Source organism: Aulonocara sp. 'chitande type north' Nkhata Bay, linkage group LG8 (genome assembly GCF_057382095.1).
Source record: "Aulonocara sp. 'chitande type north' Nkhata Bay isolate Kocher_YH1m ecotype deep benthic linkage group LG8, A_spYH_male_GT1.1, whole genome shotgun sequence".
In the NCBI taxonomy this organism is placed as follows: domain Eukaryota; kingdom Metazoa; phylum Chordata; class Actinopteri; order Cichliformes; family Cichlidae; genus Aulonocara; species Aulonocara sp. 'chitande type north' Nkhata Bay.
The window spans coordinates 27,440,485-27,510,517 of NC_141351.1; the positions used below are offsets into that span (position 1 = coordinate 27,440,485).

A 70,033-nucleotide genomic window follows, 5' to 3' on the forward strand; every position below is an offset into this window, starting at 1 on the left:
GGGATATGGTAGGCCACGAAGGACACACCCGACCCATCCTTAAAATTCGGAGAAAAGGAGGACGCATTTGTCGGCCGCATTCGGAGGAGTCTACGAATTTGGACAGCCTTTGTCGCGTCGCTGTGACGTAATCAGCGTATGAATTTGGACACCCCCATAACAAGTTCTTTTGCGGAGGAACTTTACAACTTTTCTTCAATGGATATAATCAGACTCTTGCAGATTGAAAGTTGTTTGAACAAGAAGTTGTTTGGATTTACAAAAAATCCAAGACTGCTCCAGTCTGGTTAACCACTACCCCTCTCAAGTATACTTGTTAAACTAGTCCCTGACTCTGATGCAGATTTGAAATTAATCAGAGTTGGTGGACATTTGCATCACAGTGATTATCAAGGTGCACAGTGTTAACTTCCTATCGTGCTGGTCGGTAATCATCCTGTCACTAAACTGCTCATCAAAGAGTTTGACAAAGAATCGCAGTCAAAAAAGTGTTTGAACTAACCAACCCTGAGAAATGATTTCATATACAAAACTCAAAGAAGTCATTATCAGTGAAGCAAAGCAGCAAGAAGTAAAAGCAGACTTAAAGATAAATCTGAACATTAATCAAATGATCAATCAGGAACATTTATTATAAAAACAGTAAATATTTAAAGTTAGAATCAGCTCCAAGATTCAAATGAAACAAAAGCGCTTCAAATGTTTCAATGAATGCTTATTGATTATCAAATGCAAAAAGTTGGAATGAAAACATTAGAAAATGATTTTTAGATCCACTTGGACTCTAATCTCACATCAGCTGGAAGAAAATAATACAAAGAAAAATCATCACAAGATTAAAGCTTAAATGATTAAATTGTGAACAAATTAAAGTGTTTTTATTAGGATTTAACTGCAGGATCAGTGAAGGCATAAATGACAAAAAGAGACAAAAGAAAAGTTTTACACACATCTGAATGTTATAGTTTCTCTTCATGTGTAAGATCATCCGCTCTGCTGCGGTACCTGTCTGTGTTTGGGATTGGTCAGATGTCATGTGAACACGCCCCCTAGCCTGATAAACCCTGGCATCACTTACAGTATTCATAGATACCTTCATGTCAGCACTTTGATTACTGATATTAGGGGAAGTTAAACCTGGGGCCTGTTCTTCGTACGTCGCTTACTACATCCAAGATCAAATGACACATCCAAGACCAAACTATCGCGCTAACCGAACACACCTGCTGTTGACGATTAGTACAGCTGGATGAAGTAATGTGCGATCACTGGGTGTCGTAAAAGGGGATACGCATCGATAGCAGAAACAGTGATCGGCAACCCTCTGATTGGTCGGTGAAAATGTCGAAGGAGCGCGCCCAGTATTTCACCGCAGCAGAGCAAGAACTCTTGATTGAGGGATTTCAGGAGTACCAGAGTGTAATTAAAACGCAAGGGAACACTGCGAAGGCTGCAAAAGCAAGGAGAGAGGGCTGGCAGAAAGTTGCTGACAAATTAAACGCGTAAGTAATGCAACATATTACATGACACCATACCATATCATATTGTAACATATCAAATCATATCACATGATATCCTTGTACACATTAGAGCCACAACCGGACCCACCAGAACATGGGAACAAGTAAAAGTGAAATACAAGAACATACCACAGAATGGTAATATCCAACACTTATATTGCTGTCAGTCTCTTGAAAAGACACCCTGAAACAATCCCTGTGTTTGTGTATAACAGCAACCAAGAAAAGGGCAGAGCAACAAAAGACAGGTGGTGGTCCTGCACCCCCTCGTCACACCCCAGCAGAGGAGCTGGCCCTAAGGTTGAATGCCACCAGACCCATTGTTGAGGGCATCCCTGGGGGCAGCTCTTCCGTAGACCAGCAGAAGCCGGGGTGCAGTAGCAGCAGCACCTACATAACTGGTGAATGGGCTCATGATTCCATTTGCACAATGTAAAATATGTGGTTGTTGCCTTAATGAAAATGCTATTCGTACTGTGACATTCATTGGCACTGTGGGTTTTCTCTGTGTGTAGTGTTACATGACACTCCATCACTTTTACCTGTTCCCATGGAAGGGGTGACTGGAGCATGCACAGTAAGTTGGGAGATATACATATATCTGTCCCCACCCAATTGTACAGACCAATAGGCTGTACCACATCCCTTTGTAACACCATTGTGTTACCATTGCACAGGACAGTGACGCAACCCTGTCAGATGGCTGTGGTTTGGAGGAAGACCCTGTGAGTACATGCATGCATTGGCCTGAATTGCCATCTACTTGTGTACTGCCATGTGTGTCTGACTGCAGTATGATTTGCAGGCCAAGAGGCCGGCAGAGAGGCCTGCTCATACAGAGGTGGGCAGTGTTGTGACTAATTATACTGCCTATGTGACATGTATTCCCCGTTAAATGTTGTCACTACAATTGACACAGGGTGACATTCGTCTGCTCTACGAGAGAAGTCTCCAGCAAAAAATGGAGTATACTGAGCTGAAGAAACAAAAGCTCCTAGGTGAGATCGAACTACAAGCTCTAATGAGGCATAAACTACAACTGGAAATCGAGTTGCTTCAAAAGGAACTCCAGAGTAAGTAAGAATACACGTTCATACGGAGCACTGTTGCTGACCTTGCGTGACACAGTATATATGCTCTGTTTTTCCAGGCAACTCTGATGACTGGCCTGTGTGTGATGGGACAGACAACGATGCTCAAATAAACGTCAATAGAAAATATGTCATGTCATTTTTTTATTATTCGAAATTGTGTTGCACAATCCTGTCCCGTGCAGCTCTGCCACTAGGTTGGTCCAAGTGCACTGGCTGGAGGTCATCATCAGGCTGCACCTCCACCACGGGGGTCCTCTCTTCTCTGATGGTGGCAATGTTGTGCAGTACGGCACATGCAACAATAATGTCACATGCCCTGTCAGGTGCAACCCTCAGGCGTTTCAGACACTGAAATCGTTCCTTCAGTTGCCCAAAGGTCATTTCAATGCGTGCCCTTGTCCTGGCTAGAGCTGCATTGTAGCGGGTTTGTGGCCCAGGGTTGGGGTCAGGGAACGGTGTCATGAAGTACTGCCTGCATGCATAACCTCTGTCTCCGAGGAGAATCCCATCGCAGGCCCCTGTGTAGTGGGGAAATGCTGTTATGTTAGGCCCGAAAGGAGTATGTAGTATCAAAATAAGCCTCTTTTACTTACCACGCTCAAATGATGTGCATAACCCTGACTCTCTGAAGATCCTTGAGTCATGCACTGATCCGGGCCATTTAGCTTCCACATTTGTGATATGGCACATGGAGTCACACACCATCTGAGGGATTCTATTATATGTGAACACACTCCTCCCATTATATATTGCCATCTGGAATGTTAGTATTACTCACCTGCACATTTATACTGTGGCCCCCCTTTCGATTGACAAAGTCCCCTTCATTGGGGCCTGGGGGGGCCTTGATCGCAATGTGTGTGCAGTCTATGGTACCAATCACATTCGGGAAGCCTGCGGACGATCGAGCTACAGTTACCGACATAGGTCATGATTGCATCACATTCACTATCCAATTTACTGTACCTGCAATGGCAAAAAAGCCCTGTTTGACGACCTGTGGTCTTAAGTGGCTTGGAAAAACCACAAACACACCCAGGAAATGCTTGAGTGCCAGGTACACTTTGCGAATGGCTCGGCAGACGGCACTTTTGCCAACGTTCTCTGCGTCTCCACAAGCGTACAGAAACGTGCCACTCGCAAAGTAACGCAAGGCAATGCACACAGTTTGTGCAGTTGTTAATGCCCGACTACGGTGAGTGGTACTCTTAACATGGGGATCCAGCAAGTTGGTTAGGTAGATGATACCCTCACGGGAAAATCGGTATCTCTCTATGAGCACACTGTCGCGCTGTGCTAAAGGATCCTGTCTATCCCGCAATATACGTTGGATTCTGAACACTCTCCTTATCACTCTTGCACCTTCCGCAATGGGTGGCTCGCGTACAAACGGACAGGACATGGCTGCGACAAACTTCCCACTTCCACCTTCGCTTTTATAGCCGTGGTCTGTCATCTTGATTACACGACGTAATTTGCTATTCCTACTCTGGAATGTGTGTTGCATCTGGCGTGATCACCTACATGACATAGCGTGATTACTAGTACATTTCCCTTTTTTTAGGGACTGACCTGTATGTATCTGTGTGGAATCAATAAAAGGATCAAGTGCTGCATTATCTTTAGTTACATTGATGTTATTTATTTATGGTGAAACAGTGGCGGAATGTCGCTGTTGCTTTCGTATGATGACGCGGACATACCTGCGTGGCCGCGATCTAATCCTGTTTACATAAAGTAAACCTGCTCCCGAGCGGGTTTACGCTTACGGCTCTGTTGCTATGACAGCAAGTCCCGGATGAGCTTCGGGGAACCGAACGATCCAGGATCACGCGAAATCGTCAACAATCTAATCCAGCTAACTTACTTAGCGAGGTACGAAGAACAGGCCCCAGGTAACAGAAAGATATCCTGGATATGTTGACCTCACTTTGTAGGTCAGGCTTACAGACGCAGTGACATGTAGGAGTTTTTATTTAAGTAGAATCCTGAGTAAACAGGCTCAGAGAATTTGGTTTTGAAGGTGTGAATGTGTCTCAGTTTGTGAGCTGACACTTCATAGTAGGACAAAGTCCCTGCAGGCCAGTCCAGAAACACTCCCAGTCGGGAGCAGCCAGGAGTTGGACTGGTATTTGACTTGGTCTCCTTACTTTGCTGCCCTGCATCGTAAGTTGGTTCTGTGTCCCATTTGAAGCCAATGCACCAGGAGATGTTGTTCCACCCAAAAGCAGATGGATAACCGTCCCCTTTCCGCTGTATTCCTCTGTAGCAAACAGCAGCAGCAGCATGCTATCCTTGCTCCTTCTTGTTTCCTTCAGACAGGATGAGGTTGAAGTGCGCTGTGTTTGGATCCAGGGTGAGCTCACAGGCATCTGATGGAGAGAACAAGACCTGATCAAGTTCATAATTGATGATAAAATTCTAGACTCCTTCTTAATCTGTCCACTGCAGATCTACAGTCTGTTTTTAACACATGTCAGATCTCTGTGCTCAAACCTCAGCTTGTCTTTTTAAACTCTGATCAAATGAAGAGCAACTATGAAGGGAAGATCTGGGTTCTCTCCTGTTAGTTGTTATGATCTTTGTACAAACTGCAGATTCTGTATTTGACAGTGTGCTGTTATCTTAGACAGAAACACTGGATGTCTGTCTTTAACTGCTGGTAATGACTGTAAGTACCATAAATAATAGATCGTACTCAGTGCTCTATTCAACTTTAAATACACAAATATATAAACTGAATTCTTGAAGTTTTAGAGCACCCAGATTCCTCCAGATTTTTATTGACACTCGTGTTTTCAAGCATACGTTCTTGCTCTTTGTTTCTAAGGTAGTTCTGCTTTAGCTTGGGCTTGGTCGTTTTTTCTTTGTTTATTTTTCTGCTGCTGGATGAACCTCAGAATAACCAGGTGGAGAACGCCATGGAGGGCATTTCAAATCTTCCAGGATGTCCCTTACTCTGTTTAACTCACCAACCCAGGATCCAGCAAAACAGCTTCAGTGCATCATGCTTCCTCCTACATGTTTCACAGTTGGTGCCACACACTGAGCCATGTACATGGATGGTCTAAAGCTTTAAAGCTTCTGATGGTTTTCCTCTATTGTTTTGTAAATTTCACTTTTCTTAACATGTTATAGCCGTAGATGTCAACCTCAAAGCACTTTATATTGTCAGGCAGACCCTACAATAATACAGAGCAAACAGAGCAAAACCCAACAATCATATGACCCCTTATGAGCAAGAACCTTGGTAACAGTGGGAAGGAAAAACTCCCCTTTAACAGAAAGAAACCAGGGTCACAGAGACACAGTCATCTGCAGTGATTGGTTGGTGGTGAAGCGAGGAAGACAGGACAAAAGATATGCTGTGGAAGAGAGCCAGGGATTAATGATAACTAATGATTCAGAGAACTGTATAAACACCCAGTGCATCATGGGAATCCCCGGCAGCCTACATCTATTGCAGCATAACTAAGGGAGGATTCAGGGTCACCTGGTCCAGCCCTAACTATATGCTTTAGCAAAAAGGAAAGTTTGAAGCCTAATCTTAAAAGTAGAGATAGTGTCTGTCTCCCGAATCCAAACTGGAAGCTGGTTCCACACAAACACAAAGCTGCTCCTGAAGAGTTCCCTCAGGATCCTGTGATGATGATGATGATGGATGGGAATTAAAAACATTGCTTGTGAACACTCACATATTTGGCAGGTGACCGTTGTGTAACAATTTAATATTTTTACATGTTTAAAGCTGGAACTGAATCACTTTTATGTTATTGTCCCAACAAAACAGAAGCCTGTCCAAATAAAACAGAAAACTGAAGCACCTGAATGCACTATGAGGCCTCTGTGGCGTGTTGCATTCAAGTTCCTCAGGTTGCAGATAATCAGCTCGCGCGCGCTCGCAGACTGCCGCACAACACGAACTCCGTGTGCAGAGGCTGGGGACGCTCGATTTAAACCCCTGCGTTGCACGAGTGAGCGGGGTTCCCCCCCCCCCCGAGGACAGTTTATTTCAAGAAAACTTTGATTTAAATTAGATTCGAGAACTGGGCCCTGTTTCAGGAAGCCGGTTTAGTGGAAAAACTGAGTAAGTATACCCTGAGTTAACGAAAACTCTGGGTTTTCGGTTTCACAAAGCGAGTTCAGATGAAGCCTCAGTGAGTCACTATGACGACACACTCCGTGAAGCTAACCTGCCCCCTAGCAGGTTTACTACAACTAACCCTGACTGTCTCCGCCCCTTTGTCGGAAACCTGACAGTAGGAAGTGTCAGACATGGCGTGTCCCTTCCTTGAAGAGCCAGTAGATCGTGAAGCCCAAATTCTCCGCAGAGCTCTCCGCCGGGAGAGAGTGATCAGAGCGCGTTTGGACATTTTATCATTTCCTGATGATTTTCTGTGCGAACGTTACCGTTTCTCAGCACAATCTATAATTTATTTGGATAACATCCTCAGGCCATATATTACGCATGTGACACATCGCGGACATCCTCTCAGTTCTGTACATATTATTTGTATTGCACTTCGGTTTTTTGCAAACGGGAGCTTTCTGTATAATATTGGTGACGCTGAGCACGTTTCCAAGGCTACCGTCTGTCGGGCAGTTGCACTGAAACGTCTCCTGTACTCGTCTGTGGTGTTCCCCGGTCATAGACCCACAAGATTTATCAAAGAGGGATGCCACAAAATTGCAGGTATCAGGATGAACGAAACTTAATTCATGATGTGGTGATACTTGAACTACTACTTAAATTTTACATTTATTTTCAGGGTTCCCAGGCGTGATTGGCTGTATAGATGGCACTCACATTCCAATCATTGCTCCTTCAGTAAATGAAGGAGACTATGTGAACAGGAAGTCTTTCCACAGCATTAATGTGCAGGTACATAGTTCCCTGTAGCATTTCAAACTAACAAATTATTTCATTATAGTAATGGATGCTAATTTGTGTTCTCTGCACTGTGAAGATCATATGTGATGCTGCCAACATTATCACAAATGTGGAAGCCAAGTGGCCAGGCTCTGTCCATGACTCACAAATATTCCGTGAATGTACACTGAGCACAAAATTTGGACATGGTGAGTTGAGAATACTGTAAAATATATAAAGACCAATTGCTTCAGGGACATTTGAACTGAAGTGTATCCTTCTGTCTTAGGAGAGTTCACTGGCTACTTGCTTGGTGATAGGGGGTATCCATGTTTACCCTATTTGCTTACCCCTTACCCTGACCCTGAACCGGGCCCACAGCAGTGATATAATCTGGCTAATTGCAGGACAAGAGCCAGAATTGAAATGACTATCGGAATGCTTAAGGCCCGGTTCCAGTGCCTGCAAAGACTCAGGGTCACCCCAGAAAGGGCATGTGACATTATTGTGGCATGTGTGATTCTTCACAACATTGCCACAATTAGAGGAGAACACTGTCCTTCTGAACCAAACAGCAGTGATCCAAACCATGAACATCCTGACCCTCGCACGGACATACAAGATGGAAGCGCAGTCAGAGACACCATATGTCACAATCATTTCCTTTGACCCATCACCTCAACATGTTGAAAGAAGAATAAACAGATTTTTTGTTCAACTGGCTTTATTGGTCGCCTGTATTTCCTGTACACAAAGTATTAAAAGATGTAAACCTCATAAAGTGTCTCTGTTGCTTCCTCCTCTGTAACAGCTGTCAATGTTTCTTCATTATTTTCCTGTAGTAAAGAAATAGACAACATTGCTGTTCTACTGTACACTCATATAATCTGTGGAGTATTACTCACAACTGCATGTTGGTCTGGCTCAACAGGAAGCTGCACCAGATGCAGTACACCATCACCATCAACTGATAGAATATGAGGTTTATACAGGTCACTTATAACTTACAAGGGACCAAATGGCAATTAACAAACATACCAATCACCTTACACTTCATTGTCATTATGCTCTCAAAGACAACCAAGACTGAGGGAAGGCAAAATCAGTAGGAAAATAACTTCACTACAAAATAATCCATTATGGTAAAGAGTTTATCAGATGAATGAGTAGCACTGCAAAGGTGACTGTGAAGAAAGGATTTATGCACATCATGTATTATTTTGAATTTACCCCCTATGTAGGCACTTGTGTCTTGCGGGGTTATTGACTCAGAGGATGTCCCCGCAGAGATGCCTTTGGCCACAGGGCGCCCACTGTTTTGGCTGAGGGCCAACTGCTCAGCCTCTGTGAGTGGTGGTGGTGGAGGACCCCCACCTGTTTTTCGGGCCTCCGCTTTTTTTCTGTTGGCTATAACGGGCCACATTTGAGCATACAGAGTAAGCAAATATGTACTTGTAATGTGCTCAGATAATTTCAATAAGTGCTTACAGAAAGAAAATTAATGTAGCCTCTAACTGCAATTGATTTACATGGGACAAACAGACCAAGCACTATGGCTCATAATACAATTACACCTTACCTGTTTGGACTATATTTTTATATTTCATTTTTACTTGCTGCCAGGCACGTTTGGGGCCTGTTGGGTTGCACCTGCGCTCACATCACATCACAAAATAAAATGTATAAAATAACAAATAAAATAACATATGATAAAATAACGTGTTAAATGGGTGGAAATCCCTCGATCAATGTTTATATTAACACTCACGCATTGACTCTGTCGGCTATGTTTTGCCATGCATGCTCCCTTTCTTTTGCAGCTGTGGCTGTGTTACTTTTTTCCGCGGAATTTGCATGTTTCTTCACTACCAGACACACTGGACCCACTACAGTTCGCTTACCGTCCAAATCGTTCCACAGACGATGCCATCTCTCATCTCCTCCACACATCACTCACTCACTTGGACACTAGAAGGGGGAATTATGTTAAAATGCTCTTCATAGACTACAGCTCTGCATTTAACACCATAATTCCCTCCACACTCACCACCAAGCTGGAGCATCTGGGACTCAGCTCATCTATGTGTCAGTGGATCTCCAACTTCCTAACTGGCAGACCACAGGCAGTAAGGATGGGCGGACATGTCTCAGCCTCCACCACTCTCAGCACTGGAGCCCCCCAGGGGTGTGTTCTGAGCCCCCTGCTGTACTCTTTGTACACATATGACTGTGTGGCCACTACCAGCTCCACCACCATCATCAAGTTTGCTGACGACACCGTCGTGGTGGGCCTGATCTCTGATAACAACGAGACGGCCTACCTGAAGGAGATTAGGAATCTGGAGAACTGGTGCCAGAGGAACAACCTCCTTCTAAACGTCAGTAAGACAAAGGAGCTGATAGTGGACTTCAGCACTAAGCAGGAGAGGAACTACCAGACCCCTGTCATCAACGAGTGCCCAGTGGAGAGAGTGGACAGCTTCAAATACCTCGGAGTTCACATCACGCAGGACCTGTCATGGTCCTGTCACATCAACACCGTGGTGAAAAAGGCCCGACAGCGTCTCTACCACCTCAGACGCTTGAGAGACTTCCAACTGCCCTCCAAGGTGCTCAGGAACTTTTACTCGTGCACCATAGAGAGCATCCTGGCGGGAAACATCTTAACCTGGTTCGGGAACAGCACCATGCAGGACAGACAAGCTCTACAGAGGGTTGTGCGATCAGCTGAGCGCACCATCCGCTCCGAGCTCCCTGACCTGCACTCAATCTACAGCAGGCGGTGCCGGACCAAGGCCAGGAAGATCGTGAAGGACCTCAGCCATCCCAACAACAGACTGTTCTCTCTGCTGAGGTCAGGAAAGCGATTCCGCTCCCTGAAGACCAACACAGAGAGACTGAGGAGGAGCTTCTTCCCGCAGGCGATACGGTCTCTCAATCACACCACCACACAGTACTGACCCACACATATGGTTCTTACACACACACTGGACTTTCTGGACTTTGGTTTTGCACAACACTGGTCACTATATTCTTCATTTCCGGTTAATACTTGTACAGCTGCTGTTATTGTGTATATATTTATTTATATTTAGATTTCTTCATACATTCTTATATAGTTCTATATTGTGTATTTTGTTGTACAGTTATTTTATTTTCAACTTTAATTTATATATTTATCTTTATCTTATTCTTCCCAGTTAAATTTACCCTTCATTCTAATTTGTGTTGTACATTTATTTCATTTTTAACCTTAATTTATATTTTATTCCTTCCTAGTTAAATTTACCCTTTTTAATTTTTCATATTTATTTCCTATCTTATTCATAGCCTTTTCCTTTTTTGTTCTCTTTAGGTCACGAGCAGTTGTCCAAGCATTTCACTACATATCGTACTGTGTATGACTGTGTACGTGACAAATAAAATTTGAATTTGAATTTGAATTTGAATTTTATCGGCATATGCTGCCATCAGAATTTCGGCCTCAAGCGCTGTGAAATACATTGACCGCGCCTTCTTTCCCTCCGTCTCCATGGTGACTCGCTTAATCTGTGCTCCGCTTATCAGGGCTTTATGTATCCTCGTCCGCGCGCTTCACTTGGGGTTAAAGCAACTCCGCGTTGATTGAACTAATTGTTATCAGCCTTTCTGAAACCGAATATTCCGAGTTGGACAGTTCGGGGTTACTCAACCCTGAGTATCGTTTTTCACTCTGAGTTTTCTAAACCGGCTTCCTGAAACAGGGCCCTGGAAAAGATCATTATTATTATTATTATTATTATTATTATTGGTGCATTGAGACAGTAGCTCCGCTCGCTCGGCGGAGCCTGGTAGAAAATTTAAGCTCTCCTTTGTTCTGGTTGGGGGGGTGCCTGCTGTCGGTGCTTGAGCTGCGGGGTTCACGGCGTTTGTAGCGGCTCTGCTTCTCTCTGCATCCACACACCGCGCTTCCGGAGGCGGAGGAGGATGGAGGAGTCTTCCTGTAAGCCGCTGAGGGGAGCTTCATCCTGCCGTGAGCAGCTCTCACATCCCGGAACATCAACGTGAGCGCGCAGGGTGAGTGCTCGGAGATCTTTTTAAAATGTGTTTGTTAGAAGCGTCTTCATGAAAATCCCCGCGTGGATGGATGTGGAGGGTCGGTCCCGCTCGGTTCTGTCTCCGCCTCTGAGCATCTCTCGGTCTCACCGACGCTCGTGCTTCTTTCCTTTCTTAAAAACCAGGATTATTCCAACCTTTCGGGTCACGTGACCCACTTTGTTCTTCAGGTCCGTTTTTACACGCAGAAATCCCTCCACGCGCCTTTGATGCTTTCAGCGGCTGATATTACGCGACCCCCGTGTCATTGTTCTCCTGCTGTCGTAGCGTCAGTGAGCAGGTGAGGACTTCTCAGAAAATGTTTGACATGAAAAATGTTTAATGCACTCTCCGCCCCACGTGATCATCAGTGGGTAGTGAAAAACATCAGTGCATTGTGGATGCTCCTAAAAGCCTGTTTAATATTAATGTGAGAAAACGCGCCATAAATGATCTTCCAGCTTTTCCCTTTTTTCAGTCATAGTTTGGAAAAGTGTGTTTTTGCACATTCAGATGTTCAGACTGATTCCAGGCGAATGTTTGTGCAGAAAGTCTGAGTCAGTGTGCAACTGAACTATGCAAGTCCAGAGGAAGTTTGGTTTTACAGGATCTGTCGTCTGTGACTTTAAAGTAAAACCGGTGAAGTCGTGACAGAAAAAGATTTCTCAGCTTCTTGGTTGTGTTTATTAATTCTAACTCCATCTGCTGCACAGACGCTGAAGCAGTTCTTCATGGTTTCCTGGGTTTGGGGCCTTTCAGGTACCAGGACTCGTCGTGCTGCATGGCCTCGGTGGCTGCGAGGTTCTGGGGTTCGTCCGTTTGCTGCTCGCAATCCAAACTCTCAGGAACTGGCAGCTTGAAACTGGGAAGAGGCCGCTCTCCTCCGCCCATGTCGTCTGGCCGGAGATGTTCAGGAGTGTCGGGTCTCGGGGGCGGAGCCGTGTCTCCGGGGCCCGTGGTGGTGGAGGTGGCAGAGCCGGGTACCGGTGAGGGCCGCAGGGAGCTGTTCGAGGCCTGTCGGAGCGGAGACCTGGAGCGGGTCCGGAAACTGGTGACGGCCGAGAACGTGAACAGCAGAGACACGGCGGGCCGGAAATCCACGCCGCTGCACTTCGCTGCAGGTGAGACGCTCAGGCTTGATTAACCTGTCAGATAACAGCATGTCTGCCATCTTCTTTTTACAGTGTTATGGTCTTTTCCAGATTTCAAAATTTAAAAAAACATAATATTAATAATAATTATCTCATTGTATACTGATGACGTCCTCGTGTTTCTGCCAGACGCTAACACGGCTTCACATTCATAAGTAGCATGAATGGTTTAAAGCATATGTAATGTTATTGTATGTCTAATTGGTTTAAAACAATATAAACAGCTGTTAGCACACAGAGAGCACAAACCCAGGCAGCTCAGTCTCTTTGTGATCTTCATCATTTCTGTATATTCATGTTGTTTTCTTTGTTCTTCTGAAATGTACTTTAAGAAGTTTGTATTGCAATAAAAAGAAGTGCAAGTTTTATGCTGTTGTTATTTTCCCCAGACTTGGGTGGAGGGAAGCTGGATCTGTGTGGATGGTTATCATGACCTAGCTCTGCAGAGTTTCATCAGCGTTCATTTAAAACTTGGAGCGGTCGTGTTTTTCTTTGTCAAACTGACTGCAGTGATGTGTCCACTCACAAAACTCTCCGTGCGTCTCTTCTCCCCTGTGATGATGAGATGATGAAGCTGCCTCCTCCCTGTACAGCCCCGTTAGCTCGTTGCCGCCTCGCTCTGAATAATTTATGGTTGTAGGGAGGAGGAGGAGGAGTCACTGAGGTGTTCAAGGGCTCAGGCAGTAGAGGAATAATGAGCCTCGTTCATTCGTGTCGCTCTCTGTGTCTCCAGGCTTTGGCCGTAAAGACGTGGTGGACTTCCTCCTCCAGAACGGCGCCAACGTCCATGCCAGGGATGATGGCGGTCTGATATCGCTCCACAACGCCTGCTCCTTCGGCCATGCCGAGGTACATCCACGTGTTCCGTATCCAGAGCTGGAAAGTGGAGACTTTTCCCCTGAAACTTCAGAAACTCTGCAGCCTTGTGTGTTTTTTTTTTTTTGTGCGTAGGTTGTGAGTCTGCTGCTTCACCACGGGGCGGATGCCAACGGCAGAGACAACTGGAACTACACCCCGCTCCACGAGGCAGCCATCAAGGGCAAGATCGATGTGTGCATAGGTACAAAAGCACCCAGATGTTCAAACACCTGCAGGACACAGAGTTACTGCACGCACACACACTGACACACAAAAGGTTTCATTTGAAACCAAATTTGACTTCAGGCAAACAAAACGCTGCTGAAATGATGTTTTGTGTTAGAGATAATTCGGGAAATATGTTGTAATGAATGAATTATCAGCAGCTTTGATACTTTTTATGTGACTCGCTCTGGTAACTGAAGCTAACCTGTGATGCAGTTTGGTTTGTTCGCGTGTGTTGTGAGTTACTTGTGTTGTTTCTGTGTTTGTCTTCCTCCTTGTCTTGTGTACATGTCAGTTCCTCTTGTGTTCCCGTGTCTGATGTTATGTTTGCTGTGAGTCGTCTTGTCGTGGTGTTTTTGGTTACTTCCTGCTTTGATTCACCTTCCTTTGCATCATCGTCATCGTTTGCTCCGCCCTCTTTGTCTCCTCCTGCTGTCAGGTTCTCTCACCTGTGTCCTGTTCCCCTCCTGGTTTGTTTGCTGTCCTGATTTTGCTCTCCGTGCTCTTTGTTCTTACTTTTGTATTTCTGCTTGCTCCCTGATCCCTAATAAAGTTTTGCATTTTGTTCATTTCTGTCGTCTTCTGTGTCTGCGTTTGGCTCCTGCTGCTCCTGTCCTGGAAAACTATTTGTGGCCATATACTGTATATAAAAGATGGACATAGCCACAGTAAATAAGCTTTGACTTCTGAGTTTTTGAAACCAAACATATTGAATATAATGAGGCAGCTGCACCCTGCACCAGCTTTACTGTACTAGAGGCCGAGACCATGAAGTCACCAGGAAGCTGTCACTGAGCTCAGAGAGCAGCAGGACACACATCACACAGTTCCTGCAGTGTCAGTAGATCACGTTGCCCAATCAGAGCCTTCTAAAATCTTTAAAAAATTCTAATTTATTAAAATAAAATAGGGGAGCTCTTTTTGTTGGTTATTGCACTACGTAAGATTTGAGTCACCTGCCTCACTGAAGAGCACCTGAGTCACCGCGTCCTGTTAAACTCTGGACGCATTAATTAATTAAAGTGTGTGTGTGTGTGTGTGTGTGTGTGTGTAGTGTTGTTGCAGCACGATGCTGAGCCGACCATCAGGAACACCGACGGTCGAACCGCTCTGGATCTGGCTGATGCGTCCGCCAAAGCAGTCCTGACAGGTGAGCTGGACCTCACGGGGACATTTGCAGGTGTTAGAGCTCACCTGTTTGTGACGAAGTTTGGACGAGGCGGTCACGCCCCCGTCTCGATAAATTCTGTGACCATGAACGTGTATCAATAATCACACTTCCAGCACATCATGTCCTTTCCTCTGATTTTAGTCCGTCTCACTCTTCTGCAAACACACATGAAACAGTAAATCTGTCTTTTATGGTTTTTATATGGTTTCATGCAGTTATGTGGTTTTGTTTCCTGGTTTTTGTCATATTCCTAAATATGTTGTTTGTGGTGTTGATAGATTTTTGCTTTTGACACTTTTTAATCTTTGTTTAAAGTTTGCTTATTTGTCTGACATATTATCTCACTGTGTTGGATGATCAAATGAAACCTCTCCGTCAGCCCATCACTTAGCCCACAGTGATGCGCTGACTGTAATTCCTGAGGGAGAAACCCTCACACTGCTCCGTTTACTCAGTTTCTGCAGATTTTGCTACGATTACGATGAGCTGACATCAAACTCACTTTACGATAAATAAGATAAATCAGGCAAAGCTTCTCTAGTCGAGACTCGGCACAGAAACAAAGACAATGAGCAGAATAGTTTCGTTTGGTATTTATGGCAAATACACTCAGAAAAAGGTAAACATAGCTGCTAAATATTAGCATGTTAGCAAATTGTTAATTTCATTGAGCTTTGTTTTACTTTTTTTTCACATTAGCCTTTACTTTGGTTGTGGTTCATATTAAGACTGAAAGAAAAAGAGGTCAGAGGTCAAGTTTAGAGAAACATTTTATCAGCTTCTTCCTGTGTTTTTTGTTTTTTTCTGTTTTCTTTTGTTTGCAGGTGAATACAGAAAAGATGAGCTTCTGGAAAGTGCCAGGTACAGTACTCTGTAATTCTGTATCACCTTGTTTGGTTGAAGCATAAATGTTTAGATGTTACAGCTGAACCGAACAAGTGTCATTTTTAAAATTAAAAATCCCCAAATTTCTCTTTTCTAGCTGCTTAAATGTGAAGTTTTGGATTTTTGATTCATTTCTCAGAAACATAGGAAGTGAGAGTCTGTCAGCGCTTGCTCTCGTTTCAGTAGATTCTGACATTCATGAGAAAACACATCAGCAGATTTTTCTGAAATTGACGCCTTGAATATAATTCATTAAACTCCAGCTTTGTTGAACGTGATGCCGATGTCTCCACAGGAGCGGGAACGAACAGAAGCTGATGGTTCTGCTGACACCGCTCAACGTCAACTGTCACGCCAGTGATGGGCGAAAGGTAACGATGAGGGTCTGAATTTATATCAGACTGAGCTGAACGCTTTTTTCTAAGAAGTGTGTGATGCCTAATCAGTTTAATCACATTTTGGGGCACATGAGAACCACAGGTGCCCCCCATTTAGCTCCGCCCCTGATAAATGATTAAAGTAAACTGAAAGTTATTGAGTTAAATATAAATAACAGATACATGGTTTAAATATTGTTAACCAGCACAAATAATGCAGAAATGAATGAAATGGTTAAAATAACAGTAAAATATCTAAAAAATAAATGGAGACAGAACCTAAAAATCGTGGATCCAGCTCCTTGTGTTCAATGGATTAGTGGTGGGTCATTGGTGAGTGTGGCTCACATGAATAGACTCATGTAGAGAAACTCTTCCTGTCGGTCATAACTCTGACAGCAGGGTGGAGGCTTGTGTCGGTGTGTCCCTGTGTTGTAACACACCACTGGGTGTTGTTGTTGTTTCAGTCAACGCCGCTACACCTCGCCGCTGGTTACAACCGTGTGAAGACGGTGCAGCTGTTACTGCAGCACGGCGCTGACGTACACACCAAGGATAAGGGGTAAGTGCCTGTGTGGAGCTGCTTTGCCCTTTCCTTTGTCTCAATTCAATTCAATTTTATTTATATAGCGCCAAATCACAACAAAAGTTGCCTCAAGGCGCTTCATAGATACAGAGAAAAACCCAACAATCATATGACCCCCTATGAGCAGCACTTTGGCAACAGTGGGAAGGAAAAACTCCCTTTTAACAGGAAGAAACCTCCGGCAGAACCAGGCTCAGGGAGGGGCGGGGCCATCTGCTGTGATTGGTTGGGGTGAGAGAAAGAAGACAGGATAAAGACATGCTGTGGAAGAGAGACAGAGATTAATAACAGATATGATTCAGTGCAGAGAGGTCTGTTAACACATAGTGAGTGAGAAAGGTGACTGGAAAGGAAAAACTCAATGCATCATGGGAATCCCCGGCAGCCTACGTCTATTGCAGCATAACTAAGGGAGGATTCAGGGTCACCTGGTCCAGCCCTAACTATATGCTTTAGCAAAAAGGAAAGTTTGAAGCCTAATCTTAAAAGTAGAGATAGTGTCTGTCTCCTGAATCCAAACTGGAAGCTGGTTCCACAGAAGAGGGGCCTGAAAACTGAAGGCTCTGCCTCCCATTCTACTTTTAAATACTCTAGGAACAACAAGTAGGCCTGCAGAGCGAGAGCGAAGTGCTCTAATAGGGTGATATGGTACTACAAGGTCATTACGATAAGATGGGGCCTGATTATTTAAGACCTTGTATGTGAGGAGCAGGATTTCGAATTCTGGATTTAACAGGAAGCCAAAACAGGAGAAATCTGCTCTCTTTCTAGTCCCTGTCAGGACTCTTGCTGAAGCATTTTGGATCAGCTGAAGGCTTTTCAGGGAGTTTTTAGGACATCCTGATAATAATGAATTACAGTCGTCCAGCCTGGAAGTAATAAATGCATGAACTAGTTTTTCAGAGTCACTCCGAGACAGGATATTTCTAATTTTAGAGATGTTGCACAAATGGAAGAAAGCAGTCTTACATATTTGTTTAATATGTGCATTGAAGGACATGTCCTGGTCAAAAATGACTCCAAGGTTCCTCACAGTGTTACTGGAGGCCAAGGTAATGCCATCCAGAGTAAGAATCTGCTTAGATACCATATTTCTAAGCCGAGTACAATAACCTCAGTTTGATCTGAATTAAGAAGCAGAAAGTTAGCGGCCATCCAGGTCTTTATGTCTTTAAGACATTCCTGCAGTTTAACTCATTGGTGTGTGTTATCTGGCTTCATGGACAGATAGAGCTGGGTGTCATCTGCATAGCAGTGTAAATGTATGCTATGTCTTCTAATGATGCTGCCTAAGGGAAGCATGTATAATGTAAACAGAATTGGTCCTAGCACTGAACCCTGTGGAACTCCATAATTAACCTCAGTGTGGGAAGAGGACTCTCCATTTACATGCACAAACTGGAGTCTATTAGATAGATATGATACAAACCACTGCAGCACAGTACCTGTAACACCTACAGCATGTTCTAATCGCTCTAATAGGATATTATGGTCGACAGTATCGAATGCTGCGCTGAGGTCTAGCAGGACAAGCACAGAGATGAGTCCACTGTCAGAGGCCATAAGAAGATCATTTGTAACCTTCACTAAAGCTGTTTCTGTGCTGTGCTGAGCTCTGAAACCTGACTGAAACTCTTCAAATAAACCATTCCTCTGCAGATGATCTGTTAGCTGTTTGACAACTACTCTTTCAAGGATGTTTGATATGAAAGGAAGGTTGGAGATTGGCCTATAATTAGCTAAGACTGCTGGGTCTAGAGATGCTTTTTGAGTAAAGGTTTAACTACAGCCAGCTTGAAGGCCTGTGGTACATAGCTGATTATTAGAGATAGGTTGATCATATTTAAGATAGAAGAATTAATTAATGGCAGGACTTCTTTGAGCAGTTTTGTAGGAATGGGGTCTAAAAGACACGTTGATGGTTTGGAGGAAGTAATTATTGAAGTTAACTCAGAAAGATCAATTGGAGAAAAAGAGTCTAACTTAACATCAATGGTACTAAGAGTAGCTGTAGATAATATTACATCTGTGGGATGATTACTGGTCATTTTTTCTCTAATGATTAAAATTTTATTTGTGAAGAAGTTCATGAAGTCATTACTAGTTAACGTTAAAGGGATGGTTGGCTCAAAAGAGCTCTGACTTTTTGTCAGCCTGGCTACAGAGCTGAAGAGAAACCTGGGGTTGTTCTTATTTTCTTCAATCAGTGATGAATAGTAAGATGTTCTGGCTTTGTGGAGGGCTTTCTTATAAAGCAGCAAACTATTTCTCCAGGCTAAATGATGATCCTCTAAATTTGTGACACGCCATTTCCTCTCCAGATTACGAGTCATCTGCTTTAGGGTACGTGTTTCAGAATTATACCACGGAGTCAGGTACTTCTGATTAGAGACCTTAGTTTTCACTGTAAGGCTCAACAGAGGCCTGCAGTCTGTGGATGGTTTTCTTTAACACGCAGTGCTCCACCTCGGCTGTGACGTGTTAAACGCAGCAGCAGTTTTGACCGCTCGCTGTTGTGTTTGTTTCAGGGACCTGGTTCCTCTTCATAACGCCTGTTCGTACGGCCACTACGAGGTCATCGAGCTGCTGGTGAAGGTATCTGTCACTTTATCAGGCTCGAGCAGAACGGGCACTGTGCACATGGTGGGGGTGGGGGTCATACCCATACTAATCCGTCCCGTCTCCGTGTGCAGCACGGCGCCTGCGTGAACGCCATGGACCTGTGGCAGTTCACGCCTCTGCATGAAGCTGCTTCCAAGAACCGCGTTGAGGTAAAACAAACACAAAACTCACTACAGCCAATCACAGCGCACCCTGGAGCTCAACACCTGCAGGACAGCGTTCATCAACAGAATTTTCAGGATGGAAAAACTGAAGATTTGCATTTTAATTAAAATGCAAAGTTTTTTCCTTAATGCAGCTCTTACACTCAAAGCATCCTCGAGGTTGCGGTTTTTTTATTTGGTCACTAGATGGCGCTGCAGTGTGTCGGATATTTGCGCCTTCATTAAACATGTTTTCTCCCTGTTGTTCCCGACAAAACCTCACTGTGATGCCAGTTAGGCTTCTGAAATGACACCGTGTACGCTCTTTCTCCTTAAAACAGCTGCTTCATCCAAATAACCAATAAATATGAAGCAGATTATTGCGGGCCACACACAGACTGCTTTGATCTTAAGTGCTGGTGAAAAAGTTTAACTGCACATTTAATCCCTGAGAAATCTCAATGTAAGAAAAAGAAGTGCTGCTGCGGAGATCTGTCAGCTCCACTCTTTGGACTTAATCTAAAAAAATAAATGTGTAAAAGTCAACACAAAATAGAAACATATTTCTACTGCAGATTTAGTTGTCTATTACTTTATAACTCTGCGTTTACTTTATACTATGGCTCTGTCTTTATCAGCAGGACAAGCTGTGAAAATCAAGTTAAAGTCCATAATCTGTGTCGTCTTTTAACTTTTCCAAAAATGTCCAGTAGGCCAGATTGGAGTCTTTGCCGGGTTGATTCTGGCCCTCAGGCCTTATGTTTGACACAGTAACTCTGAACAGTCACACAGAGCACAGCATCATGGGCACCGGAACTACTTTCTGCTGTAGAAATAGTCCCTCCTCCCCAGTTCTTACTCAGGTGGCCCTCGTATGTTTGCACAGGTGTGCTCTCTGCTGCTGAGTTACGGCGCCGACCCCACCTTCCTGAACTGTCACAATAAAAGCTCCATCGACCTCGCTCCAACCGCACAGCTGAAGGAGCGGCTCGCCTGTACGTCCTGTTTGTAAGAAAATAAGTCAAACAGTCATTAGCAGATTAGCGTGCACATTGAGGATTTTCTGTTTTCTCAGATGAGTTCAGAGGTCACAGCCTGCTGCAGGCGGCGAGGGACGCCGACATGGTTCAAGTGAAAAAGCATCTGAGCGTGGAGACCATCAGCTTCAAACACCCGCACACTCAGGAGACGGCGCTGGTGAGGCGCCGTGTTCAGTCCTGTGCAGTCGCCCCGAGTGACTCACGCAGATTTTAATGGATTGACAATTTTCAGTGTTAAAAACAAGCGTGTGTGTGTGTGTGCGCTCTCAGCATTGTGCGTCTGCCTCTCCGTACCCAAAGAGGAAGCAAGTATGTGAAGTTCTGCTGAGGAAGGGCGCCAACGTCAACGAGAAGACTAAAGAGTGGGTCCCGAGGTGTCAGAGCGTTTTACTTCCTGTTTCAGTGATGTTTGTGATGTCACACAGTTCGTGATCTTTTTGTGATGTCACTGTTTCCCTCAGCCTGCAGACCCCGCTCCACGTGGCGTCAGAGAAAGCCCACAACGATGTCATTGAGGTTCTGGTGAAACATGAAGCGAAGGTGAGCGAACGGCAGCTGAAATGTGTGGTTAATCCCAAGCACGTTTATTAGAAAGTGTCGCTGCAGCATCAGAAACACCTGAGACGAATCCCGCCTGTCGTTTCCGTCCAGGTGAACGCGGTGGATCATCTTGGCCAAACGGCGCTGCATCGAGCCGCTCGCTGCGGCCACCTGCAGACCTGCAGGCTGCTGCTGACCGCCGGCTGCGACCCGCTGCTCACGTCGCTGCAGGGATTGTCACCGTCACAGCTGGGCAACGAGAGCGTGCAGGAGATACTGCAAGGTGACGGAAATCATCAAGCCTGCTTTTAATAGTCAGTTTTTTAACTCGAAGAAGGAAAGCAGGTATTAGAAACACTGCTACACCAAACACGTGAATGTTTGGAATAGAGTCATGTTTTTCCATTTATTTAACCTTTAACTTAATTTAAGAACTCGTAAATTTGGGAGAAACCGGCTGTGATCAACTGATTTATCAAGACGACAAAATCAGTAGAAGAATGATCAATGCTTATTAGACACATGGTGCACCTTTGCTGCGTCCTATTTTTAAAATCCATAAACTGAAATGAAAGGTGGGTGTGGCTTAAGTGCCTTAAACCTGCTGTCATTCTAATTACCAGCAGAGGGCGACGTCTCTTGTTCTAAAACCAAGTCATGAGAAAATGAGCTGCCTGCTCACTTGTTTTGCCACTTTCACGTCACTAGTTTTAAACCTTTGTTGCTCATCTGTGTTTCATTTGTTTGTCTCTGCAGAAGGATTTCTGATCGGGAACTCTGAAGTCAACCGACAGCTGCTAGAAGCGTCCAAATCTGGAGATGTGGACGTCGTCAAGGTTAGCCATGTTAGAGGACCAGTCTGATTTCTAAAGCCAGGAACACATTCACGCAATCAAAATGTTCAGTGCCTCCAGTTCACTAGCAAAAGCTAGGAGCTACACCTGCACGACTCACTGCTGGAGCCCCTGCTGGACATTAGAGGAACTGCAGGTTCTGTTGGTCCAGATGTTGCTTCATTGTTGAACTTAAAGTTACTGAACAAATTAACTCTTTCCCTTTTTCTCTGCTTTCTTTGTCTCTGCACACCATATTCATCGGCATCTGCAGAGGCTCTGCACAGCACAGAACGTGAACTGCAGGGACGTGGAGGGTCGGCAGTCCACGCCGCTGCATTTTGCTGCCGGCTACAACCGTCTGGCAGTCGTCCAGTTCCTGCTGCAGCACGGAGCCGACGTCCACGCCAAGGATAAAGGGTGAGGAGGAGGACTGCGTGTCTTCAGACTCGACCACAGCGACCTCCCTGAACAGGGTCCAGTAACCATCACAGTGGCAGATATCCAAGAAAGGGTCTCCAGTATGAAGAGTTGGACAGCACCAGGGCCCGACATGGTTCACGCCTACTGGCTGAAGAAGCTGACTGCACTCCACGAGCGTCTGGCAGCACAAATGAACCAGCTGCTAGTTAACGAGAGACACCCGGAATGGCTAACTGAAGGCCGGACGGTCCTGATCCCCAAGGACCCCAAGAAGGGACCGGTCCCCTCCAACTACCGACCAATAACCTGCCTCAGTACTACATGGAAGCTCCTGTCAGGCATCATATCGGCTAAGATGAACAGGCACATGGGTCAATACATGAGCGGGACACAGAAAGGAATTGGCAAGAATACCAGAGGCGCAAAACACCAGCTACTGGTAGACAGAACAATCAGCTGAGACTGCAAGACCAGACTGACCAACCTGTGCACTGCCTGGATTGATTACAAGAAGGCCTATGACTCAATGCCCCACAGCTGGATACTGGAATGCCTAGAATTGTACAAGATCAATGGGACCCTAAGAGCCTTCATCAGGAACTCAATGGGGATGTGGCGTACAACACTAGAGGCCAACTCCAAGCCCAAGTCACCATCAAGTGCGGGATCTACCAAGGAGATGCTCTGTCCCCACTGCTGTTCTGCATAGGCCTGAACCCCCTCAGTGAGATCATTAACAAGACTGGCTACGGATACCGACTACAGAACGGAGCAGTTGTCAGCCACCTCCTGTACATGGATGACATCAAGCTGTATGCCAAGAGTGAACGAGACATCGATTCACTGATCCACACTACCAGGCTATACAGCAATGACATTGGAATGTCGTTCGGACTGGAGAAGTGTAGTCGGATGGTAACAAAGAGAGGGAAGGTAGTCAGAACTGAGGGGATTGAACTACCAGAAGGCAACATTGCAGACATAGAGGACAGTTACAAGTACCTGGGGATCCTGCAGGCAAATGGGAACCATGAAGAGGCCGCTAGAAAGGCTGCAACCACCAAGTACCTGCAGAGGGTCAGGCAAGTCCTGAGGAGTCAGCTGAATGGTAAGAACAAGATCCGGGCCATCAACACGTACGCCCTGCCCGTGATCAGGTACCCTGCTGGGGTAATAGGCTGGCCAAAGGAGGAGATAGAAGCCACTGACATAAAGACAAGAAAGCTCCTTACCATGCATGGAGGGTTTCACCCCAAGTCCAGCACCCTGAGGCTGTACGCTAAGCGGAAGGAAGGGGGCCGGGGACTGGTGAGTGTCAGCACCACAGTCCAGGATGAGACAACGAACATCCAAGAATACATTGGGAAGATGGCCCCAACTGACCGAGTGCTCAGTGAATACCTCAGGCAGCAGAAACCCAAGAAAGAGGAGGGAGACGAGGAACCATCATGGAAGGACAGGCCCCTGCACGGTATGTACCACCGGCAGATAGAGGAGGTGGCTGATATCCAGAAATCCTACCAGTGGCTGGACAAAGCTGGACTGAAAGACAGCACAGAGGCACTAATCATGGCAGCACAAGAACAAGCTCTGAGCACAAGATCCATAGAGGCTGGGGTCTATCACACCAGGCAAGACCCCAGGTGCAGGCTGTGTAAAGATGCCCCAGAGACAATCCAGCACATAACAGCAGGATGCAAGATGCTAGCAGGCAAGGCATACATGGAACGCCATAACCAAGTGGCCGGCATAGTGTACAGGAACATCTGTGCGGAGTATAACCTGGAAGTCCCGAGGTCAAAATGGGAGATGCCCCCAAGGGTGGTGGAGAATGACCGAGCTAAGATCCTGTGGGACTTCCAGATACAGACGGACAAAATGGTGGTGGCTAACCAACCGGACATAGTGGTGGTAGACAAACAGAAGAAGACGGCCGTAGTGATCGATGTAGCGGTTCCGAATGACAGCAATATCAGGAAGAAGGAACACGAGAAGCTGGAGAAATACCAAGGGCTCAGAGAAGAGCTCGAGAGGATGTGGAGGGTGAAGGTAACGGTGGTCCCCGTGGTAATCGGAGCACTAGGTGCGGTGACTCCCAAGCTAGGCGAGTGGCTCCAGCAGATCCCAGGAACAACATCGGAGATCTCTGTCCAGAAGAGCGCAGTCCTAGGAACAGCTAAGATACTGCGCAGGACCCTCAAGCTCCCAGGCCTCTGGTAGAGGACCCGAGCTTGAAGGATAAACCGCCCGCAGGGGCGTGCTGGGTGTTTTTTTTTTTTATATATATATAAATATAAAAAACAGTTTACAGTCATGACAAAGTGACGCCTGAATGCTCGATGGCAAAGAGGACTTGTTTTTGTGATATCTAGTTTCACATATTTGATTCCACATTTAATTTATATTTTACATCCTGCTAAAGTTAAAATATTCTATTAAATGTTAAATTATTCTCTTGCATTATTAATTTCTCCAACATGCTGTCATACATATGTATACGCATGTTTTTCTTTGTGTGTATAGCGGGCTATAATAACTTGGAGGTGGCAGAGTACCTTTTGCAGCACGAAGCTGAGGTCAACTCTCAGGACAAAGGTGGACTGATCCCTCTGCACAACGCTGCCTCGTACGGGGTGAGTCGGGGATAACATTCACACACATCGTTAGCTCTGAACCTAAAACCACGTCTGAACTCGGCCAGAGGGGCCGATGGCGCGATATGGCAGCCTCGCTTCTGTCAGTCTGTCTGCCTCCACCAGTGTGTGAATGTGAGAGTGAATGAATAGTGGCATTGTAAAGCGCTTTGGGTGCCTTGAAAAGCGCTATATAAATCCATTTTTTTATTATTATTTATTATTATTATTATTATTATTATTGTTGTTGTTATGAACTCGAAACCAGCTGAAGCTTTGCCCTGTGATGAGGAACAAAAGTCCTCACTTTCCACAAATGTCTAGATACAAGAAAAAGATTGGTCCTCACAAAGATAGACAGACAGGTACAGACACACACACACCTAATCCAGCTTAGGACTCTAACCTTAAACACAGTCTTTATGCTAACATGTAATTATCTCCCCGAGGAGGAAAAAAAGAGAGAAAGTACCCAGAAAGTGCCGGTGTAAACAGATTTCTCTCCACAACATCAGAATCGCGAAGACAGACACACGCCTGACAAAGCAAACAAAAAGTGTGCGTCTGAGAGATGTTTCAGTGTGATTGCTGAAAGGTTTCTTTAGTTGAAATCACAGGACAGCCTGAAACAGGCTGATAAACTACACCATTGTAGTTTTTTAACTGACCACATGGTGGTGCCATTGTGTCTAATGTGGCCTTATTGTGCTCTATTGTGTGTGGCAGTAATAAAGGCTTTAACTGAGCTTTTGTTTTTTCCCCTGTGGCGCCCCCTTTTGGTTTAAGTGCACCAAAACACACAGACTGGTGAGCTGGGGCCCGTTCTTCGTACCTCGCTAAGTAAGTTAGCTGGATTAGATTGTTGACGATTTCGCGTGATCTTGGATCGTTCGGTTCCCCGAAGCTCATCCGGGACTTGCTGTCATAGCAACAGAGCCGTAAGCGTAAACCTGCTCGGGAGCAGGTTTACTTTATGTAAACAGGATTAGATCGCGGCCACGCAGGTATGTCCGCTTCATTTATACGAAAGCAACAGCGATATTCCACCACTGTTTCACCATAAATAAATAACATCAATGTAACTAAAGATAATGCAGCACTTGATCCTTTTATTGATGTCACACAGATACATACAGGTCATTTCCTAAAAAAGGGAAATGTACTATTAATCATTCTATTACATGTATGTGATTATTACAGATGTAATTCATATTTCAGAGTAGTAATTGTAAATTACTTCGTGTAATCAAGATGGGAGACGTCTGTGAAGGTTCTCAGTCATCCAGGTCATCGTAGTCAAAGGAGCTTGCAAAGAAAAGCGTCTGGACTTCTTTAAGTTACTTGAAGACGTTTCACCTCTCATCCAAGAAGCTTCTTCAGTTCTAAGGTCAAATGGTGGAGAGTCCCAGATATAAACCTAGTGGGAGTTTCCCCCCACAGAGGGACAAAAGGACCCCCTGATGATCCTCTAATCGCCTGAGCCAAGGTGTGAAACTGGGTGTGGGTCCCAATCAGCCAGAGTTTCGGGTGTGTTCATTGTGAAACCTGGCCCCACCTTATCATGCGAATTCCTGAGGTCAGATGGCCCAGGATGTGAGTGGGTGTTAAGGCGTCTGGGAAGGATCTCAAAACTGGATTATAGATGGCAGAGAGTTGGTGTCGTAAACCCCGCCTCTGTTCAAAGATGGTCGCTCACAGTGGACATAGATGCTTCTTTCACTCCTCTTTCAAACCATCTGTCCTCTCTGTCCAAAATGTGAACATTGGCATCCTCAAAGAGTGTCCTTTATCCTTAAGATGCAGATGGACTGCTGAGTCTTGTCCTGTGGAGGTGGCTCTTCTATGTTGTGCCATGCGCTTGTGAAGTGGCTGTTTGGTCTCTCCAATGTAGAGGTCTGGGCATTCCTCACTGCACTGTACAGCATACACCACATTGTTAAGTCTGTGTTTTGGCGTTTTGTCTTTCGGGTGAACCAGTTTTTGTCTGAGCGTGTTGGTGGGTCTGAAATGCACCGGGATGTCATGCTTGGAGAAAACTCTCCTGAGTTTTTCTGATACACCGGCTACATAGGGGATGACAATGTTGTTGCGTCAACAAGATGGGAGACCACGGCTATAAAAGTGAAGGTGGATTTGGGAAACCTGTCGCAGCCATGTCCTGTCCGTTTACGCGAGCCACCCATTGCGGAAGGTGCAAGATTGATAAGGAGAGTCCTCAGAATTCAGCGTATATTGCGGGACAGACAGGATCCTTTAGCTCAGCGCGACAGTGTGCTCATTGAGAGATATCGATATTCCCGTGAGGGTATTATTTACTTAACCAACTTGTTGACGAGGGGGTGCAGGACCACCACCTGTCTTTTTTTTTGCTCTGCCCTTTTCTTGGTTGCTGTTATGAACAAACAAACAGAGTATTTCAGGGTCTCTTTCCAAGAGACTAAAAGCAATATAAGTGATAAATATTACCATTCTGTGGAATATTCTTATATTTCACTTTTACTTGTTCCCATGTTCTAGTGGGTCCTGTTGTGGCTCTAATGTGAAAGGGGATATAATATAACATAATATAATGTAATATAATATTGGATAATATGGTGTAATATAATAAATCTACCCTACTGCCTACTGGTGTTGGCCAGAGGGGCCGATGGCGCGATATGGCAGCCTGGCTTCTGTCAGTCTGCCCCAGGGCAGCTGTGGCTACAACCGTAGCTGCCTCCACCAGTGTGTGAATGTGAGAGTGAATGAATAGTGGCATTGTAAAGCGCTTTGGGTGCCTTGAAAAGCACTATATCAATCCACTCCATTATTATTGTTATTATTAACTTACTTACGAGTTTGATTTGTCAGCAACTTCCTGCCAGCCCTCGCTCCTTGCTTTTGCAGCCTTTGCAGTGTTCCCTTGCGTTCTGATTAAACTCTGAAACTCCTGAAATCCCTCAATCAAGAGTTCTTGCTCTGCTGCCGGAAAATACCGAGCCGAGCGCTCCTTCGACATTTTCGCCGACCAATCAGAGGGTTGCCGATCAATGTTTCTACTATCGATGCGTAGCCCCTTTTACCACACCCAGTGATCTCACATTACTTCATCCAGCTGTACTAATCGTCAACAGCAGGTGTGTTCGGAGAACCGGATTAGCGAGCTCAACGTTAGCGCGATGATTTGGTCTTGGATGTGTCATTTGATCTTGGATGTAGTAAGCGACGTACGAAGAACGGGCCCCTGGAGACGGAGTGTGAACAAACACACTTCAGTGAGGAGGAGGGAAATGACACAGTTAGCGTGTGTGTGTGTGTGTGTGTGTGTGCGCGTGTGTGTCTTCACATCTCACAAACACGATTATCAGAGGACATAAATCAGTTTTTATTTCCTTTCACAATAAAAGCCTGCTGAGTGTGAACATTGTGCCATCTCTTCTAGCACGTGGATGTGGCGGCTCTCCTTATCAAGTATGACGCCTGTGTTAACGGCACTGATAAGTGGGCGTTCACGCCACTGCACGAGGCCGCTCAGAAGGGACGCACGCAGCTTTGTGCTCTCCTATTGGCTCACGGCGCTGACCCGACCCTGCGGAACCAGGAAGGACAGTCGCCTCTGGACCTGGTCACAGTCAGTCTCACACTGAGTTAAAGGGACAGTCCACCATAAAACAGCTTGTGGTGATAAAACACATTGATAAGCTCCTCCTCCTCTTCCTCCTGCAGGCTGATGATGTCCGGGCCTTGCTAACAGCGGCGATGCCTCCCTCCGCTCTCCCTGGCTGTTACAAACCTCAGGTCATCAGCGTAGCGATGTCTGCCTCCGGTGCTCCACCTGTCACCGCCATCCCACCACTCCTCTCCTCCAACCCTTCCTCGTCATCCGCCTGCCCCACACCTTCTCTCCTCCTGTCTTCTTCCCCTTCCATCTCTTCCTCCTCCACATCTGCAGCAGCGACCAGTAACACAGCCGCTGCTGCAAGCCTCTCGTCTTCACCGCCGCCATCATCGTCCTCACCATTTCCTGAGATGTCGGCCCTGCTGTTGGCTGCGGAGGGATCCCCGGGCATAGAGAAAAAAGATGAAGGTCGGTGATTAAAAAAAAACGTGATGTGAAATCAACAGCTAACCTGCGCTGAAGGTCTGACAAGTGAGGCCCGAGCTGAAGAGCCTTAAACTGGCCAGCAGGGGGCGACTCCTGAAGTCCAGGAGATAAAAAGCTTCCTCTTGCTTTCTTTTTACTACTTTATTATTTTATTATGACTGAATAAAACATGATCTTCATTTTGGAAGTTTTGGTCCTGTTAGAGTCAGAGTTTAGGGTGAGGCTAACTTTTCAGCCACTACAGGGAGCATGACATATGGTTTCAGAAAGCTAAGGTGCTAAGGGCAAAAATGCTCAGTTCTACATCAATCCCAGGATCACTGTAGTATCAGTTAAATATCTTCCGTGAGGTTTGAACTACGGCGAGCCAAACGCATCACCAAAGAAGACGCCACCAATCCGATCAAGCTGTGACAACCAGGACGTATCCTGCCCGAGTGTTAGCTGCAGGGATAGTTGGGTTTCTGTCACAGACGGTGTGAACCGTCCAGTTTGGTAACAGGCCGAGCGATGTTCTACTTAATTGCTTTTTTCCTTTTCCCACTGCGGTCAGTTGTATTCCTGTGGATCGCGTGCCGAGAGCCTCTGGATGAACGCCGTCTTGTTTTGGTTTCTGAACTGATTGTGTTTGTTGTTCAGGGACTGAGCTCAGCATCTGTCAGTTCTTGGAGAACCTGGGGTTGGAGCATCTTCTGGAGATCTTCGACAGGGAGCAGGTGAGAACTTCGACACCGGCAAACTACTGGCAGGTTTCCCGTGTGTAAGGAAACAGTGACGGCAGGTACAAGAGCATTAGCTGCACCGACTTTCATTGAAGAATTTCTTTATTTAAATATGAGGAAACTTTCCATCCATTGAAAGGACTGATGAACAACAATTATTCCTGCTGTTACTGTGGAGAGACTTGAAGATCACAGATATCCAGTGATATCAACAGGAAGTGCTAACACATGATTCATCTGCTGTTAACACCTTTAATTTGGCTAAAATTGTAAAAAAAACAACAACAAAAAACAGCCCCTAACCCCTCCCACACAGCCAATGAACTCTGACCTTTACAGGTCTCAGTTAGCATGTTAGGGTCTGCCTAAACTTTTATATTCACGTGTTGATCATCAGTTTATCAAAAGCCTCTGATTAGCAGCACCTGGCAGTTGCGCATAATGTTTCACATGAATGCTGATAAACCTCCTAAATGAATGAAAAGTAAAACCGCTCTGCAGCAGCTGTGAGAAGCTGTAATGACCTTTGCTTGGTTAGTTTGGGTGACAGCTGTCGCGCTTCATAAACGATCTGTTTCAGAGTCGTTTAGTTTCAGTGCAAATAAAAGAATCAAGCAAAGGCCTGCAGATGGTTTCTGACTCAGTTTTAAGCTTCTGGTTCGTTTTTCTTTGGACCCAAAAAATAGGTTGTGTCACTGAATGTCCTTACAAAGGCAGTAAACGTGTGTGTGTGTGTGTGTGTGTGTAGATCACTCTAGACGTTGTGGTGGAGATGGGTCATCGCGAGCTGAAGGAGATCGGCATCAACGCCTACGGACACAGACACAAGATCATCAAAGGAGTGGAGAGGCTCATCAGTGGGCCGCAGAGTGAGGACACACGCACACACATTTAAACTGGAGTTATTCTGCTCATTGTGCACTCTAGATTTGTATCATTGGACTCTATCAGAGCAGCTTTGTATGATTCCCAACACTAAATAATCTTTATTTCTCTGATCTGAGCATGATTTCTTAGCTCCTCCCCCTTTAAGGCCCCTTGTTTTGATTGACAGGACCCCCTCCTCTTACTGATGAGGTTCACGAGAGCCAGGGGTTAGGTCTCCTCCACTTAATGACTGAAACACATTCCAATCATTTCATGAGCTTTAATGAATGAAGAGAAAACACATGTTATACCAGCAGGTGGACCGAGGCAGGTAACCATGATGACTTCGACTGTTTGGGTCGGGGTTGGCTTGCTTTAAGTTTTTCTCCATCGTATCTGAGAAACTCCTGATTTGTGTGTTTGTGACAGGTCTGAATCCGTATCTGACGCTGAACACAGCCAACAGTGGGACGATCTTAATCGACCTCTCGGCCGACGACAAGGAGTTCCAGTCGGTGGAGGAGGAGGTACTGACTCATACCTGATGATGAGACCTGCAGGTTAACTCTGAAACTCTTGATTTATTTCATCGCTGTGAAAGAGCCAGCTGTGAGCGATGCTTACTTCAGGACACACAAACGTGTCGTGTGCACAGAATAAAGTACACGTACAGTGAAAGTGTGGAGAAGCTAAAGCAGGTGGCAGTGAACACAGAGAGGACGTTTGCTGAGATTAAAGGCCTAACAGCCTACCAGGCCGCGGTCCTAATGTGGTTTTGTTTGTGTTGGTCAGATGCAGAGCACCATCAGAGAGCACCGAGACGGCGGCCACGCTGGAGGAGTCTTCAACAGATACAACCTGGTCAAGGTAACTCGCTGCGAAGACTTGGAGGGCTGCGTCTTTGCTGCTGCTGGGTCATTTTCTGAGCTGCGGGCTGATTTGCTTTCATAGATGAAGAATCTGAAGCCGCCCTCTCTCACGTGTAGCACATGACAGGAGATCATTTTCATCGTATGAGTTCTGTTTTGTTTGGTTTAGATGAGAATGCAGGTCTTACACACGGTCGCCATCACAGACTTGGTGCTAAGATGCAGGACGTTGTGACCCAGCTCCACGGGACGTTGTTATTCTCACATGAACATCTGTTGGGCATGATGGTGGTGGGGTCAGAGGTTAGAGGAGGTCACTGTGTTGACTCTCAGCTGATTGTGTTTCAGATCCAGAAGGTCTGCAACAAGAAGCTGTGGGAGAGGTACAGCCACCGCAGGAAGGAAGTGTCTGAGGAAAACCACAACCACTCCAATGAGCGCATGCTGTTTCACGGTCAGAACACCAAAGATCATGATATAGGAACAAGCAGCAAAAGTGTTGTGATGGAGAACAGTCAACAGATCTAACCTCTATAATATCAGGTGTACCAGTGTAGAGCAGTGGGGGAAGACTTGCATGATTTAAACTTGGCCACGTACATCGCTGGTTTTCAGCACAGCTACCATTCTTAGATCCCTCGGTGGAAGTGCGGCTGTTTCCCCTTCTCCTCTAAACCTCCTCGGGTGTGTCGAAACACTGATGCTTCAACACGATTTTGATTTTCAGGAAGTGTCACAAGTGAAGAATGTGTTGGTGTGGCTCAAAGCCAGCATGAGATGGCATCTGCTATGTCTTCTGCTCTGATGTTTGCCTGTGAACGGTGGACTGTAGACGGACACCCAGCTCTCATCGCCGGCGACGATCCAACAAACACAAATTCAGGTCAAAGTCATAGAGTTGTCTGTGATCGGGGTGATCTCGCAGTGCGAGGCCTGGAGTTCATTTTCACGAGTCTGCCGCGTTCTGAGTGACGGTCCGTGCACGTCTGCATGCCTGCCTGCTTCATGTGACCACATGGACTCATCTCCAACCACACATGCGCCAACATGGCTGTGAAGCAGATTATAAAGAAGTATGACAGGACTGAAAACTCAGCCGTCAGGTCTGCGGCTGTTTGCCCTCTTGAGGCTTTAGAGGACATGAGACGTTCAGGGACAGATATAAAAATGGCAGCTGTCCTGGGATCTGTGCAGATGTGCTCAGAGCTTTGTCGGTCACCTCTCACAGGTAGATAGTGAAGTAGAGACTTGTTGGGACAGAAGCGTGAATCATACGAATCATGACATGAAACAGTAATGTTAACGTGGGCGTTGATCGTACTGCATCGATTCCCTCTCAGGCTCGCCGTTTGTCAACGCCATCATCCATAAAGGCTTCGATGAACGCCACGCGTACATCGGGGGGATGTTCGGCGCCGGGATTTACTTTGCAGAGAACTCGTCAAAGAGTAACCAGTACGTCTACGGCATCGGAGGAGGGACGGGCTGTCCGCTCCACAAAGACCGCTCCTGCTATGTCTGCCACAGGTACACCACCTGACCTCCACCCCCAAACACACCTGTGCTCAGACTGCAGTGGAGCACCACTCTCACGCTTCTTTGTTCCTCGCAGGCACCTGTTGTTCTGCAGGGTGACTCTGGGTAAATCCTTCCTGCAGTTCAGCGCCATGAAGATGGCTCATTCGCCGCCGGGTCACCACTCCGTCACCGGCAGGCCGAGCGTTAACGGCCTCGCTCTGGCCGAGTACGTCATCTACAGAGGAGAGCAGGTCAGAAACACCTCGTCATCCTTAGAACTTTATTTTTGGATAAAGTCTGTGGTTTGGAGTCTTAGAAACATCAAATATTTTGGGTTAATTAAGAGTTTTGAAGAAATAATCATGAATTTTATTAAAGGTTTAACACACAAACTCGAGCGTGCTAAATACCGAACTCTGTGGAGCTTTGCTTAAATCTGCAGCACGGCCATGTTGGCTTCAGCTTTCCTCTGAAAGGCGGACGCGTCTCCTACACAAACAGCCAGATGACAGATAATCGTTGAATAAGTGAAGAGAGCGGCTCGTGCTCAGACAGTTGGACATTTTCTAATGTCTTGTGCCAAAACCAATATCTTCTCAGAAGTGGCACTTCACAAAGCGGCATGAATACATGTCCACTCGAGCAATCAGCCACGTTACAAGTGTGTCGCATTACATGCAGAGGTCTGCTTTAGTGCTGAAAGCAGCAGCCTGAGAGGACGAGAAGGAAGTGGGGACGTTAAAGTGTCAGAGTGTCACATTTACTGTCGTCTTCCTGCAAACGCAAACAAGCAGAGAGGTGCCTGCGGGCTCGCGTTGAAACATCTCTCATTGTTTTGAGTTTAAATTCAGTTCCAGGCCGACCAGCAGCTCCTCACAACAAACTGAGTGAGAACGAACTGAGCTCAGAGCTAGTTTGGGGGGTTAACTCGGTGTTGTTTCAAGAGAAATCTGTTTTCATCAGCCTCGTGTGCATGAAAAGGTTTCAAAGCTTTCTGTGAATATAAATGGAGTTGGTGATGAACAGCTGCAGAGTTTCTGTGAGTGTGAAATCGTCATGAAACCTTTTATGAATAGCACGTTTCATATACACCAGCTCAAAGTGATTGTAGAAAAAAATGTAAATGAAAGAATCAGTTTTTAGTTCGGTGTAACTGGGGAAGGTTGAGTGTCTGTTACAGAGTGTCAGTGAACGCCTCTCTGCCGCCCACAGGCCTACCCCGAGTACCTGATCACCTACCAGATCATAAAGCCTGAAGCCTCCGCAGACAGATGAAGATGGAGTCAGGGAAGGAAAACACGAAGAAACACCAGAATCTTCACTAACTGCATGCACAGAGAAAACTTTATTTATACCATGTATAAAACATGTAGGTTTTTATCAGATGACTGTTTTTTTTGTGGTTTTATGCACTTTATTGTCTTCCGTCCTGATGTGATGTGACTGTTGATTTCATCCTCTTGTCGTTAAAAATGTGTTGTTCACATATTTCAGGTCATTTTTCAAAAACCAAATCCATGTACTTGACCCACGCGACATGTTGTTGATGTTTGAACCCACGTGATGGGAAGTTGCTGTAATTGGCAGATAAATGGGTTCATTGCTCCCCGTCTTTGAAAACGGCGACGTAACGGTGAACGGTTGCTCGCTGCAGACAGAACAGTCAAAACAGTCAAAACAACCCTGGCAACCACCTGACGAGATGAAGAACTGGATTGGTTTCATGGAGATGTTACGTGTATATTTATTTTTTGTACAAGCATGTCAGTTTATTAATATTTATGAAGTGAAAATATCGTGTTGGTTTTTAAACACCAGGTTTTCTCTGAATCAGCCTGAACGAGCTGCAGTCTCTGATTGGCTGGAGTTATCACACAGTTCATGAAAACCTGAATCTGATTCATCAAACAAATATTATTTACCTGCCGCAGACATACCTGAGCAGTCGTAGCCTGACTGCAGATCTCTGACTGATTTATTTAGTTCATATTCCAGCTCAGTGTTTTTATCCCTGGTCAGAAAAGCTTTTTATGATTCAGTTTTAAAAAAAATACAGCCCTTAACAAATTTATTAGACAACCAGTCATAAAAACAAGGGAACACACATTTTTTAGAAACAACTTAATTAAAAACAACTTCACCTTTTTTTCAGCATTTTTGTGAAAACAGTAAATTGGAAAATTCAACAACAATAATTACATTTTAGCATTAAAAAATCAATGTTAAAGTTTTTACACTTACTGGTGAATTAACATTACAGAAAAATCTAAAATGATTTTGGTCATTTTGTTTAAATTTAGGGCCTCTGTGGCGTCAGATATAAATTTGTTAATCACTCTTCATGTTTATGTGATGCTGACCTCTGTCAGACAAACTGCTTTAGCTCTGGACTCTAAGCCCCACCTCTCGAAAAGCTCAATCTTTTTCTGACTGGCCAAAATAAGGAAGCCTTCCGAGGGGCAGTGTTTGTACTTTAATATATTAAAAAAAAACAAAAAACAGGGACCACTTTGACGCAAGTTCATCAGATTATTTGATATTTAATCCAGACATCAAACATAACTTAAAGCTATATTTGATAGAAAATAACAAAAAGTGATCATTTAAAAATATTTCGTTTTAAAAACTGAGCTGATGTTGGACTGAAGAGTTTTGGGTTTAAGGGTTAGCGTCGCATGCCTTCAAACAAACAGCTGCCCAGATGGAAAGTTAAACTGTCAGATCTGGGGCCCGTTCTTCGTACCTCGCTAAGTAAGTTAGCTGGATTAGATTGTTGACGATTTCGCGTGATCCTGGATCATTCGGTTCCCCGAAGCTCATCCGGGACTTGCTGTCATAGCAACAGAGCCGTAAGCGTAAACCTGCTCGGGAGCAGGTTTACTTTATGTAAACAGGATTAGATCGCGGCCACGCAGGTATGTCCGCTTCATTTATACGAAAGCAACAGCGATATTCCACCACTGTTTCACCATAAATAAATAGCATCAATGTAACTAAAGATAATGCAGCACTTGATCCTTTCATTGATGTCACACAGATACATACAGGTCATTTCCTAAAAAAGGGAAATGTACTATTAACATTCTATTACATGTATGTGATTATTACAGATGTAATTCATATTTCAGAGTAGTAATTGTAAATTACTTCGTGTAATCAAGATGAGAGACCACGGCTATAAAAGCGAAGGTGGATTTGGGAAGTCTGTCACAGCCATGTCCTGTCCGTTTACGCGAGCCACCCATTGCAGAAGGTGCAAGATTGATAAGGAGAGTCCTCAGAATTCAGCGTATATTGCGGGACAGACAGGATCCTTTAGCTCAGCGCGACAGTGTGCTCATTGAGAGATATTGATATTCCCGTGAGGGTATTATATACTTAACCAACTTGTTGACGAGGGGGTGCAGGACCACCACCTGTCTTTTTTTTGCTCTGCCCTTTTCTTGGTTGCTGTTATGAACAAACAAATAGATTATTTCAGGGTCTCTTTCCAAGAGACGAAAAGCAATATAAGTGATAAATATTACCATTCAGTAGAATATTCTTATATTCCACTTTTACTTGTTCCCATGTTCTAGTGGGTCCTGTTGTGGCTCTAATGTGAAAGGGGATATAATATAACAATATAATATAATGTAATATAATATTGGATAATATAGTGTAATATAATAAATCTATGAATAAATAATAAAGTGACTGAATAGTGGTATTGTCATGCGCTTTGGGTGCCTTGAAAAGCGCTATATAAACCCACTCCATTATTATTGTTATTATTAAATTACTTACGAGTTTAATTTGTCAGCAACTTCCTGCCAGCCCTCTCTCCTTGCTTTTGCAGCCTTTGCAGTGTTCCCTTGCGTTTTAATTAAACTCTGAAACTCCTGAAATCCCTCAATCAAGAGTTCTTGCTCTGCTGCCGAAAAATACTGAGCGCGCTCCTTCGACATTTTCGCCGACCAATCAGCGGGTTGCCGATCAATGTTTCTACTATCGATGCGTAGCCCCTTTTACGACACCCAGTGATGTCACATTACTGCGTCCAGCTGTACTAATCGTCAACAACAGGTGTGTTCGGGGAACCGGATTAGCGAGCTCACGGTTAGCGCGATGGTTTGGTCTTGGATGTAGTGAGCGACGTACGAAGAACGGGCCCCTGTTTTATAGCTGAAATGCTAAGCTAACATGAAATCCTGTTTGAAGCTGAACAAAGCAACAAAACACACAACGTCACTAATTCTTATTCATTTATTTCCTTTCTAGAGTCCAGATTCATTGAGTTTTCATTTTTCTGAACTCTGATTGAAGCGACGGCTGTTAGCTTAACTAAGGTAATGTAGGTGAACTGGAGAGAGTGATCACATCAGGAACTGTGTAAGTTTGCAAAAACAATCAGCTCTGAATTTTATTTTGATGCAGACTGATCGGCTCTCTTTTCTGTGAAACGAGAAATGTATCATAAATATGTGGAATCTCCTCCTGCGGGCAGCATGAGAGCGTTCAAATCACTGTTCTGATCAGGTCTGTAATCCACATGCAGCAGAACAAAGATAATGACGCTTTAAACCTGTTCAGAACATCCTCGTGGTGGCTGACTGCTCGCCCACTGTTAGCTTACAAACAGGAAGTGCTGATAGAAAGTTCAGTTTTCCTTAATGACCCAAATGAGTGAGAATGAGAAGATTTCTGGGCTAAAAGCTGGACTCACATTAACAAGCTTTCCAAAAAGGTTTCCCTGTTGTTTCCCTGTTGGGGTTTTTTGCTTTGCACCTTTTAAGACAGAGCTATGTTTCACACTGAGCTCATTCAAATAGTAGAGCAGGCGAATGCTCAGCAGACAGGTTTAATAACAGAAGTTTGCACCAAAACAGGAGGTCATTTTGTGGGCAAGAGTTGAAAAAGCCTCCCATAGAGCTGATGCTGGTTTAAAATCACTGAGCATGTAATGTGTTTTTTTTTTTTTTTTTTTTTTTTACAATGACTGCCGGAGAGTGAAGTCTCAAACCTCAGCTGTGTGGGGGGGGGGGGTCGCTTTCCATCCATGAGTTCAGATTCATAACCTAAATCATCTTGAAACGTTTTCTTTTTAGTCCTGCAGAATCGAAACTTTCAACCCTGGAAATCAAAGAACAGTTGGATTTTTTCAGACTGTAAAACCTGCAGGGTGAATGAGCTCCGACTGTTCTCCTCTGTGTGTGAATGATGCATGTGGTGCTGTATGACTGGATATGTGGAAGCTGCTCGTTGTGCCCGTTTCAGTGTTTCTGTGCAGACTGGGAAGAAACCAGCAGCTGACAGTGAACGCCTCATTGACTCTGGACCAAAATGGTGCTAATTAAAGGATTCATCAGGTTTTTGTGGCATTTTCGAAGCACATTTCAAGTCACATCATAGGTCACAAACCACAGACTGTATATTAAAGATGGCGAGGCGTAATCACCGTCATATATCATGCATTGGTTTGTAAAGTTTCACTTTTAAAGCCTCCAACTATCTTTGTCATCAGCATCTTAGTTTCTTGGAAACCAGATGTGATACCTGTATGTGACTGAGGGACACTTCAGGGTGGCCTCATCCTAAATCATCTCATGTTTCAGGTTCCTAGCAAAATAACCATCAGACTCTAGACTAGCTCCCAGAGAAAGATTATTTTTGAACTGTCATTCATGCAAAGCTACCCTAGTAGCTTCAAATAAACAGAATATGTCCCCCTTCACCAGCTCTTCAGCCTCTTCTTTGCTCCGCCCCTCCCTGAGCCTGGTTCTGCTGGAGGTTCCTTCCCGTTTTTCTTTCCCATTGTTGCCAAAGTGCTCTGTATGTATTATTGTAGGGTCTACCTTAAGCGCCTCGACTGTTGTTGTGATTTGGCGCTGCATAAATAAGACTGAATTGAATCTGCTGCTGCTGCTGATATTGTTAGCATGTATGTAAGAGCTCTGGACTCCATCTGCACCCTTCAGGCCGGGCTGCATTTGGAAATTTGCATGAAAAGTAGAATAATAAAAGAACAACTCTGTGCAGCTTTAAGATTTATTCTTTATTATTACTTTGAGGGTTTTGAAGAATCCTTACAAAACATGAGAATACGTGTAGAAGATTATATTATGGTCTGAGCTCAGCTTGACTGGATAATTTCACACTCACTGTCCACGGTTACGTCTCCCACTCAATCCAACGGTCTTTCAAAGAGGAGATCAGAAATGTTCAAAGTCTGAGCTGAACTGAATGCAGCATTAATCAGTGACTGACTGGGACCAGGTGAAGTTCATTCTGAAGAGGCAGAGCACAAATATAAGCACTTAGCACAGAGCTTCTGCTGATAGCATCTGTCAGACTGTTACTTCTGACCTGTTGTAGCTGAACTGTGGTGCAGTTTGAGATTTAAACATGGTGCTTGACCTGTTTCTCAGGTTAGTTTTGAGCTTTATTGTTTAGTGGTTTCGTTTGCATACTTGTACTTATAGAGAACTTTTATCTTAACAGGGTTTCTTGGGTTTGCTTCCTGCTGTTCAGCAGAGCAGCTTGTTTCCCTACAGTTATTCAAGGCAAGTGTCTATGATAACTGGTCTGTAGCTGCAGCAGGAATGTAGATTTTGAGGTCTTCTGAAACTGTTTTACTTGATAAAGCCTTTATTTCATTTCTTGACTTAGACTTTAAAACTTGGATTTTCTGTTTTTAAATTAAAAATTAAAAGAAACTGTGTGAAATCTGTTTCTAGTTTCAGATCAATTTGGTGATGACTGGACTTCTGATACTGGAGGGGTAGGGACTAGCAGCTTCGGAGGTGGAGGGGATGGTGCTGGAGGCTTTTATGGATCCTCATTTCTTGGTGGCGTTCCTTGGGTTACTGCTCCTGTAGGAGGAGCCCTTTCTCTCGATTCTCAGAGATGGCTGCCATCCAAGTCTTTCCCTGACTTCAGTGGCTTGTATACCTACAGCGTGCCACTGGGCATGGTCGCAGCACCTCCCATATTTCCTTCATCGTACATCGTCCAGTCTGGGAATGGCTACCAGCGGGGAAGAGAAGCCCTTTCTTTCTCTAAATACTCTGATGATATAGTCGTTCCTTTTCCTCTGACACAGTATCTAGAGTTTCCCTGAGACTGAGTTTCAAGAGCCGTGGATCTGAGGTAAGGGGCTACTTATAAGCATCTAGCACTTGAACAATCAAAACCTGTGTGGTAATTTTTCTTTGTTTCTGCAGGTGATGCTGACCCTCAGCTGTGCAAGAACTGATGTCTTCAAACATTAAACAAAAGAAAAATTGCATTGACTGTCAATCATCTTGGTTTTGGATGTTGCAGTGTGCTGCCAACTCTACGGACCGTGAACCAAATCTTCTAAATACAATAATGTTCACTGAATAATGGGTATTATGGCCTGTAAATAAATGCAGCAGGATAACTGGGTGCCAAACTTCTACTGCTAGTGAGCTGAAAATACATTCCTGTGTCTAAGCCGCTCCCCAAGTAACACAAAAACATTGCTGGCATGAGTAAACCCATCATATGTTCCTACATCAGGTTTCTTACAACTGTGTATTGAACAGTAAGAAGAAAGTCGAGTTAGTTTTGTTCACCATTTTTTTCTGATTTGGTGAACATGAATTTCCTGAATAACCCATAACTATCTTGCTGGCTGACAAACCTTGCCAGCCCGCTCTCTGCAACCACAACACTCAAGTTTGAGCTGAGCTAACATTAGCTGGTTTTGTTGATGCTGTAAGGCCTCAGATGTGCAACCGTAAATGTCCTATGAATTTTTAGCACAACATTAGCATAGCTGTAGGATTTAGATATACCGATATGAGGTATATTTTCAATGCAAACTCAGTGCTATATGTTGGTTTTTGAAACATAATCTAAATTAAGTTTAAGTGTTCATTAAAACATAAGAATTGTACGTTCAGAATCATAGGTCATATCTATGGAGGCTTGTTTCCTGCACTGGGAAAAAACAAAAGTGTAAGTCAGAAATGTTTTTTAAAAATAGCTTTTATGTTATCTTAGATTTTCAGTTTATTCCAATATTTCATTTTTAAGTCAAAGTTCCACAATACTAACCTGAAGATTTTGACATATTGACTGTTTGAAAAAAGAAAAGAAAAAGCAGGCAGTATATAAACAATATAAGATTAGGTTGACAACTTGTTCCCCTTGGATGGTTACGCTCATTTGCTCCTAACTGTTCAGTAGATAGGTAAAACACTTCCAAGTTGCAAGCTAAATGCAGGTTTTACCAGGTGTGGTTAATCACTGTAATTGCAACTGCACCAATATAAAGCGAACAGCAACCACACACCAGTTAAAGCACAAACCTGCAGCGCCCTCATGTTTTTCATCCCGACTTGCTGTAGATGACTCGTGCTGCTTTTTGAGTTAGACATGGGGCTCAAGCTTGTTTTGAAGTGAGTAGTGAAATTTAATGCTGTCTGATTTAGTAGTTTATCTACAGAGACTTGTTTGTTTTTTCACAGGGTTTCCTGCATTTGTTTCCTGCTTTTCAGCAGTGGATCTTGTTTCTCTGTAACAATGAAAGGTAAGCTATTCCTTCAACTTCAGAATGCCCAGAAGCTTAAATTAACTTTGTTTTACAAGCTTACATTTAGTTGAAATCTTTTAATTCAGGGCAAACTAGCCCAGCTGTAACTGCCAGTGCTAGAAGTGCTAGCAATAAAAAACAGAACTGATCGTTAACCCAGGCCTTTACCGATCTGGTATGGGGAATCTCATTCATTTTTATACATTTAAACAAATGCAGTTTCTGATCTTGTGTACCCTTGGCAATTCCACCATCTTAAATTCTACAAATTATACTAACTCTTGGGTCAAACTTCAGCTGATGTGGAAAGTGTGTACAGTGTGGTTTTGTTTTTGTTTTGTTTTTTTGCATTAAAAATGCAGGAAAGCATGAGGCTTGGAATACAGAGACTTCCCCTATCGAAGATATAGTAATGATAGGCATAGTCTGGCTCGTCTGTTATTCCAAATGAATTTGGTGCGTATTATTTTTTTGCCTTTGTGAAGAAGTCATCTGGAGGACTAAGAGGAATGTTTACGCGTCCAATCAGAGATTGGCGGCATAGTCAATCAATTGATTCAACAACAGAGTTGATTGTTGGAGCATGGTTTGCACATGCCAAATCATCTATCTTTGGAGTGAATTTTTTTTTATATTTATCTCACACACACACACGGGTAAGACTGTCTCAGGCAACTTGAACGGTTGTTTGAATGGGTGGTTTAATTCTCTGAGAATGTTAAGAGGATGGCCGATTTGGCTTGACTAATTTTATACCCAGAGATGTTGTAGGGTAAATTGTTTTGAGTAGCTGGGGAACTGAGCTCTTTAATTTGGATAGCATTAAAATGTCATCTGCTCTCTATAGCTTCATGCTGGTTTTCAACGACAACTTTATCCTGGGTAAATTTAGAAAGGCCAAGCACTACCCCCTTACTGCTCAGTTCTTACCTGTACTCCACAAAAGTGTGTGTGTGTGTGTGTGTGTGTGTGTGTGTGTGTGTGTGTGAGATCTGAAAGATGCATTGAATCCGTTTGTTAAAAATACCATGTGTCTGGTTTGATGCACTTAAGCTTAAAAATGAAACGGGAGCACTATCTTAATTCTCACCGATTTGGGGCAATAAGGCCTTTGACCCTGGTTGGAAAGATTCTGGTTTTAAAATGTGGGCTGCCAGAGGTTTGTGTAAAGTTGCAGACCTATTTGACAAGGACACCCTAATGTGCTTTAATGACTTGACATGGAAATTTGGCATTGCAACCAAACATTTCTACAGATCAGAAGCTTCATTTCAAAAACTCAAATCCCTAACACTGCCCACTCTAAACTCATTAAAGGACACAGCAATAAACCATCAGCTGATGAAGGGTTTAATATCCCGTCTTTATAACAACCTCAGGGACAGCTCTCAAACGTCCTCAGAAAAAAAAAAAAGATTTGAATGGTGTCAAGACTTAAAGTGTAGAATAACCACAGCGGAATGTCAAAAAGCCTACTTGAAAGCCCAAACACAATCTATAAACACCCGATTTAATCTAATCCAGTATATATTAGAACATGTATCACCCCAACTTTATTAAACAATGTGGGGATAAAGGTACACTGATGCATTGCCTATATGAATGTCTAGAAATCCCAAAATTTTGGACAGAAGTTTTAGATGTATTACAGTGTTAAGCTGAATCCATGTCCTAAATCCTAGCGATTTTCCCCACTGAGCAAAGTTCACCAAAAACCACAATCATCTGCCTGTTGCAGGCAAAATATAGCATAGCCAATAAATAAATATTTTGGAAAAAATGCAGGAAAGCTCTTGATTAAAAGAACATGTGGACATGCGGCGAGTGCTACGCTGTGGGCTCTTGCTGAATGAAGCTAGAACAGCCACTGATGTTTCTTCATTAGTGACAGTTTTCTTGCGTCCACATTTTGGCAAATCCAACACTGAACCAGTTTCACGAAACTTAGCCAGCAGTTTGCTGACTGTAGCATGGGAGATGGGTGGTCTCGTAAGGTGTCTTGCATTGAAATCTGCTGCAATGACCCGGTTACTGCGTTCACCAGATATCAACACAATTTCGATCCACTCCTCACGTGAAAACCTCTTCAACATGTCAATGACTGTGAAGAAAGAGAAATGTGTAAATAACTCATGAAAGAATAAAGTTAGGTTGAAACCATGTGTGTGTGTCAGGTCAACTTGATGAGCTGAGCCTGGGCCTCCATGCATCATGTGGTCATTAAATGCACTATAACAACAAAATCTGTTCTCCAGTCTTTTACTGGGCAACCAGTCATTAGGTCAGCTTTAGGTTTTTGTGGACAATGTCAGACACTTTGACGTTTACACATTCAGCATAGGCAGACTTGGCCTTAACTGGCTGAACCTGACACCATCACGGTCAGAGGTGATGGGTTCCAACTTTCTTTAAACTGGCTGATATGCATGGACACAAAGGTTGTCTTGCAGGTCACGTGATTCTGTCACATTGAATGAATGATGATGAAAAGCATAATGAAGTGAAAGGCAACACTAAAGCAACTACAACTCAAGACTTAAAATGGTGAGAATAACTCAAATGCACTGAAAATACTCAACCAAGACCCCAGATCCCAAAGTCAAACCATGGCCTGACAATTAAAGCTACAGTATGTCAAAGTTTAACAGATGTCAGCAGCTTGCAGAATTCTATTGAATTACCTCCAGAAACTTATTTGCGTAAGCCTGGCTACAGTAGCTAGGATAACTTATTTTCATCTGTCAGAGACACAACCTTAAATTTCAACTGTAGAAGGCAGTCAGTCCGCTGTTTACCTCAGCTTTCAGACGCAGTTGAACGATTTATCAGCCGGAAAGTGACTGTTAGGGCATTGGAGCCTAATGTTAGCTTAGAACTGGCTGCTGGCTGCGCTTGTCAGCTTTCCAGAGATGAGAGGGTCACGTGTCTGACCTGGGAGCATGTTTTTGTGTTAGAGCTCTGACTTAAATGAAGACAACATTTTAATAAGATGCCAGTGGCGTTCTCTTTCCTTGTGTTTTTGTGAAGGGGATAAAATGTAGGGTATGACGGTGCAGAAGTGAATCTAAATGTACCTTACGCAAACACCCGTGACTTCTTTCTCCTTCGGTTTGCACATTGCATCTCCGCTCTCTAGCACCACATACGTAAAACACCATTAGTTGCAAGGCAAATGTCCTTTCCCTCCACTGTATTCAGATATAGTGGCTTCCACAAACTGCCAACCCACTGATATTTATTCTAGATTAATTATATGGGTCCGGTTAATGGAAGATGTAATTAGACACTAATCTGTATATTTGAGTACAGTATCCTTTTTACTAAATTACTGATTTTACATTATATTTTTTGTTATATCATGAAGGCAGAAGAAATGAATCAAATCTACTCTATTTTATTCTAAGCGCTCTGATTTTGAACACATTTTGAAATGGGAGTTTCCCCTATCGTTGAATTTGTTGGTTTCTTCTCTTCATGTTTTCCCTCCATGTGGTTGTATGTGTTTTATGCAAACACTTGAATACCTCGGAGAAGACGAACACTGTTAATCTTCTCTGGCGATCCGCCTGGCTGTCACTGAAACGCCAGCATTGGCACTGAGTGACTTCAGAGAGCGAATGAAAGGAGGCACGAGCATAATCCTGGCCGCTTTCTCCTGGAGATGAAAGAGTGTGTCACAAAGAGCTCTTAAGTGTGGTTGTGTTTCTCTGTGCAACCTTTCACCTCTGCTGCAGCAACATTTCTACATGTGGAACAAAAGCTTCAAACAGGGGAAGCTAGTGCAATACTGAGCACTTGTTCTGTTTATTTAACAAAATGTCATCAAAGAAGGCAAAAAGCTGACCAATGAGGTGTCGTAGTCACATCTTCATTATGTTAAACATAAGCATAGTGATGCGTGTTTGAGTGCACAGAGCTCTGAATGTAATGTGACAGAAGCACCTTCATAACTGAAACGTTGAATCAGCATTATGTATATAATAAGGGCCTCAATACAGAACCTTGTGGCACACCATAGGTGAGGGAAGTGGAAGATGACTGTACTTAAAACCTCAGCTTGGATAACAGATTCTGGTCATCATACCTCTTAGATTAAAATATATTACAGATGTTATATGCAGACGACAGCGTTTCATCGTGTCATCCTGCTGATTTATGAGCACAAACTTGGATAAATTTGTGATTTGCTCAGTTGCCTTGATGCTGCTGCTATAAACACTCAAGAGGTTTCACATAGTCCTGAACCTGATGGAGACTCTATATTGATATTGGGAACAGTGGAGCAGTTTTCACTGACTGAGTGCAGACTAACAACTGTTTAGAGCAATCTGAAGGCAACACAAACATCTCAAAGATCTGTTGCATATTCAAATGGAGTTTGGATTTCTGGCACTTCATCGCCTGGAAGAAGTTTTACTTCTTCAATTATCCGATTCAGGGTGCTTGTTAATTGTGCATATTACTATTAAGATATTTCTCTCTGATTTCTGCCAGTGCTGGACCCACCCACTATGCATCATATGCTTTATTTCCAGAAGTTTCTGATTGGAGCAAATTCCAACTTCACAGCCTGTACATGGCTGATTACTGCAGGGAATAAGTGAGATTTGTGGGCATGCACTGGGCTGAAAATCAAGTTGTTGATGCAGTAGTTGAGCATTACACAGGCTGCAATGATCATGTGACTGTGCAACATGGTTTCTCTGCTTGTTTATTACGTGTCTGCCTCACACATGTAACATTTCAGTCTGGGCTGACTGATGTTCATCGGGTAGAAAGAGCTGCAGTTTTATAAAAGAGTGAAACATTTCCATAATGGCACAAACAGATTTCTGTGTTTGCTGTTAATGACCTGAAAAGTTTGTGGTTAATATGATTTTTGATTTTCAGCTTTTCCTGTTGTACATGTTTCTGAGAGATGGAGCGCCACACTTTCAGCGCCATGCTGGACCCTGGTGTGCTGGGATTGGCTGCTCGGTGTCTGTCAGTCAGAACAACAAACGTGGTGAAATCTCTGCAGCGATTTCTTCTCTGAGTTCATGTTTTCAGGATCAGTGAGAGACACTCCAGAGGACACCTGCAAGCTGCCTCGGATCACCCAAACTTCCTTTCTCAGGGCTCTCTGTGACCTTCATCCTTGACTCTGAATGCTAATCAGCTCTGACCTCTCCATCTGGATCCACTCAACATCACAGCGCTCCACCTGTTCCACATCTCCACCCAGGGACATTTTTGGAGGTGACATTGAAGCCAGACTTGAGTTTGGTTGTTGAATTTCCTTTTTTCTTTTTTGACTGTTGATGAAAATTTGCATTTCCCCCTCAAATCTCAGTATTTTGGAAGCGTGGTGATGCTGCTGCCTTCACCTTTGTCCTACATTTAACATTAAAGTCGCGGACTTGTCGGGTTCCTGTGCAGTAAAACAACAGTCTGGCTCTCCCTCACCTTAACACAGTGAGGAAGATTTAAATGAAATACTGACATTAATCTTGAACTGATCCAAAGCTTCAAACAGCAACATGACAGTAACTTTAAAGTGCAATTATTGTGCTCAATTTCATTCTTGGACTATGCTAAAGGAGCTTTGCATGATCGCGGTTTGTAATAATCCTTTATCTCACAGTTCCTGCTCCGTCTGCAACGAGCTGTTAGAAAAGGTTTTCCGTCTCTGTGAGTCTGCAGAGCTTTGCCTCAGCTCACCGACAACCAGCAGCCCAAAGCTTTCCAGCAAACTCCATCGTGGAAACGCTCATCTGGCTTTTGTTCAGCTTCACATTCAATTTGCATGTACAAACTCCAACAGCCTGCAATTACCTGAAGGGCCAATTAGATGCCAAAATTAATGATGTAATTGTTATTAATGATCTGTCCTCCAGCTTTACCATATCAAAGGGAGGTTCAGTCAGTGGGTCTGAACACTCACATCAAACAGCTTTCAATCTGTGGGCATCAAGTACAAGTCAGGGCTTAGGTTTAAATTCAAACCACCATCGATATCTGTGAGTTTAAGGTCATTTGTATTACATCACACAACTTTATTAGTTTATGTGTGATGATGTGTGCCATCCAGACAGTGTCACTAACGAGAGCAGAGAACAATCAGGACGGATTTTCCCCTCATTCCCGACATTCACCCTGTTAGCTTGGTGCCATTTAAAGTCTCTGACAGACACTCCTGACGTTCCTGAGATATTTAACCTCATTTGTGTCTGTTATTAAGTGCACAGTATTGTTGTTCAGCAGCTGCAGATTCAAACAAAGATGAAGGATTCTTGAGCAAAGAATCTTTGATTAAATTGATCTGCTAAAGGAAAGAAGTACCTTTAAAGAGTTATCGGTTTAACAGTGAGAGGAAAAGCCTGTGAGCGGTGCTGTAAACACAATTTTACATTTTACTATAAACTGAAAACTCGGTGACAGAAAAATCTTGTTTTTACAGTGCTGACGTAAAGGATGAATTATTTTAAAGATTGTTTATGACTGTTGGGTGTGTTTTTTTTTTTTTTTTTTTTTTTTTTTTTATTATTATTTATTTATTTTTTGCTATAACAAGAGGGAAAAAAAGTCACGAACATATAAATTGTGTCTGTTTCACTTATTTCATTACAAAAATCCCTGATCTCCCTGCGTGGGCTGTAACACATAAATGGCCTGTATTTGTACAGCGCTTTTTCTAGTCCCTAAGGACCCCAAAGCTTTACATATCCAGTCATCCACACATTCACACACTGGTGATGGCAGCTACATGTAGCCACAGCCACCCTGGGGCGCACTGACAGAGGCGAGGCTGCCGGACACTGGCGCCACCGGGCCCTCTGACCACCACCAGTAGGCAACGGGTGAAGTGTCTTGCCTAAGGGCACAACGACAAAGACTGTCTGAGCCGGGGCTCGAACCGGCAACCTTCCGATTACAAGGCGAACTCCCAACTCTTGAGCCATAAACACGTCATCAGAGCCACGAATGGGTCCATGCAGTGTCCGAATACTGGACACCAAATATATCAGTAAAAGTATTTGTCATCATGTCGTGGTAGCAACAACTGATTAGTTGTTAGTCTGTGTGATCAATCATGAACTTTAACACTGAAATCAGGATTTAGAAGATAAACTCAGTGATCATAAAGCAGGATGAGGTTTGTTTTTAAAATTCAGATTTGAGCAGAATTCCAACAAATGACATTTGACAAACACACAACTGCCTGTTTGACTCAATGGATCATTTTGGATTTGTGCTTTTAGTCGGATCTTCTCGAGCTTCACGTGGTGGTGGGGAAAGTACCAGAGGAACCAAAACTGTGGAGATTTGGTCCAAATGAAAGAGACGAAGTGAGTCTCAAGCAAAGAGTTTAATGTATAAAGAGCGTTAACAGGAAATGGTAAGGCGTTCCAGTGACTCGGACAAACTCTGTCATCTGTTTTTATGTCCAGATGTTGGAATATTGGGAATGAGCATAACAGAGCTCAGTGACAAACACAGGACGACCTCCTGCCTTCAATCTGAAGTCGGGATGATGATGATAATGATGAGTATCCATTTTTTTTACATCCTCTCAAATGTTTGATGGAAAAATCATCCACACTTAAATGACCCGACAACAGGAAAAAAATCCCCTCATTTAAAGTCACAAGCAGAAGGTCAAAGGTCAATCCTGCTCACAGGTCCTGGACTTGACCGGGTATCACGTAACAGTCTGCCGGTGCATCGTGTCCAAAGGGCATCATGTCCAGAGAGATCTCGGCCTCGCACTCGTGCCGCAGGATGGCGGGCAGCAGCAAGTTCCGGCGGTTCCTGGAATCAACGGAAGTGGCCGAAACTTTATCGAAGTCGCGCTCGAGCTCTGTCGGCGCAGCGCACACCTCCTTCTGCAGGGTGGTGTCGTGGTGGGACGCCAGCTCGTTACTGAAGTCCACCGCCTCCACCGCCGAGGTGGCGCAGTAGCGGCTGCAGCCCAGGATGGTGGAGAAGGCCTTCCGGAAGTCTGCGTTGAAGGCGTAGATGACCGGGTTCAGGGACGAGTTGGCCCAGCCGAACCACACGAACACGCTGAACGTGGTGTCGCTGACGCAGGGCGGCGCGCCCAGGCGCTCCAGGCGGCAGAAGGGAACCATGCAGTTGAGCACGAAGAACGGCAGCCAGCAGAACACGAACACGCCCATGATGACCGACAGCGTCTTCAGCACTTTGGTCTCGCGGCGGAAGGAAGTCTTCAGAGAGCTCTCCTCGTGCGCGGAGGCGCGGGCCCGCCGGTGCACAGCGCGGCAGCCCCTTTCTAGCGACGAGATCCGCCGGATCTGCGTGCGCGCGATGCGGAAGATGCGCGTGTACGTGCCCACCATGATGAGCACGGGGATGTAGAAGCTGATGAGGGAAGAGGAGATGGCATAGGTGCGATTCAGGCTCGCGTTGCAGTCCCCCGGGTCCGTGGCGTTCTGCGCGCCCGCGCGGTGCCAGTTGAGCTGCACGGGAATGAAGGAGATGAGTACAGACAGCGTCCACGCCACACCGATCATCACGCACGCGAACCTGCGCGTCATCCTGCGCTCGTAGCGGAACGGGCTGGAGATGGCCCAGTAGCGGTCCATGCTGATGATGCACAGGTGGAGGATAGAGGCCGTGGAGCACATGATGTCGAACGCCACCCACGTGTCGCAGAAGCGGCCGAACAGCCAGACGCCGGCCACCTCGGACACGGCCCTCCACGGCATCACTAGCAAGGCCACGAACAGGTCGGACACGGCCAGAGAGATGACGAAGGCGTTGGTGACTTTGGAGCGAAGGTGGCGGAACTTGATGACGGCGGCGCACACCAGCGCGTTCCCCAGCAGCGTGGACACGATCAGGACGCACAGGACGCATCCGGTGAGCGCGCGGAGGCTGAGGTCACTCCCGTGCGCGGGGTTGTCCGCTGCCGCCGTGACCACTGGGTGCTGGCTCTGGTCCTGCCGCTGGTTCCGCGTGTGGTTGTAGAAAGTCTCCATGGACACTTGGACTGTCCCTCCCTGAGGTATACTGAATCCACGCGAGCTCAGAGCTCTTCAACACTTATATATAGCGCACGTGAAACGCACACTTCAAATGATTCGGTCTGTAAAAGAACAACCAAAAAAACAACAACCCCGAAACAAAATCACCTCCAGGCTGAAGTGAAATATCTGAACCGAAGCGTGGAAAGTTCACGCCGAGTTCGTTTGCTTCAGTTTCTTTATGTTTTTAATGTGCCAAAGACGTCTGCTCTCGTGTTAACAGGTCACGGGAGAAACAAACACTTCCACCCACTGTTAACAAACTTTGGAAACAGCAGTTTCATTAACGAGTGATCCGGTTCTCAGGAGCAGACCCAGGCACCATCTGGACATGTCTCCACCCGTCGCAGGGCTAACAGGTAGACAGAAGCACCAGCCGACCCGACGTGTGTGTCCCACTGTGGGAGGGTAGCTGCAGAGAGCCACAGACACTCTAGCCGGGCCCGGAACCCCTGCTGCTGCTGCGCACACCTGTCTGTGCCTGTCAGGGTCTCTCAGGTGTCCGTCTGCGTTACCTTTAATGGACCCGCGACTTCCCCCGGGGATCAGCTGGAGCAGTAATTAAGTTCTGTGTTGGTTTCTTTGACAGAAATCTGAAGGTTTCCCGTTTTTTCTTCAAGTTCAGGTGTGTCTGATGCGGATCCACAGCAGCTGCTTTCAGAGAAGAGCTCCTCGGAGTGAGGAGGTGCAGATCCTCGCTGCTGCAGAGCGAGCGCACTCACGGAGCCGCACGTTTGATGAAGGTGAGTCTGAACTGAGCTTTCCTGCCTGCAGGTCGTGAAACAGTTTGTTGAGACTTCCTCGCTGTGTGTCGCTCTCGGTCCTGCACAGCTTTAGTCTTCGCCTCACAGAACCTTATAAATAAAACTGCTTTTCCAGCTGCTCTCGGTGACCTCCGGCGTTTATAAGAGTTCTTTAAAAAAAAACTATGGTTTTAAAATAAAACATCATCAGCGGATTATAGAAAAAAAGTTTATCGTACCAGACAAAGAAAAATTAACTTACAGGTTTCGTTTCATTCATATATTTTTGTGGGCGCGATAATTAAAAGGATACGTTATAAACTCGTGTTGTTCGTTCTTTTATTCGTTTTTCATTTACATATAAAAGCCATTTAAATATTTTGCATGTACAGAGGCTGAATTCTGAAGCATGTTTTTTCTTCCTTTATTGCCATTTTTGGGTTGTTGTTAATAATCAGCACCATAATAATAAAACGTGGGACACTGAGTCTGCGATGAGACGTAAGCTGAACTTTAACCTCTGTCATAAAAGAAAACGATATGAAATATAGATGTGAACACCTCTGATGGGCCACCAGTAACACGCGGTCAATAGATTAGTTATCAATTAATTATCCAGATATTAGGAAGAAAACAGAAGCTCGAAACATGATCACGTGTTCAGTTTTTAAGACTTTGGTGACGTCACTGAAGCTGTCAGGTGTCTTTCTTTCCTTCAAAGCTCAGGTGCCTCAAAGGCAGTGAAACTCTGCCCTCTGGTGGACACACGTCACCATCACAGCCTGGCTTCATGTTTCCTGTGATGCTGTCAGGTTTCTGGGAGTCCTGGGCAGTGGCGGTCCTAGCCTGTTTGGCGCCCTGGGTGAACCCTCCCTCAATCATAATTCGTTGTACAATGAGAAAAAGACAAATTGACAATGATTAATTAATATTGTGCTGGAAACAGTCCAAAAGATTCAGTTGGCTACATCAGTGTCTACTGTTTACTATCATAGCCAAGTGGCTTACAAACGTAAACAGACGTTTCCACTATCCCTGCTAATTAATGTTTTCTTGTTGTATCTCTGTGGTCAGTGCTATGAGTGGTTGAGGGTCACAGATGCCAACAGACTCCATAAACTGATCCACAAGGCCAGTAATGTTGTGGGGATGGAGCTGGACTCTGTTAGGGTGGTGTCTGAGAGGCCGATGTTGTCCAAGATAAGGACAATCATGGAGAACACCTCCCACCCACTCCATGACGTACTGACTAGTCACAGGAGCACGCTCAGTGAGAGACTGAGGTCACCAAAGAGCACCACTGAAGGACACCGGAAGTAATTCCTGCCCGTGGCCGTCTCCCTGTACAACTCCTCCATCGAACACACTGTAAACACTGCAATAGTTACATCCTTTTTACACACGCTCTTTTCTGCTCTGGAATATTCTCGTCAATCACCTCTGTTAATCCTTGATATTTATAATTGAGTGATCTGTATATATTAGTGCTATTTCATACATGTTTGGAGTTTAGTCTGTTACTATTTTTACCATTTCTTCTTGGAGCAACTGTAACCCACATAATTTCCTTAGGGATTAATAAAGTATTCTGACTCTGATTGGTTCAGGATGACCTGCCATTATCCAATCACACATCTATTTATCTGCATCTTTTGCTCGTTTCTCCTCCTCTTCTATTTTTTCTAAACTGAGCACCTGATGGCTTTGAACTTTTCTTGTCCATCTTCCATATGTTTTTAATTTTGCACTCCAGTATGAACACCCATCCCCCAACCCGAGGATCACCACAACATAAACTAACAGACCTACACCTTAGTTCACAGGTTCAGTTTGTCTAAGGTTTATTTCTGGGATTTCGCACAACCCAGGATTCAGATTATGAATACTTGATGGGCTTGGATTTACAACATTATGAATGAAATATTGTGTGTGAGATTTTAAATCGTCAAACTGTAAATTTTAAATTGTTATTGATCCCTTTACCCTTGATCCTATTATCATTATTGATCCTAAAGTGTATATTTATTTCCTTACTCTTCTTATAGTTATTGTTTGTTTACTTGCACTGCTGTAACTGGAGCCTCGTCGTCTCGTGTCTCTATATACTGGACTGCAGGGGTCGGCAACCCTGTACACGCGTGCCACCTGATGGTGCGACCATAGCTGGTCATCAGGCATACCGGGCATTTGCTCGGTGGGCCGATGGTGGGGTGTGTGTGTTTTTTCTTCCTTGTAATGGCAGAAACAATCAAAGGTGGTGGATTGGCCAGATGCTGGCCGATGTGTAAAAACAACTGTTGTTTGGTGGTGGCTGTGGCGGAGCTTCCACAGAGGCCAGCAGGTGGATGAGGGGAAACGGGAGGCAGGAGGAGCAGAGCCCCGAGGCTGTGAACTGAACTCCAGGTAAGAAGTTATGACTTGCAGTCTATCTGGGTCAGATATAAACCACGTTTAGTTCATTTTCGTTGTGCTGACTTTTTACAGTCAGTTAACTTGTACTGCGTGCTAGCTAGCATGACAGAGTTTCTATACAGCTGTGGGTGCTATGATGTTACTGATAGTGAACTTTATTTTATTCATAAGATTCGTAGAGTTGTCAACGGCTCCTTAAAAAATGTAATCGTCCCATATTCAGAGAAAATATTATGCATTTCATTTGAGGAGAAAAGGAACAGTTTGTCCCGGACTTCAGCTGGAATGGAAAAAAGACACAAAGCTGGAGTTATTCTGTGTTTACGCTGCAGCTGCTTCTTCTTCTCTCATCCTCCCCCCTCCCTCTCTTGTTGCTACTTCAATCATGAAACTGATCAATGATCAGCTAATCAGCTTCTCTCTCTTGTTTGTTTATCGCCCACTTTGTGCCAGAAAGAGGAAACCAGCGATGTCGCGCTAAACAGCAGCACGTTTAAGCTTGATCAGCTGTTGTTAGGCAAGGCAAGTTTATTTGTATAGCACAATTCAACAACAAGGTGATTCAAAGTGCTTTACAGAGACATTAGAAACAAAAACAAGTAAAAAGCATGATTTAAATTGATTAAAACAATCAAACAAACCAACTAATTAACAAACAAACAAAACAGTATATAAAATCAGAAATAGATAAAATCAGTAGTTAAAATGTAAGTTTTGAAATTTAAGCTTAAAAGTGTGGATTTGGTGCTTTATTCAAATGCAGCTGAGAACAGGTGAGTCTTCAACCTGGATTTAAATAAACTGAGTGTTTCAGCTGATCTGAGGCTTTCTGGGAGTTTGTTCCAGATATAAGGAGCATAAAAGCTGAATGCAGCTTCTCCGTGTCTGGTTCTGACTCTGGGAACTGATAAAAGACCGGATCCAGACGACCTGAGGGATCTTGAAGGTTCATACTGGGTCAGGAGGTCACTGATGTATTTTGGTCCTTAACCATTCAGAGCTTTATAGACCAGCATCAGGACTTTAAAGTCTATCCTCTGACGGACAGGCAGCCAGTGTAAAGACCTCAGAGCTGGACTGATGTGGTCCACTTTTTTGGTCTTAGTGAGGACTCGAGCAGCAGAGTTCTGAATGAGCTGTAGTTGTCTGACTGATATTTTTTTTTTTTTTTTTTTTTTAGGTAGACCTGTAAAGATGCTGTTACAGTAGTCAAGCCTACTAAAGATGAATGCATGGACTAGTTTTTCCAGGTCCTGTTGAGACATCAGATCTTTTATCCTTGAAATATTCTTGAGGTGATAGTAAGCTGACTTTGTTATTGTCTTAATGTGTTTTTCTATTCAATTCAATTTTATTTAAATAGCACCAAATCACAACAAAAGTTGCCTCAAGGCCTCATAGATACAGAGAAAAACCCAACAATCATATGACCCCCTATGAGCAAGCACTTTGGCAACAGTGATCCATGAATTCACATGGTAGGATTTGTAAAGAATTTATTCGTAAATCAGGGTGGAAAATAAGTATTTGGTCACCTCAAACATGGAAAATCTCTGGCTCTCACAGACCTGTAACGTCTTCTGTAAGACGCTTTTCTGTCCCCCACTCGTTACCTGTATGAATGGCACCTGTTTGAACTCATCATCTGTATAAAAGACACCTGTCCACAGCCTCAAACAGTCAGACTCCAAACTCCGCCATGGCCAAGACCAAAGAGCTTTCGAAGGACACCAGGAAAAGTATTGTAGACCTGCACCAGACTGGGAAGAGTGAATCTACAATAGGCAAGCAGCTTGGTGTGAAAAAATCAACTGTGGGAGCAATCATCAGAAAATGGAAGACATACAAGACCACTGATAATCTCCCTCGATCTGGGGCTCCACGCAAGATCTCATCCCGTGGGGTCAAAATGATCATGAGAACGGTGCGCAAAGATCCCAGAACCACACGGGGGGACCTGGTGAATGACCTGCAGAGAGCTGGGACCAAAGTAACACAGGTCACCATCAGTAACACACTACAACGGCAGGGAATCAAATCCCGCAGTGCCAGACGTGTTCCGCTGCTGAAGCCAGTGCATGTCCAGGCCCGTCTGAAGTTTGCCAGAGAGCACATGGATGATACAGCAGAGGATTGGGAGAATGTCATGTGGTCAGATGAAACCAAAGTAGAACTTTTTGGTATAAACTCAACTCGTCGTGTTTGGAGGACGAAGAATACTGAGTTGCATCCCAAGAACACCATACCTACTGTGAAGCATGGGGGTGGAAACATCATGCTATGGGGCTGTTTTTCTGCCAAGGGGACAGGACGACTGATCCGTGTTAAGGACAGAATGAATGGGGCCATGTATCGTGAGATTTTGAGCCAAAACCTCCTTCCATCAGTGAGAACTTTGAAGATGAAACGAGGCTGGGTCTTCCAACATGACAATGATCCAAAACACACCGCCCAGGCAACAAAGGAGTGGCTCCGTAAGAAGCATTTGAAAGTCCTGGAGTGGCCTAGCCAGTCTCCAGACCTCAACCCCATAGAAAATCTGTGGCGGGAGTTGAAAGTCCGCGTTGCTCGGCGACAGCCCCAAAACATCACTGCTCTCGAGAAGATCTGCATGGAGGAATGGGCCAAAATACCAGCTACTGTGTGTGCAAACCTGGTAAAGACCTATAGTAAACGTTTGACCTCTGTTATTGCCAACAAAGGTTATGTTACAAAGTATTGAGTTGTATTTTTGTTATTGACCAAATACTTATTTTCCACCCTGATTTACGAATAAATTCTTTACAAATCCTACCATGTGGATTCATGGATTTTTTTTTTTTTTTTTTTTTTTTTTTTTTTTTTTCACATTCTGTCTCTCACAGTTGAAGTGTACCTCTGGTGCAAATTACTAACCTCTGTCATCATTGTAGGTGGGGGAACTTGCACAATCGGTGGCTGACTAAATACTTTTTTGCCCCACTGTATTCTGGATCTGCTGTTGATGTACCAATTGCTTGTTTAATCTTTTGTATTTTTTTCTGTGAAGAATTTGGCAAAGTCATTGCAGGCCATGGTCGACGTTCAGCTGCCACTGGCACAGGAGGGTTTGTTAGCCTGTCAACTGTAGAAAATAAGACCCGAGCATTATGGCTGCTTTTGGTGATGATGTCAGAGAAGTAGGACCTCCTTGCACTCCTCAGTTGTAAATTATAATTGTGAAGTTTCTCTTTATAATTGTCATAATGAACCTGGAGGTTTGTTTTTCTCCATCTGCGCTCAGCTTTCCTACACTCTTCATTTTTCACTAGTGTGGAGTTTCTCCATGGAGACTTTTTCCTTCCAGAGATAACCTTCACCTTAATGGGAGCAATAGTATCCATTACATTTAACATTTTTGCATTGAAGCTATTGACGAGCTCATTGACTGACCCTCTGGACAGGTCAGGTGTTAATGGGAAGACCTGGTTAAAGATCTCACTACTGTCTTCAGTTATACACAGTTTTGTGATCACTGCTGTTGATATATTTGTGTGGGCTGAGATTTTACGGGGCGACTGTGGCGCAGGAGCTTGGGAAGCGCATCTGTAACCGGAAGGTCGCCGGTTCGATCCCTGGACTCTCTGTCCTGGTCGTTGTGTCCCTGGGCAAGACACTTTACCCTACCGCCTACTGGTGTTGGCCAGAGGGGCCGATGGCGTGATATGGCAGCCTCGCTTCTGTCAGTCTGCCCCAGGGCAGCTGTGGCTACAACTGTAGCTTGCCTCCATGAATGTGAGCGTGAATGAATATTGGCATTGTAAAGCGCTTTGGGTGCCTTGAAAATCGCTATATAAATCCAATCCATTATTATTATTATTATTATTATTTTACTTTCAAAGAAAACACAGTAATGATCAGACAGGCCCACATCAGACACAGTAATGTTTGAAATGCTCAGGCTCTTGGAGATCAGTAGGTCAAGAGTGTGTCCTCTATTATGTGTGGCCTCTGTTACATGCTGAGTCAGCCCAAAGTTGCCCAGAGTGTTACTCAGGTCTTTAGTCCCTTTGTCCTGAGGGTTGTCCACATGGATGTTAAAATCCCCAACAATAATTACACAGTCGAAATCAACACAGATCACAGACAGCAGTTCACTGAGGTCATTAAAAAAGTCTGTGCAGTATTTGGGAGGCCTGTAAACATTAAGAAACACAACTTTGGATGGGGCCTTCAGCTGTAAAGCCACATATTCAAAAGACTGAAAACTTCCAGGAGATAGCTGCTTACATTGAAATGATTCATTAAATAAGACAGCAACCCCTCCTCCTCTCCTGCTCACCCTGGCCTCACTGATAAAACTGTAGTTAGGAGGGGTCGTCTTGATGAGAACAGCTCCACTGTTACTTTGGTCCAACCAAGTTTCAGTGAAAAACATAAAATCAAGGCTGTGCTCAGTGATTAAATCATTAATTAAAAATGTCTGGACTTCTTTAAGTTACTTGAAGACGTTTCACCTCTCATCCGAGAAGCTTCTTCAGTTCTAAGGTCTGGGACTCTCCACCATTTGACCTTAGAACTGAAGAAGCTTCTCGGATGAGAGGTGAAACGTCTTCAAGCAACTTAAAGAAGTCCAGACGCTTTTCTTTGCAAGCTCCTTTGACTACGATGACCTGGATGACTGAGAACCTTCACAGATATTAATTAAAAATGTTTTCCCAGCTAAAGATCTAACATTTAATAAAGCCAACTTAAGTGTTTTAGAGGCATTACTTGTCCCCTCATGTTTGGGAGCAGTCTGTGGCACACAAGGTATGTTTACTATATTTAAAGATCTTTTAGAGTGCAGCTCTCTGTGTTTTGACCAGGCCACATGTCTCCTTCTGTCACCTAAAAGTACAGAGATTTTAAAACCTTCTAGTAAACAGGGTCCCAGCTTCTCCTGGGAAAAGTCACCACTGCCATAATCCTCGCAGCCCGGACCCTCCACACATCAGACTGCGGAGACAGAGCATGAAGGTGGTAAGGAGGAACTAAGGGGGGCGAGGCTGAGCAATGTGACTTCTATTGCTCTGAGGGTGGGGCTCGATGGCGAACCTTTGACTGCTTTGGTGGGGGGTTTATGGGGGACAAAAAGGGATTGGGCCGGGGGGTAGATCTGAGCCCAGCATTGACCCGCTCCATCATCTCTTCAGTGAATTTCAGGTGTGGGGAGGAGGGAGAAAGGGAGGGGGAGGAGGGTGATGGCCTGTCAGGGGTTTGGGGGACTGGGGAAGATCGTGGTCCCTGGTCCTGGTCGTTGGTGTTGTTGAGAGAGTTGGAGGCAAATAGGGACCCCTCTTCTTGCCTCAGATGTCTCTCCTTTCTGAGGCTCTTCCCGGGTGGGGGCAGATGGAGCTCCTCCTCAAGGTTTCTGCTGGGCTTTGTCTGTTCTTGGAGTACTGTTTGTTCCTCTTTATGAGATAACTCCTCGTTTATCTCAGCCTTGGCACCATGCACAGATGGATGACGTATGGAATAAAACAAGTTGGAGGTGAACAGTTTCACCCCTGACTTGTTAAAATTAAATCCCTTTGCTTTAAACTGATGCCTGCGTTCCCAAAAAATATTAAAGTTGTTGATAAAATGCACTGAGTGGTCAGCACATGCTGATATAAGCCATTTATTCAGTGTAAACAACCTGCTGACTCTCTCGTCTCCTCCTCTGACGGGCGGTACAGGTCCACTGATGAATACAGCTGCATTCAGAGAGTTTACAGTATTTAATAATCCAGTAAAGTCCCGTTTCAGAACCTCCGACTGTCGTTTGGACACATCATTTGACCCTGTATGCAGAACAATGTTTGTCACAGTTGGATATTCATCTGCAATTTGAAGAATTCTCTCCTTCAGGTTGTTGACCATATCCTTAGGAAAGCAGAGGACTTTAGTGTTCTTACCGCACATCCTTTGTACATCCTTTACGGCAGAGTCACCCACAATCAGAGTTTCAGGCCTAGCCTTTAGCTTTCCCTGTGGCCTTTCACTTTTCAACAGATTTTCAGACCTTACTTCGCTACTTTTAGATGGATGGTTGCCCGATATAGATCCAGGGTCCTTTGATAGTGGAGCAAATCTGTTCTGCAGTTTCACATTCAGTTGTTTTGAAGGTTTGTTGTTAACCTTCCTATTCACGGTTGTCCAATCCTGTTTCCACTTGTATACAGGGGTAGAAGAGCTTCTCTGTCTCGTAGGAAGTGAAGGCCAGTCGGTTTCAGAGATTTCAGCTCGCTGTGCTCTGCCCGTGATACGTCCTCCCCCTTCCAGGAGACAGGATTTATGTCTTGGTTTTGCAACAAGACAGTCCAAGGGGGGATTATCGCTTGTGGATTTATAATAGTGCACAAAGTCTACTTTCTTGGTCATGTTATCCGTGCTCCTTAGCTGTGCACTAGCTTGCTCATCGCCATTGTTTTGAATCAAAGGCAAGGTTGTTTCATTTCCACACAGTCAATTTACCTCCACGTTTACTTCTAAGCGATGAATTTTTGTCTCCAGTACTGCAATCTTCTGCAGGAGGCTGTGGTAGTCATCTGTGGAGAGGGAAGGCATCTTGTTGCTAGTTAGCCTAGCGGTTAGCACCTTTCCAGGCTATTGAGGCTGCTCGGTGCCCAGACGCTGTAATCAGGCTTCAGCTGTGTCTAGGCCACAGACACACGGAGCGCTGAGGATAAGGTAACTATAAAAATGTTGCTGTTTCTGTTAAGAACACTTTAGTCCTAATGATCTATAAGTGTCCAGAAGCTATCGCAGGTAAGCTCATATAGAAAAAAGGGAAAAAATCAGCATAAAAATCAATAAAAGAAGCAAAGCATTTAAAGAGCAAAAAGATGAAGCGAGAGCAAAGATTTCATAATATATTTAATATTAATTTCTACTATCAGCTGATGTTTGCTGGAGCCACAGCTGTAAAGCTGCTGGTCATGATGTCGGTTTGGTTATCTGGTGAGAGGGAAACATGAAGGTGATACAAATCATACATATATACCAGGGGTCAGCAACCTTTCACACCAAAAGAGCCATTTGGACCCAGTTTCCACGAAAACACTGGGAGCCGCAAATACTTTTTAACATCTAAAATGAAGATAACACTGTATATATTGTTTTTTATCTTTATGCTTTGTGTGAACAACTAAGGTGTTTGCTTATGAAATCCATGAAGTGCTACAGAGAAAATTACAATTTATGTGATTAACACATCCATCCATCCATTCGCTTCCGCTTATCCTTTTCAGGGTCGCGGGGGGCGCTGGAGCCTATCCCAGCTGTCATAGGGCGAAAGGCGGGGTACACCCTGGACAGGTCGCCAGTCTGTCGCAGGGCTAACACATAGGGACACACAACCATTCACACTCACATTCATACCTAGTGGCAATTTGAATTATCCAATTAACCTATCCCCACAAGCTGCATGTCTTTGGACGGTGGGAGGAAGCCGGAGGACCCGGAGAGAACCCACGCAAACACGGGGAGAACATGCAAACTCCACACAGAAAGACCCTGGTCTGATGGTGGAATTGAACTCAGGACCTTCTTGCTGTGCGGCAACAGTGCTAACCACCGTGCCACCGTGCTGCCTGTGGGTGGTGGTGCATGGCCGTTCTTAGTTGGTGGAGCGATTTGTCTGGTTAATTCCAATAACGAACGAGACTCCGACATGCTAACTAGTTACTCGACCCCGTGCGGTCCGAGTCCAACTTCTTAGAGGGACAAGTGGCGTTCAGCCACACGAGATTGATTAACACATTTTGAACTTTTTTTTTTTTTTTTGCTTGCCTGTCCCGTTTGGCTCTTTTGCCATCAGAATTATTGTCTAAAGGCAAAGAAAGATGCCCAACGGATTTACTTTACCAAATTGACCATCCCAGCCTTGCTATAATGGTCCATTTGATTCACCTTTTATTGTTTATTTTATTTTCACTTGCTGAATACGGGACAGACTTGACTGTGGGAAAGAAAGAGAAACAGCTGAGAAGAGGGACAAGGGAGAAGGGCAAAAAAACAAAAACCAACAGACTGGGCAGAAAAAGAAGAAAAAAATGCATCTATCGATCACCTGGATCACCTGTTGAGAAAGGAAAAAAGAAAACAAGCAGAAGAGAACAAGAGTAATAGAATAAACAACATCACAATGATATATGGGAATATGACAGTAAATACTAAATATTAAACATTATTGTGCAGCACATAAGATCAACAGAACACAGTGTGCTTTGAGGTAGGAGCCAAAAAGGGTGTAGTTTGTGGGTGTGATCACCCGTGTGTACACCTGTGAGCATGGACGCGCTTGTTTTTTTTTTTTTTTTAAAAGGTTCCTTCATGTAATGATCTGCTAGAGGGTGTGGGGGGGCCACAGCCCCGTCCTCCAGGGCATGAAGCAGGTATGGAGGAGATCAAAACTCCAGACATCCAGAGGCCCCCAGAACACAAGAGACCAAGGAAGACCAACAGAGGGGCAGCCGTGCCACTGTCCCAGTAAGAGCTGAGGAGAGTCCCAGATGAGGGCTCACTCAGCAGCCGCGGAGCAGAAGCCAGGGGGAGTTGCAGTGACGCGCCCGTGAGCTCCGCCGGCAGCCAGCTGTGCCTGAGTGACCGAGCCCCAGGCCGAGAGGCCGGGGGCACCCCACCTCCGAAGTGGCCCGAGCGAGCCCCAGGATCCAGGCCCCGATACGCGGCCGCCAAGGAGTGAGCCGGTGTGTACCTGGACGCCCATCCCCAGACACAAAGAACCACCAACGCACCGATGCCTGAGGGAGTCCGCCACTGGCAGGGGAAGTGGTGGTGGGGGGAGATAGGTCTCCATACCTTGGACGGCCTGAGATGTCCCCAGAGAGGTGGCGTCTGATACCCAACCTGACATATAGACACAGACATACAGGCACACACAGACACAAACATCTATTCCCACCCTCATGCTCTCATGTGCACTTACTCCACACTCAACCAACGTGGAGACAGACATAAAGAGACGCTGTACACACAATCACACTCCCCAAGCGTACTCTACGAACCGGGTCTAGGTACCCTTGCCCCTGGAGGGGGGAACTGCACCCAGGCCCAGGTGGTGTTACCCTTTTCCCTGCGGTGGGGAGAGGCAGACCGCCCCGACTCCGCAGCAGCAGGGAGGCCCCACACTCCAGACCGCAGTCGGACGGCCAACTCCTCCTTCTAGCCCCCCCGCTCCAGCAGGCCGCAGAGAATGGGGGTGAGAAAAGACTCCAAACCTCCCTCCACCCGCTCATTGTAGTGTTGATGCATGTGTGTTCTAAGGTGCATTTAAAACCCAGGAGGGCATGGAGCTACCTGCCAGAGAGCAGCAGGTAAGCGCATAGTCCCTCCTGCTAGCCCTCAATGTCTACGTGTATTTAAAATTGAGAGGTGGGCAACGACGCCAGGGGTGAGGTGTACACCCTGATGGTAATTTGGATTCCGTGTATCGTGCCCACTCCCAAGATCCTATATGTATGTGTAATGAGAGTGTGAGTAATGTGAATGTCTAAGTTGTGAGATAAAATTGAGGCAGAGGCAGCCAGAAGGGGACAGAGGGGGGGTAGCCTCCTCTGCACCCTGGTGACATACCCCTACTCCAAGGCCCTGCATGTGTGGGTGGTTGTGGTGCAGCGGGAAGAGGGAGGCAGCTGGAGATGGGGAGGGAAGGAAGGGAGGGGCAAGTGACCCCTCCCTGGGGCCAGCTCCCCCGCTGACCCCAGTAGGCACCCCCATACTCCGCGACCCACCAGGGAAAGGGGGCCCAGGCCCATCCAGACCGGGGCCCAGTGCAGCAGCGCCTCCCGGCCCCACAGAGCCCGGGACAGTCCACCCAACCCCACCACAGAGAAAACTGCACCCACCCCACCATCCACTCATCTTCCAGACTACATAAGACAATAGACGCCCAGGCTGAGATCTTCCTCCACCTCTCCTGTATCTCCCCCTCCTGCAGAGAGAGTTCCTGAAGAGCGGAAAGCTCCTGCAAGATGTGTCAATCTCCCCCACCAGTTGAAGAGCCCCCCCAGGTGGCTCGACACACCGGCGGCACCCTGCACCAGGGCTGGGCCCCCATGCACCACCTCGCCCACAATCCCGGCAACACACCTACGAGGACCCAAGCCCCCGAGGCCCGGCAAGGGCCCCAGCCCAGAGACGGAGCGCCCCCAGAACCTCACGCCCATCCCGGACCCACCCAGGGGCAGCCAGGCTACCAGGTCAGTAACCCACGACCGTCAGCACAGACTCTCCCCTAGCCCCGCTGCACGCAACCACAAGGAAACAGTCACCTGAGAGCCAACAGAGCCCCTAACCGGACATGACCGCTACCCCGGATTGAGCCCCCCAAGGAAGATGCCTCCGGGGAACCCCCCGACGCCCTAAGCCTGTCCCTACCCCCACACCAATCACAACAGTGAAGGCGGGACCAAACTATGACCCCCCACACCCCCACTAGGTGATGGAGCTGATCAAAGGAGCCCAGCGCAATTGATCTGATGTGGTGGCAGAGGCTGTATCAAGACTAATGTAATCTAATAAATAATTTCTATATTGGTTAGAATTAAGATTATTTTTATTTTTCCAGTTCATGAGGACTGTTTTCTTGGCTATGCATAGAGCAGTGAAGACCATATGGGCTATATTCTTTTCTGAAGTGACATTATCTAATCTGCCCAACAAACACACTAAGGGGGAAGTTGGAATGTCACATTTCAGACACTTTGATAAGTCTTCACATATCTCGCGCCAAAACTTCTGAACTGGTGGACAGAACCAAAGAGCGTGGATATAATTGTCCGGTGAATTGGTTTGGCAGTGTGAGCAGTTGTTGGTAGACGTGAAGCCCATCTTGAACATCCGATGACCTGTATAGTGCACACTGTAATATTTTGTATTGAATTAATTGAAGACTGGGATTTCTAATTAGATGAAAGGTTTTTAAGCAAATCTGAGACCAGAAGTTTAGGTCTAAGTTAACTGATAAATCTGCTTCCCATTTTGCAATAGGAAGTGATATTGATTCATCTGTTTTAGAAAGCATTCTGTATATTTTGGATAGTAATTTGGGGGTTTTAAGAGTAAGAAATTGAACCACACTTGGTTGTGTTTGTAGTTCAACTTGACCCGGTTTGAATTTCTTTTTTACTATGGATTTAATTTGTTGATATTCTAAAAATCTTTTCCTGTTGATCCCATATTGTGTAACTAGTCTGTCAAATGAAATAAATTCTGTTCCTTCTAGTATATGTTCTAAGTATTTGATTCCTTTACCACTCCAATCTGAAAAGTTTATCATATTATTGTTTTGTAATATGTCAGGGTTGTTCCAGATAGGTGTACGTTTGCATGGGATTAATGAAGACGCTGTCAATTTTAGAAACTCCCACCATCCTGTCAGAGAAGAGCTGATGTTGATGCTTTTAAAGCATTCATGTCGTTGGATGTTTGAGCTGATAAATGGTAGGTCTGAGATCTCTAGATTATTGCAAAGTGCTTGTTCTACATCTATCCAAGGTTCATCTAAGAGGGTATGTTTTAGCCACCCTTTAGCCACACATTTTGAACTCTTAAAGAAATATAACAAAAGGAAAGCTGAACTAAAACGATCCATGTAGCAAACAAAAACTGTTGTGAGCCGAGCCTTGACCTGACTGGTCAATAAAGAGATGCTGAAAAGCCTGTTGATGGAATCACTTCTCAGTGAATTGAGTCAGCATTTCGATTTGTGCGTGCGTGTGTGTGTGTGTGTGTGTGTGTGTGTGTATGTGTGTGTGTTCATCACTTTCCTGTTCTGGTGTTCTGGGTAAACCACGGCCTGAAGCGTGCCCTGGGGTCCTGCCCTCCTCCATTTCAGTCCGTTTGCATCAATCGGTGCTGCTGCTCAAAGTTCTGTCCATACTGGTTTTTGGCCCCAATTGAGGCAGTCCTTTTCTCCAGTGTCCTGCATCTTCTCCTTGTCCAGCTCCTCCTTAACTTGACCCTTTTGCTTCTGTAGCTCCTTCAGGGCTTGCTCCTGCTGTTGGAGCTTCTCGTCCGTGCTCCAGCAAGCTCCAGCCTGATTTCAAGTCCTGTATCTGGGACTCCAAGCCTGCCTGATGGGTTCGATTAGCAGCCAGCTCCTCCTGAGCCATGCTCAGTTTCTGCTCTGATGCCTTGAGCTCTTACTGAGGGCAGAAACCTCAGAGTCTTTTCCGTACACGTCAGATTGAAGTTTATTGATGTTTTCCTTGCTTTGCTCCACGGCCTTCTGCAGCTCTGCTGTCCAGCTCTTCTCAGAGGTCAGCTCCTGGCCGAGCCCCAACACCTGTGCCTTCAGCGTATTTTCTTCCGGTGCTTTTGTCCATTCTGAGGTGTCTCCTGACCTAAGTTACTCCTCCTGTCTCTGGCACACCCTTTTTGCTGCTCAATCATCTGTGTTGGTCACTGTCCTGCACAGTTTTAATGCAGAGTTGTTAAAGTCAGCATTCTTTTGCTTGGCTTAATGGGCGTCTTGTCACAGCTCTGTCAGCTGAAGCTGTCTGGAAATCTCCCCCGTGTAGTGAAACGGGCCTTGGATTTAACGCTCTCCGTCTCTGCTGCATGAGATCATTTTCCTGCAGCACTGTTGACATTTTCAATGCTGTAGCATTTGGTCAGGGTCACATCAAAGGTGGTAGAGGGGAGAGCCAAGATGGTAGAGGGGAGAGAAGGAGTCAAGGTCAGCCTCGGCTTTCAGGGCCGACAAAGCAGCCTGTAATTGAGCATAAAGAGAAAAAACAAAACAAAAACAGACGAACAGGAAAATGATGTTGTATTGGCTGTGTTATTCAGAGAGGGGATAAACACCGGGGCCAGGCCCTGTGTCAGCCTTCTCTCCCCCTTTTTTGTTTTTTCTCACCATATAATCAACTCATAACCCACCAAGTTGACAGGACAACACATGTACCTGTTAAAATTCTTAAGATCATGTTTAAAAGCCCAAAAAAGGAATTTTCTTTCATTCAGTAATCACTTGTATTAATCAATCAGCAGAAAACATGTCACAATTTGAATCTTTTAACCACTAAATTTGTCGTGTCTTCACTGGTTGGTCAGACCAGTGTCCTTTTTTTGAAGTTAAGTTGTTGTCCTGCAACCCAGAGAGTTTATTTGTTAGTAGTGGATAAACTTTATCATTTAACAACATGCGGTTTTCGTCCTGGTCGCGGAACACTGGACCAGCTCTTTATCCTCTCGAGGATACTTGAGGGTGCATGGGACTTTGCCCAACCAGTCTACATGTGTTTTGTGGACTTGGAGAAGGCATTCGACCGTGTCCCTTGGGGTGTCCTGTGGGAGGTGTTGCAGGAGTATGGGGTGTCTGGCCCATTGCTACGGGCCATTCGATCCCTATACAACCGTTGCAAGAGCTTGGTTCGCATTGCGAAGTCGGACTCGTTCCCGGTGGGTGATGGGCTCCGCCAGGGCTGCCCTTTGTCTCCGGTTCTGTTCATAATTTTTATGGACAGGATTTCTAGGCGCAGCCAAGTGGGGGAGGCCTTTCGCTTTGGTGGCCTCAGAATCTCATCTCTGATTTTTGCGGATGATGTGGTTCTGTTGGCTTCATCGGGTGGTGGCCTCCAGCACTGGAACGGTTCGCAGCCGAGTGTGATGCAGCGGGAATGAGGATCAGCACCTCCTTTTCTCAGCCGGAAAAGGGTGGAGTGCCCACTCCGGGTCGGGGATGAGTTCCTGCCCCAATTGGAGGAGTTCAAGTATCTCGGGGTCTTGTTTGCGAGTGATGGGAGAAGGGAGCCGGAGATCGACAGACGGATTGGGGCTGCAGCTGCAGTAATGCGGACGCTGCACCGGTCCGTCGTGGTGAAGAGGGAGCTGAGTGTAAAAGCGAAGCTCTCAATTTACCGGTCGATCTACGTCCCTACCCTCACCTATGGCCACGAGCTGTGGGTAGTGACCGAAAGAACGAGATCGTGGATCCAAGCAGCGGAAATGAGCTTCCTCCGAAGGGTGAAATAGGGTGAGAAGTTCGACCATCCGGGAGGGGCTCAGAGTAGAGCAGCTGCTGCTCCACATCGAAAGGAGCCAGCTGAGGTGGTTCGGGCATCTGACAAGGATGCCCCCTGAGCGCCTCCTGGATGAGGTGTTCCAGGCATGTCCCACCGGGAGGAGGCCCCGGGGCAGACCCAGGACACACTGAAGAGATTATATCTCTCGGCTGGCCTGGGAACGCCTTGGTATTCCCCGGATAAGCTGGAGGAGGTGGCTGGGCCTCTTTGCTTAGGCTGCTGCCCCCGTGACCCGGCCTCGGATAAAGTGGATGAAGATGGATGGATGGATTTAACAACAGGTGTATGTTAAGTTTCGCTGCTTTAACCTTGCTGGAAAATCTTCACGTGTTCATGAATGTAAGCTGTTTTTTTCATTGCGTGTGTGTGTGTGTGTGTGTGTGTGTGTGTGTGTGTGTGTGTGTGTGTGTGTGTGTGTGTTTATTTTGTTTCCCAAATTTTGATTTCCCACCTTAAATAACAGCATTCCATGTCTACAGCCAGGAGTCAGAGCTTGCTTGTGAGATTTCAGGGACACATGGTGCCAATAACAATTCAGCCAAAAACTTGCCTGAAAATTTCCAGTGATGGTAACCGATAACTGGAGAAGATGTCCTTTATCAGAATCAGAATACTTTATTGATCCCTAGGGGAAATTTATTTTTTGTTACAGTGCTCCATTATAAACCAACATTAAGACAAGACAGACAATACGCTAACTAAGAATAGTACAACATACATACATACATACATACATACATACATACATACATACATACATACATACATACATACATACATCAGAATCGTGTTTATTGGCCAAGTATATGTGCAGACACATACAGGGAATTTGGTTCCGGTAGATGGTGGCTCTCAAGCACAGCAATGTAAATCTCTCTCTCTCTCTCTCTCACACACACACACACACACACACACACACACACACACACACACACACACACACGTGTCTATATATACACATTACACATACATACACAAAGCTGTGTAAACCAACTATAAATAACTAATCTAAACTTATATACATAAAATACAGAAATGAATGAGGTGGAATGAATATTACAAAATGTACATAAGGTGCAGTTGCAGTCTGGCAGTGGGAGCAGTGTGACAGGTCAACTGTTAAGAAGGGAGATGGCGAGGGGAAAGAAACTGTTCCTGTGTCGGGTGGTCCTGGTCTGCAGGCTTCTGTACAGTCTGCCAGAGGGCAGCAGATCAAAAAGTCTGTGTGCAGGGTGTGAGGGGTCTGCGATGATTTTCCCTGCCCGTTTCCTGTTACTTGAGAGGTACAGATCCTGGATGGAGGGCAGGGGGGCGCTGATGATCCTTTCTGCTGCCCGTACAGTCCGCTGCAGTCTGCTCCTGTCCTGTTTAGTGGCTGCTCCATACCAGACTGTGATGGAGGAGCACAGGACAGACTCAATGACTGCAGTGTAGAACTGGATCAGCAGCTCCTGTGGAAGACTGTACTTCCCCAGTAGTCTCAGGAAGTACATCCTCTGCTGGGTCTTTTTGAGGATGGAGTTGATGTTGGTCTCCCACTTCAGGTCCTGGGAGATGGTTGTACCCAGGAACTTGAAGGTCTTCACAGTTGACACAGGGCTGTCTGATATGGTGAGGGGGAGCAGAGTTGAGGGAGGTCTCCTGAAGTCCACCGTCATCTCTACAGTCTTAAGAGTGTTCGGCTCCAGATTGTGCTGACTGCACCAGAGTGCCAGCCGCTCAACTTCCTGCCGGTATGCAGACTCATTACCATCTTGAATGAGGCCAATGACAGTGGTGTCATCTGCAAACTTTAGGAGTTTGACAGCCGAGTTCTTGGAGGTGCAGTCGTTAGTGTAGAGGGAGAACAGTAGTGGTGAGAGGACACATCCTTGAGGGGCACCAATACTGAGGGACCGGGTTTCAGAGGTGATCTCCCCCAGCCTCACTTGTTGCTTTCTGTCTGTCAGGAAGCTGGTGATCCACTGACAGGTAGCTGGTGACACGCTGAGCTGGGAGAGTTTGGAGGAAAGAAGTTCAGGCACAATGGTGTTAAAAGCCAAACTAAAGTCCACAAACAGGACCCTGGCATAAGTTCCCGGGCGGTCAAGGTGTTGCAGGATGTAATGCAGCCCCATGTTCACTGCATCATCCACCGACCTGTTTGCCCGGTAGGCAAACTGCAGAGGGTCCAGCTGG

General features: G+C 45.2%; 5 protein-coding genes and 1 pseudogene across 5 annotated transcripts in view; 3 read left to right on the forward strand and 3 right to left on the reverse strand.

The window, feature by feature from the left end:
* The first annotated feature begins 1,341 nt into the window (after positions 1-1,341).
* LOC147324168 (uncharacterized) lies at positions 1,342-2,601 on the forward strand. The gene is made up of 7 exons (XM_086304907.1): positions 1,342-1,502; positions 1,591-1,658; positions 1,736-1,921; positions 2,036-2,097; positions 2,198-2,245; positions 2,326-2,361; positions 2,440-2,601. The coding sequence occupies exons 1-7, from the start codon at positions 1,342-1,344 to the stop codon at positions 2,599-2,601; spliced, it is 723 nt and encodes a 240-aa protein (XP_086161033.1).
* A 9,144-nt stretch (positions 2,602-11,745) lies between these two features.
* Positions 11,746-38,096, forward strand: LOC147324169 (poly [ADP-ribose] polymerase tankyrase-2-like). The gene is made up of 28 exons (XM_086304909.1): positions 11,746-11,859; positions 12,318-12,679; positions 13,443-13,558; positions 13,661-13,769; positions 14,847-14,942; positions 15,788-15,824; positions 16,144-16,219; positions 16,693-16,787; positions 19,340-19,406; positions 19,505-19,582; positions 20,463-20,571; positions 20,652-20,773; positions 20,887-20,978; positions 21,078-21,156; positions 21,268-21,439; positions 21,913-21,992; positions 22,264-22,409; positions 24,841-25,045; positions 28,467-28,655; positions 28,751-29,111; positions 29,769-29,845; positions 30,600-30,720; positions 31,148-31,245; positions 31,511-31,585; positions 31,936-32,041; positions 32,928-33,114; positions 33,200-33,356; positions 34,318-38,096. The coding sequence occupies exons 1-28, from the start codon at positions 11,789-11,791 to the stop codon at positions 34,378-34,380; spliced, it is 3,546 nt and encodes a 1,181-aa protein (XP_086161035.1). The 5' UTR covers positions 11,746-11,788; the 3' UTR covers positions 34,381-38,096.
* A 1,272-nt stretch (positions 38,097-39,368) lies between these two features.
* Positions 39,369-40,519, forward strand: LOC147324170 (uncharacterized). The gene is made up of 4 exons (XM_086304700.1): positions 39,369-39,512; positions 39,586-39,647; positions 39,822-40,233; positions 40,308-40,519. The coding sequence occupies exons 1-3, from the start codon at positions 39,490-39,492 to the stop codon at positions 40,202-40,204; spliced, it is 468 nt and encodes a 155-aa protein (XP_086160826.1). The 5' UTR covers positions 39,369-39,489; the 3' UTR covers positions 40,205-40,233; positions 40,308-40,519.
* Positions 40,520-48,949: 8,430 nt separating this feature from the next.
* Positions 48,950-51,485, reverse strand: LOC147324171 (D(1)-like dopamine receptor). Its single transcript, XM_086304859.1, has one exon. The coding sequence runs from the start codon at positions 50,623-50,625 to the stop codon at positions 49,300-49,302; it is 1,326 nt and encodes a 441-aa protein (XP_086160985.1). The 5' UTR covers positions 50,626-51,485; the 3' UTR covers positions 48,950-49,299.
* Positions 51,486-58,700: 7,215 nt separating this feature from the next.
* LOC147324172 (uncharacterized) lies at positions 58,701-60,607 on the reverse strand (annotated as a pseudogene).
* A 5,308-nt stretch (positions 60,608-65,915) lies between these two features.
* LOC147324173 (uncharacterized) overlaps positions 65,916-70,033 on the reverse strand; it is a 5,758-nt gene continuing 1,640 nt past the window's right edge. The window contains exon 2 of the mRNA XM_086304910.1: positions 65,916-65,974. Coding sequence (XP_086161036.1) covers positions 65,916-65,974 — 59 coding nt within the window. The remainder of the gene's footprint in view (positions 65,975-70,033) is intronic.

What these genes read in the sequence shown, in the direction of transcription:
- LOC147324170 (XM_086304700.1), top strand. Translation starts at nt 39,490, where the DNA reads ATGGTGCTTGACCTGTTTCTCAG. An exon ending in GTGCTTGACCTGTTTCTCAG is followed by an intron (nt 39,513 to 39,585) that starts GTTAGTTTTGAG and finishes TTATCTTAACAG; the next exon opens with GGTTTCTTGGGTTTGCTTCC. An exon ending in TTTCCCTACAGTTATTCAAG is followed by an intron (nt 39,648 to 39,821) that starts GCAAGTGTCTAT and finishes ATCTGTTTCTAG; the next exon opens with TTTCAGATCAATTTGGTGAT.
- LOC147324169 (XM_086304909.1), top strand. Translation starts at nt 11,789, where the DNA reads ATGCTTTCAGCGGCTGATATTACGCGACCCCCGTGTCATTGTTCTCCT. An exon ending in GCCGCTGCACTTCGCTGCAG is followed by an intron (nt 12,680 to 13,442) that starts GTGAGACGCTCA and finishes CTGTGTCTCCAG; the next exon opens with GCTTTGGCCGTAAAGACGTG. An exon ending in GTCCACGCCAAGGATAAAGG is followed by an intron (nt 22,410 to 24,840) that starts GTGAGGAGGAGG and finishes CTAAAGTTAAAA; the next exon opens with TATTCTATTAAATGTTAAAT.
- LOC147324168 (XM_086304907.1), top strand. Translation starts at nt 1,342, where the DNA reads ATGTCGAAGGAGCGCGCCCAGTATTTCACCGCAGCAGAGCAAGAACTC. An exon ending in GTTGCTGACAAATTAAACGC is followed by an intron (nt 1,503 to 1,590) that starts GTAAGTAATGCA and finishes TGTACACATTAG; the next exon opens with AGCCACAACCGGACCCACCA. An exon ending in GTGGTTTGGAGGAAGACCCT is followed by an intron (nt 2,246 to 2,325) that starts GTGAGTACATGC and finishes TATGATTTGCAG; the next exon opens with GCCAAGAGGCCGGCAGAGAG.
- LOC147324171 (XM_086304859.1), bottom strand. Translation starts at nt 50,625, where the DNA reads ATGGAGACTTTCTACAACCACACGCGGAACCAGCGGCAGGACCAGAGC.